We start from the raw sequence: 64,009 nt of genomic DNA, 5'->3' as shown, positions 1-64,009 counted from the left end.
TTCCGAACGAAGGGACAGTTCTTTTTTTTGTTGACTTGAGTATAAGCCGAAGTGGAGTTTTTCAGCCCAAAAAGTGGGCTGAAAAATTCGGCTTATACTCAAGTATATACGGTACTTTCTGAATTTGGGATAATTCAAAAATAACTTCAAGACAGGTCAGGGCATCATTAGGCCAATGTCTGCCCTCTGCAATTTTGCTTTGCCATTAAAATCTTCCTCTGAGTTTGGTATTAGCTGCCTACTTGCAAAATTGAAAATGTGACTGAAACCTAGTTGTTGTAAAGATTAATAACATAAGGATTGTGAAACATTCTGCGGTCTAAAAATAAATGGTGATAATGATAATTATAGCTTGAAAGCAACACAGGGATAAAATAACATACTACAACTTTTACTTAATTCTAGATATAGTGTGCATGAACAGTAGCCTTAAAAAACCTTGTTTATTTCCATGGGGAAAAAACTGTTATATGTGATTTTAAATCTCAGGTTGATGAAATGTGTTCATTCTTTACTTGTGACTTTGTTTTGTATTGACACAGAGGGAAATCTGGCTGAACTCTTCTGTGTGGTCATAGTTTAATCTGCTGCTTAAAAAGTTACCAGTCTTACATACGTGTATGTTACTTATGGATGGAATTCAACCTCCTTTTTCTCCCTCTTCATTTTCTTGTTTGTTTTAGTTTTAGCTTTTTTTCTTGTTTTGATATTATAAGCAATAAATATTTTTATAAAAAGCTGATTACTTAAATCCCAAAGGTCTAGTAAGTATAACAGAGCCATTCCCATCTTGCTGAATAGTGCCTTCTGCAAAGACACTGTCTCATTCCTCTGCCTCCTGATTGATTGCTTTGCAGGCATTTTCTGGAATCTGTCTTCAAGTGATAACCTCAAGGACCGCCTTGCCCAGGACACTTTGGGGCAGCTCACAAACCTGATCTTGATCCCTCTCTCCGGCTCAAGGAATGCTGCTGTTATCCAGCAAAATGCCTCTGAGGCAGAAATCTTCTACAATGCCACTGGTTTCCTCAGGTACTTTAACTATATGAGAATTATAGGGTCTGAAAGAAGACCTAGAGTAGGAAAATCCTGAAGGATAATAGTAGTAATTGTTGTTATAATCTTTTAGTAAGATTGGTAAAGAAAAATGCAAGCATTGTCAAATCCCATTCAGTGAAAACAGTTCATAAATAATGTAGAAATAGTGAGCATCATTACTTTCATAAATTTCTTTGGCAAATGAGTATGCTTTGTATTGCATGGATAGAAGAGAATGTTTGTCTATCTGTATGGTATGCTTCCACTAAATATATGGGAGAATTATTCATCCATAGCCTTCCTCATTTATGCTGTTTTAGCCAATGTGACCGATTTAATGCATAGCAAAGATTAGAAACAGGATGATGGCAACACAATCAGCACATTATGTTTCTGACAGGTGAGGATCAAATTGAATCAGTACTTGAAGTGGAGAGTAATCCATTTATGATAAGTATCTATATATGGCTGCTGGAACATTATGTTGGATTGCAAAGCAAGATACTATGAGAGTGCAATTTATCAAAATATCCCCCCAAAAATATAAATCAAATTTTGCTGCCACTTGACTTTGTCAAGATTGTGGCTGAGTTATATGACCTAATTTTGCTGGTTTAAATGCCAATAAATGGCCATGCTTGGTAGAGTCAATGATAATGGGAATTCTGCACCAAGTTGCTGATTCCAAGTTCAGATAATATTCTGGATCCATATTTTACTGCTTGCTGGAGGGGGACAGTATGTCTGAAAAATGTTCCCTGAGATATTCTATTTCTTTTCTAAGAATAAGAGGGCAAAGACTTGAGTTTGAAGAGGGTGCATTGAAGGAATATTCTTGTAATGATACCCCTTCATATTTCTCCTTAGGAATCTTAGCTCTGCTAGCCAGCAGACTCGGCAGAAAATGCGTGAATGCCATGGATTGATAGATTCCATAGTTAGCTACATAAATAGTTCACTGGAAGTGGGAAAATCAGAGGACAAGGTGAGATCTCTCATTTTATTCTAAATCCAGCTTGAATCAAGTGGGGAAATGCACTTTTTCCAAGACAAAGGAAAAAGCTCTGGTTAGCCAGAGCTAACCAGCTGCAACTGCAGCTACTAAGTTTACAGTTGATCTTGTTGAGTATGTTTATTTTATTTATTTATTTATTTGTTTTTATAAACCGCCCTTCTCCCGAGGGACTCGGGGCGGTGTACAGAGTAAGGTAGGCAAACATAATGAAACAGTGCTGAAAAACAATAAACAAAACAAACTGGGACCCCAATTAGAGCTATCAGGCCAGGCCGGACTGCTGGAATAGGTAAGTCTTCAAGTCGCGCCGGAAGGTGCGGAGGTCGGGGGCCATCCGGATTTCAGTTGGTAAGCAGTTCCAGAGGGCTGGCGCACCCACTGAGAATGCCCTCCCCCTGGGGGCCACCAGCCGACATTCCTTGAGCGGTGGCACCCTGAGGAGGCCCTCTCTGTGGGAGCGCACAGGGCGGTGGGGTGTTGACATTGGCATTGGCATTGTATGAATACAGCCAGTGAAATACAACTAATGGTCCATGTGCAAAGGTGGATATCAGTGTAATAATTTAAAAAATATCATCTTATGAACTGTCTAATAGACTAAAGGTCTGGTTCTTCAAATGAAGTTTAATGCTTGATTGTCACTTGGAATAGAGATGTCCAGGAACTTATTCTTCAGCTTAACAGATTCTTTGCAAAAATACTATATGGATGGCTTCTGGCACCGAAACAACCTGAATCTGTCAAAAGCTGATGAAGATTCTTGTTATAAGATGCCTCTGGCAAACTTTTGAAAGGCAAATGATGCATTGTTAAACAAATATGTATGTTTGATACATAAATATTATAAAATGCTCTCTTGTCTGGAGCTCTCTATATTATTGCCTAAGGGATCCTGTAGCAAAAATTAAATAGAAATCAGAATATATGAAATAGACTAGTAATATCTGAACATCAATTTAGCCCAATTTAGTCTATGCCAGTTACTATTAAAAATTAAGAAAATAATAGAAAAATTGCAGTAAATAATATAGTATAAAAGCCTTTTGTTTTTGTTTTTTAAAAAATGGATTCTGTCCTCACAGAGTGTTGAGAACGCAGTCTGTGTCCTACGCAACCTCTCCTACCGACTTTATGATGAAATTCCTCCTTCCTCGCTCCAGCGGCTGGAAGGACATAAGAGGAGCGATGGAGCCAACATGACAAGTGAGCTGGTCGGCTGCTTCAGCCCACAAAGCAGGAGGGCCCGAGAGGTGAGACTGCGAAGAATGGCATTATGGGAGAGAACTGAGCCTGTTCTGGGCAGCCCAATATTTCACGGGATGAAAAAAAGAAAGAAGGAAGCTTGCTTGAGAGGAGTCCATGGGTTGACTAAGTAGACTAGACTCTGAGCATATCAGCATTCAATCTCAGCCCCTATAGTCATGCACAGGCCTCAGTCCCATATCTAGAGCCTTCACTAATGTATTGCTTTGGACAGAATAAATTTTCTCTTCAGCTAAATAACAGTACTGAATCCCCAACATCGGTGGGGAGGTATTTCTAGATCAATTGGTCATATTCCATTTCACACTTAAACCCCAACAATTCTTCTGGAATAGAAATTATTACCTTTGGTAGTTGTGATATCCAGAGGGTTGTCAGTTCCTCTGAGTAATTGGGGGGAATTAATGCTGAAGTACAAGAAAGGCCTGCAGTTCTTATGGGATGAATAATACCCCCAAAGAACAGAAACTGGGTCAAATTTTGATTAGAAATAAGTTGTGGAGAATAGGCTCCTCGGGAAATGGATTAAGAAACAGTAAAGCCTTTTCGAACTGGGTAAGCTGTAAAGGAGACAACAAGATTGTAGCTAGAACAAAAGTTCATACAACCTCAAAGAACGGTCATTAAATACTCTCTCCCTCTTCTCCTTAGCTCCACATGAACTCTGATATTGTGACTTTCACAGAAGTTTCTAAGGATCCTAAAGGGTTGGAGTGGCTGTGGAACCCCCAGATTATAGGGCTGTACAACAGGCTGCTACAGCGATGTGAACTAAATAAGCATACCACAGAGGCGGCCTCAGGAGCGCTTCAGAATATCACAGCAGGAGACCGGAGGGTAAGGCTAACTCCAGAAATACCAGCCTGAATCCTCTGAAGACTTTAAAATATTAATATTTAAAGTATTAAAATATTTAAAGTATTAAGGAGAGGAGGGAGTTAAGACATGAACTTGACTTTTTGTAGGAAGCTTGAGTTAGATATGGAAGATGAACTCCCTGATGGTTCCCTTTATACATTCAAAGAACGACATGGAGTAGACCTGCTCAAACAGTGGAGCACCTCTCTTGCCAAAACTACCGACGACCATTCCCCATTGTTTCTTGTGCCCTGAAGGAAAAGGGCTCTGGGGTTTTCCCCTGCACTGGGCTTATGTTAACCCAATAATACTTATCAACACTGCCAAAGCTCTGGAGTTTTTAACGTAACGTATAGAGAAGATATCTAAGAAGAATGCATGCTCTGCCTACTTTGCATTTGCTTGAGCTTGAACAGTGATTGCATTGAAAACTTGCCCATCTTGTTATGGAGAGTGAGAAAAGGGGAGGAGCAAAGCAGATTGCAGGAAAGAAAGGAGTGACAAGGCTTCCATTGTCTGCCTAAAGCCAAACATGATTAATGCAGTTATCAATGGTCCAGAAGGCAGTGGGAGTAAAGAAATAGAAAGAATAAACTGAGTCATCTGTTGCAGCAATCAGATACTTCTTGGTATAGATATATGAAAGTTTTATAATTTTCTAGAGCACCTTACAGTAGAAGAATCAGTCAGATATTACTTCTTCACTGTGCCTAGACTGCTTACTGACTCGGCAGGTGAATCATCATTTGCTAGCTCGTTCTTCTCTTCGTCTCTTGCAGTGGGCAGGTGTCCTCAGTAGGGTGGCTTTGGAGCAAGAGAGGATCCTGAACCCAGTACTGGACAGAGTCCGCACTGCTGACCATCACCAGCTTCGCTCACTGACCGGATTGATTCGCAACCTGTCTCGGAATGCACGCAACAAGGATGAAATGTGTGAGTTATTCCTATAGGAAAACACAGCAAAAGAGGCAGTTCCTGCAATTCAAATGCTTTACTCATATCATCCATAGTGAGATTTTAGACAAAGAACATTTTTTTCTGTGTATTTGCTAACCCGTTTTGTTTCGGATTGGCAGCAACCAAAGTGGTGAGTCATTTGATTGAGAAACTTCCTGGAAACTCTGGAGACAAGTGGCCTCCAATAGAGGTAATAATCAACATCATTGCAGTGCTGAACAACTTGGTTGTGGAGAGCCCCGTTGCTGCACGTGACATTGTCTACTTTGATGGCCTACGCAAACTCTTCTACATCAAGAAGAAAAGGGACAGGTATGTGGGAATGGCCAGCAATTTCCATCCGTACTCCATACTGACTTCACTATTAGAGCAGCGTTTTACATTCTTTAACTTCTGGACTCTGCTGCAGCTTCAGAAAATTTCCTTATGGCCCTTGTTTCAGCATCACAGAATCATCTAATGTTCATCTAATCATCTAATGTTAGATTCATCTAATGTTCAGAAATAGAACCAATTTGATATAGGAGTTAAGGCATTAAGAGTTCTGGTCCTTCTTCAGGTACAATGTCAGCCTGGTGACTTTGGGCCAGTCATTCTCTCTCAGCCTTAGGAAGCAGGCAATGGGAAATCTAAAACTGCAATCTTGCAAAGAAAACTGCGGGGACTTGTCCTGGCACTCGCATGAAGGCACATACACACAATCCTCAAAAGGTCCAGTCCCTTTCAAAAGCAAATGGCAAGTTCCAGTGCATAAATCAAGGGCTGGAGGAAGGAAGAAAATGGGCAAGAAAGCAAGCCTGTCAGACGTCAAAAGATTTTCACTTCACTTTTGTTAATTAATCCATCTAACTGATTTATTTCCAACACTTGAGAGTTTTTTCCACTCTAATCTGACTTGTTAGCTCCTTTGTTTCCTGTTATGGCATCTAGACTGATCCGTACCATTTATCCCACAGACCTTACCCTAAGAGCCTGGTGGATGAAAAGTCTGATATACTCAATTTGAAAATGCCCCTTTCCAAAGAGCCCTTGTTGAATGTGTGCCAGCTGCCAAAAGAAGACCAAAGTGCCTATGTAGACTGGCTATCCTAGCAGAAGAGTCATTGGCATTTCTGAAATCTGTGAAGCTAACGCCACTCACTATTGCTTTACAGGAGCACAGAAAGGCTTGGGTGCTTCTGTCCCTCATACAGCCTAAAATCCTCTTAAACGTAGCAGCAGTTTTCCTGGCTTTGCAAAAATATAGATCTATTCCTGTAGGGATGCTGCTGAATAAATATTTGAGATCCAAAGATTAAGATCCAGGAAATGGGAGGATAAGAGACCAGCTACAGATAGATGAGTGTGAATATCTTGACTAAACATCCATTAGTAATTCATGGAGAAGGAATGAGTATGTTTGAGTCCCAATGTGCACCAGTAGCATGTTACAGATTTCTCTTCTTTCTCCAGCTCGGATAATGAGAAGGCCTCCAGAGCCGCTTCCAGCCTCTTGTCTAACATGTGGCAGTATAGCAAGCTTCATCGGGACTATAAAACGGTTTGTATTTTTTTCCTCTCTCCTCTATTCCAAAGTGAGCTCATAGCGCCTAAGTCTCTAGTATAGGACCCATAGATGATTCCATTGGTGTCTGTGGGGCTCAGATATGTTAGCATTTGCTGGATCACCACTGATCTGATGTGTGCTTGTGACAAGTCGTCTTTATGTTTTACAGAAGGGCTTTCGGAAAGAAGACTTCATTGGCCTGTAAAGAAAAGGACCTGCAGAAAATGGACTCTCCAGCCCTAATTGTTCTCCAGGCATCTTGTTAATAAAGCACCACTAAGGACTGTGACCTTACATCATGAAACCCCCTTTTGCAATCCCCTCCTTTTTAAAGAGCTGGTGTCACTTGGCTAACATGTTTTATATTTTGCATTGATTCCTTTTCTTTAAAAGTCTGTATAAAGCTCAGGTTTCTCTGTCTTGGTCATCTTACACTACAAAAGTATACCATGACTGAAGATGCAAATCAATGTCCAGGCAAACTCTGAAGCCTCCTATCAGCATTGCCAAAGCCATGTCCCGACTTCCCATAGAACTGGGATTTCTTTTTAGAGTGTATGGATGTCGATGTCACAGCAGAAATTGCAGACTGCTAAGGATAATGGAGAAGTTCTCCCAGGGGGGTCATTTTATCAAGGGTGCTTCCATTTGCTTTCATGTTTATTGCTTTCTTTTATTCCCTCCCTCCCTGGAACTCCCCTATAAAATTCCCTGGTTATTGCATATATTTTCCTACCTCTGTATATTCTGGAAATGATTTGCTTGCATTTAATTTCAAAAGGACTGGGTTATATGAGTTTGAGATATAGATTTTAATCAGATGTATAAACCTATTTGTAAGATTTTAGGAAAGTCTAATTATTGAAACTGCGGAATACATGTAGGCTTTTAAAGTTGCATTAACCAATGCACAAGAGGACAGAGTGCCTTGGAATATAAATTTAGGGTGGAGTTTGGTGATGGATTTTCTCATTTTTATTTGAAAGCTATAATGAGTCTGAAGACATAATTTTCTGGAGCTACATATAGCATAATTTACTTCATGTCTTGTGGGTTACTATAAATGGGGAAAGAAATTATGGGAAGGAAGTGCTTGCTCTAAGGAGGTACTTAAGCTGGGTATCGAGTCCCCCTGTGATTTGTACAGAATTTTACTTTTATCTCTATTCGAATAGGATTGACTTGGTGAAATTAAAGTGCCTGAGACTGTCCCGCTGAACCGTTTTAGCAGCAATAAATTCATAAACTTCAGATCAACACGTATTCGCAATGTACTTTGTTGGACCAAAGAACACTTCTGCACTACATTTATTAGCACTTATCCTGTTAAATGAGAGTTCTGTTGAATACACAGTTCTTGCCTGATGTGTGGTGACACTGATAGAAGAGTGCATCCTAGCAACTGGATAGATAGTTTCAGTAGCCTGGCAAAGGAACTTTGGTGGGCAGTCTGCCCTGGGTGCCGTCAGAGAGGAGATGCATTGTCTGGGTGACTTTAGGGATGATGAGGAACCTACATGGAGGGTTGGTGGCGGGTGTGGAGTCAGGTTACTGTTGCGGTATGCTGATTGGCTGTTTGGCGGTGAGTGGTATGTTGCAGGAAGGGGGTGTTAAAAAAAATTATCCAGATGTCAAATACCTCAGAAATGTCACTGTCTAGTTTTGTGACTTCATACAGTATTATAGTCTGGCATATGTAATGAAAGTGCTGAGCTGCTTGACCTTTTTCCTCCACAGAAGTTAACAAAAAACAAAAATGGCACAAACTACTTAGGGAAGGCAGCTCTTGTCACTCAATATGTCAGCATAGTTGAATGTACGTTTTTCCTCTTATAAAATTTAATCCAATTATTTATTTGAAGCACAAAATGTCTGGGATAATAAGGCTGACTGAAGGAGATAAGAGTCCTAGGGTAAGTATTAGAATAGGCACCTATCAGCAGGAAAGATGAAAATTAGATCTGTGCAGCAACTAGGATTCAAAGAGAAAAAGGTGGTTTGGAGCACATATGTTGCACCAGTTGGCAGTAAATCAAACATCTTTTCCTGGGGTTGCACATGAGCACCAAGAAGAAACACCGCTTTAAGGATTTCCCAAGAGAATCAGATGCCCATATGTGGTCCAAATTAAAATCCCTGCCCAGTCTTAAGGAAAACCATTAGAAACAAAATCATATTCTTATTAGCAAACATTAGATCTGTGACTGATTCATCTCCAAATATGACAAAATGCTAGCAAATATCTTTCTTATGACTGTAACAATCACAATGTTGAAGAAAGGGAAGCACACTATTAGAAGCCATGGTGGCACACTGGTTAGAATGCAGTATTGCAGGCTAACTCTGCCGACTGCCAGCAGTTTCTCACCAGCTGAAGGTTGACTCAGCCTTCCATCCTTCCGAGGTTGGTAAAATGACCCAGATTGTTGGGGTCAATATGCTGACTCTGTAAACTGCTTAGGGCAATAAAGCACTATGAAGCAGTATTTAAATCTTATTGCTAGTGTTCTTATATGCTGAGAATGCTCGACATTTCTCCATTCATACAAAATTTCATGATTCCTCATGTATCTGCTTTAGTACTTCAGCAGACTCACTTTCGGCTTCCATAATACTGGCTGATAGACAACACTGCAAAATCAATAAACAGCAAGAAGCCTCTTTCCACAGATGATGCATTCATCAAGTTGTTGTCATAATACAAATATTCAGTCAAGGCATCCTCTTCCAAGCCAGATATTAGTCTGCTGTTCTTGGGTTATTTGTTTCCATCTTTTCTGAAGCCTTTGATAAATACCTTGACCATGACCAACAACAGGCTAATCCCACAACAATTCTTGTATGCCTGATTGCCTTTCTTGAAAATTGGAAATATTGCCTGTTTCTACAAACAAAGTATGTCCTCAGACTCAAATAATTTGAAGGAATAAAGCTGACAAATTAGTGTATCATAAGCAGTGTTTATTGCTTCTGCAGTGACTTTATCTGTGTCACTAAGTTTCCCTCTTTTTAACTGATGGATGGCAGCTTCAGAGATTCTGGAGTTACATTATTCAATTGTTCCATCTGGGCTGTTGAGAGTTGGTGGCTCTACTGGAATGTCTTTCAGAACAGGGCAGTTGTAAAGGATCTAGAACAGACATGTCAAACACAAGACCTGGGGGCCGGATCCGGCCCGTGAAGTGGTTTCATGTGGCCCGCGAAGCCATCCTGGAAACAGTGAGGGAATGGCCCCCACTGCCTTGGCCCTGGCCCAGAGACCCTCCTTCTGCCAGAGACCCTCAGATCTGTCCCACTCCTGCCCAGGCCCCCATAGGCACCCTTGATGCCAACGATGTAGAGCTGGCCATGCCCACCCAGTTGGCCACATCCACCCGGCTCCCTGAGGGCAACCACAATGCTGATGCGGCCCTCAATGAAATTGAGTTTGACACCCCTGATCTAGAAGTACTATACAAATGAGTCAATCATTCAGTTCTGGAGCTCACTTACAATTGCAAGAAAAAGTATGTGAACCCTTTGGGATTATGTGGTTTTTGGCATGAATTGGCCATAAAATGCACTCTAAACGTCATGTAAGTCACAACAATAGAAAAACAGTCTGCTTAAAATAATACTACACAAACATTAGCTGTTGTCATGTTTTAATTGAAGATAAGATGGAAACATTCACAGTGCAGGGTGGAAAAAGTATGTGAACCTTTGGACTTAATAACTGGATGACCCTCCTTTGGCAGCAATAACCTCAACCAAACGTTTCCTGTAGTTGCAGATCAGACCTGCACAACGATCTAGAGTAATTTTGGGCCACTCCTCTGCACAAAACTGTTTCAGTGTAGCAATATTCTTGGGATGTCTGGTGTGAATCGCTCTCTTAAGGTCATGCCACAGTATTTCAATCGGGTTGAGGTCAGGACTCTGACTGGGCCACTCCAGAAGGCGTATTCTGTTCTGTTGAAGCCATTGTTTTGTTGAATTACTTGTATGCTTTGGGTCATTGTCCTGTTGCATCACCCATCCTCTGCGGAGCTTCAGTTGGCGGACAGATGGTTGTATGTTTTCCTGCAAAAAGTCCTGATAAACTCTGGAATTCATTTTCCCATCAATGACAACAATCTATCCAGGCCCTCAGGCAGCAAAGCAGCCCCAAACCATGATGCTTCCTCCGCAACTACAGGAAACGTTTGGTTGAGGTTATTGCTGCCAAAGGAGGGTCAACCAGTTATTAAGTCCAAAGGTTCACATACTTTTTCCACCCTGCACTGTGAATGTTTCCATCTTATCTTCAATTAAAACATGACAACAGCTAATGTTTGTATAGTATTATTTTAAGCAGACTGTGTTTTTCTATTGTTGTGACTTACATGATGTTTAGAGCGCATTTTATGGCCAGTTCATGCAAAAAAACCACATAATCCCAAAGGGTTCACAACGCTCTCTACATGGGGCTGCCCTTGAGGACCACCCGGAAGCTCCAACTGGTACAGAATGCAGCCGCGAGAGTGGTGTTGGGAGTCTCCCGATACTCCCACGTTACACCTCTGCTCCGTGAGCTGCATTGGTTGCCAGTTGTCTTCCGGGTGAGATTCAAGGTACTGGTAACGGTGTTTAAAGCCCTCCATGGCATGGGGCCGGAGTACCTTAGGGAACATCTGCTGCCGGCATCAAGCTCCCTGCGCCCTGTGCGTTCCCACAGAGAGGGCCTCCTCAGGGTGCCACCGATCAGAGAATGTCGATTGGTGGCCCCCAGGGGGAGATCCTTCTCTGTGGGCGCTCCGGAGCTGTGGAATCAGCTACCGGTAGAGCTCCGGATGGCGCCCGATCTTCGCTCCTTTCGTCGCGATCTCAAGACATTTTTGTTTGTACAAGCTGGCCTAGCCTGATGGGGATCGGTGGGGTTGTTTTATTTTTGGTCTTTTAATTTTATCTCGGGGTTTTTTAGAACTGTACTTCTATTGTTTTTAATTAGGGCAATTGTTTAATCACCTTTTAATGTTTGTATTGGCTATTTTATTCTGCCCTGTGAACCGCCCTGAGTCCTCAGGGAGAAGGGCGGTATATAAATGTTATTAAATTAAATTAAATTAAAATTTTTCTTGCAACTGTATCCACTATCTGCTTTTCTGGTATCATGTTGAAATTTACTGCTGAGGCAGCATAATAAGTGCAGAGGTTGTGATATTGTCAACAATGTAAAAGTTCTTCAAGTTCTTTTGCAGTACTATTCCAATAGACAGTCCATTTTGTTTTGAAGCAAGTGTCAACTTGCTAATTAAATGGTCAATACAGTGCCAAATCTCTTGAGTTTGCATAGTTTTCATTCATCCAAAATCTATTATTGTGTTTCGTGTCTTCCAATGGGATAGATTTTGTTGGCATGCTTGTTAATTATTTCTGACAATTGTGCCTCTTGATCATTTTCATCATCCACGTGAAAAATAGTGAGAAAAAATAGTTGGAATTCTTGTTGGTAAGTAAGGTCTTCTAACTTCACTCCTCCATAACAATTGGTGTGGCTACATTATGAGCAGTTTATATTAAAGTAATATGACTGCAGTAGAGGGGTGTAGAAACACAATGCCTCTTGTTGACTAGATGTCCACGAGTGATGTTTGAAAACAGCTGCTGATTTAGAAGTAGTTGAGTACTGGATGAAGGCCATTTTAACTGAGGTTTTAATTGGTGCTGATTGGATGTTTCCAAACATTAGCTCATTTACTTCTACAAATGATAAGAGGCACAGGCCATTGTCAATATCTCTCCAATACCAAATTTCCCCAAGACATTTTCCCAGCCTTGCTAGTTGTTACCAACATGAGCATTAAAGTCACCAATGTTCAGGATTTATTACCTCTGTGCAATGAATCCACAGTTGTTTATAACTGTACATAGAATAAATCTTTTGCCTCATTCCTCCTTCTGGGAAGCATAATTAAGCACATTTTCATGGTTCCTAAAAGTGACAGTTCTGTTAATTGACTCGAAGCTGATGAAGCTTGCAATACATTTGGATGCTATGAGAACGAAGCTAGTATGCTCTGGATGTTTCTTGCCTCCACAGTAATACAAAAGACATCACATTGTCGCTGTCTTGTATGTGGACACAGACATTTCTAGATCCAGTAAGATGCCATTGTGATAATGCCAGAATTGAAATTCCATACTGAAATAACTCATGAATGATCATTTCTCAATGTCTGACCCGGCAACCAGTTTGAACATTCTAAGTGGACAGTTTAAAATAAGGTGGGGGTTTTTTTGGCTTTCCCATTTTTGATTATGTTTGGCTACTTGTGTATTTCTCATCAGCATTCTGAATTCAGTTATGCAACCCTGCAGATCTATCAGGTAAACCTTCCAGTAAACTGTAGCATTATCCTCAATGGGACATTTCTTTTTCATTCCCATAGTTTCCAATTCCTTAGCAGGGAACCAGTTCTCCCCCTTCATCTGGTTTGGGGTCTGCCTGCACGTTGCCTGCAAGACTAGCTATGTATTCTGCACAGAGAACATTTTGTTCTCTGACTTTTTAGCTACCAAACAAGGTGGGCAAGGGTTGGACAATGTCATAGAGAAAGCAGATCTGTACACCAGGCACCATTCATCTTAAAGAAATGTGATTATTTTTGGTAACTGATCTCTTGCTCTGTTACTGTATTTGCTTCTTTAGGGTGGCATATTCACTTAACACCTAAGTTTCACCTGTGAAATGCCCAACATGCAAGAATGCCAGAAGAAACCTCCTCCCACAAAGTCAGTCTTAAGAATGAACTTCTACAAGCAGTCACACATCAAGAGAGCAGGGGAAAAAGTCTATATGAGTAAAATAATTGTGAAGTCTTTCTCCCGGCAGGCAAGTGTGCCGAACAAACAACCTTACAGGAAAATCAATGAAATTTGAATTATGTTGAGGTCAGGGGAGAGTAGAGAGTTTCCTATGTGATGCTTTAGTAATTGAATAGTAGGAGGAAGTATGAATATCACACTGGGAAAACATTTACTTCTAGCTAGGACAGAGATACTTATGGTTGTATCTTTCTGGTACCAATGTACTTAATTTCAGACAGGATGCTTGAGACCAATGTTTGGAAATTGGGCTGTTAATTTCTCTCCCACTATCTCCTTCAAGAGACAAGATGCAATAATCCAGCCTGATTATTCTAATGATTAGAGCTTAACATGTTGAGCAGCTAGATAAAACTACTGCTAATTTGCTAACCTACTTCTTCACTGAGACCGTCTGATTCTCCATCAGAGCAATGTGGGATCTGTTGTCTTGGCCATGAAATCAGTTGCTCATATTTAAACCTAGGAGAAAAGTGGACATTGTATAATCCTTAAGACATGGTTTTAACCTTTTACGTACTGGATACAGCTACATAACATGGGTCTATGACAATTCACCATGACCAACTCACCATGGCTAACTAGCCACAGCCAACTTGCTACAGCCCACTCATTGTGGGACAACTTGCCAAGCCCAACTCACCGCGAGACAATTTGCTGTGAGAGAAGACTTACACTATTATTAAAAGATGCAAAAGGAGGGACAGAATGAAATGAGAATGACAAAAATTATTCTTATTTATTTTGAATAATGAAATTGAATTGTTAAATTGTCCTGTGGCAACTTCTCCCACAGCAAGTTGGCAGTGGTGAGTTGGGCGCAGCGAGTTGTCTGCGGCAAGTTGTCCCATTCCAACATAATACATTACCTTGGCTGTGTTCATGCAACCAAATCCTAACAGCCTAATGGGATGGCCAAGTTTGCATGACATGTTATGATATAATGTGGTTTATTTGGTTTTGATTTGGTAATCTGCTTTATGGTTTAAGATAAACATGGCTAATTTGATCTGAACAAATAAGATGTCCTTGAATCAAAGTCTGTAAGCCACAAATGATAGTATCTTAATCTTTGTTGGAGGAGGGCTTTACCTCTTTCTCTGTGCTCTAGATCTAGAAAAGCCTGAACAATTGTAGGAGAAGAATATGAAAAGTTAAATCCAAGGGAATGAAAGATAATAACTTTGGGTGGGTTTCTATAGACCCTCTAGAGCAGGGGTGTCAAACTCAATTTCATTGAGGGCCGCATCGGCATTGTGGTTGCCCTCAGGGGGCCGGGTGGGTGTGGCCAGGGTGGGCGTGGCCTACTGGGTGGGCATGGCTAGAGTGCGTATGGCCTACTGGGTGGGCGTGGCCAGCTCTACATCGTTCGCATCAAGGGTGCCTATGGGGGCCTGGGCAGGAGTGGGACAGATCTGAGGGTCTCTGGCAGAAGGAGGGTCTCTGGGCCAGGGCCAAGGCAGTGGGGGCCATTCCCTCACTGTTTCCAGGATGGCTTCGTAGGCCACATAAAACCACTTCACGGGCCGGATCTGGCCCCCGGGCCTTGTGTTTGACATGTCTGCTCTAGAGCAGGGTACCCCAATCGTGGCAACTTTAAGACACATGGACTTCAATTTCCAGAATTCCCCAGGTAGCAAAGGAATTCTGGGAGTTGATGTCTATGCATCTTTAAATTGCCAAGACTGGGAAATCCTGCTCTAAAGACAAGGAGTGGATTAAGAGCTCTTGTAGCTTTAACAAAAGGATAGAGATGAACCTTTTAATTACACCTTTTTCTTCATGCCTGCAGGACAAAGTGAACCTGCTAAAATTCTGCATCCTACAGTATGCAACCACAACTGTTGCAAATAATAGGAAGTCTGCTTGCCTTCAAAAGTCTTCCCTTCCCAGAGGCCTTTGTCCTCCTGCCACCTGGGTAATTACTGCAAAGTCTGCTCCCCAGCTTGGGCATTTGCAGGCTACCCATCCCTGAGCAGACTCATTTGTTACCAAGTAACAACAACAACAAAAAAGATCTGTCACTGGTGTTACTTCTTTTTTATGTGATTGATATTATTAACTTAATAAGCTGATTGTACAATTCTCCTGTTCCACTGGTGTCTAGCAGTATTTCCAGCACTGCTACCCAGTTATCATTCCTAGAATTCTTTAAGGGAAACGTTGCTGTAATAAAACTGGTAAGCACATAATCCAGATTTGTCGACGTAGGACAGGCTAAGAAAGAAAAAAATGTCATTCTTGACAGTGTCAAGGTCTATTTTATCTCATTCAGGTTTGGATAAACTAGGAAAACGCCTTAACTTTACAGTAGAAGGGATGAGCTCATGTTTTGCCAAGATGCTTTGCAAAGCAAATGTTTTCTTAAGCATTTATCGTTTTGCATTTTTTGCCTAATAGCAACTGGTGCTACAATTCACTTCACTGTAGAATCTTGAAGCAAAGACAGACTTGAGTGTAGCCCAGGGGTAGGCAACCTTGGCTCTTTCATGACTTGTGGACATCAACTCCCATGCTGGCTCAGGAATTCTGGGAGTTGAAGTCCACGAGTCATAAAAGAGCCAAGGTTGCCTACCCCTGGTCTAGCGTGTGCAGCATTAGGTCAGCAGTGTGCTGCAGCTGCCAAAAAAGCCAACACAGTGCTAGGCTGCATTAACAGAGGGATAGAATCAAGATCACGTGAAGTATTAATACCACTTTACAATGCCTTGTTAAGGCCACACTTGGAATAATGCATCCAGTTTTGGTCATTACAATGTGAAAAAGATGTTGAGACTCTAGAAAGAGTACAGAGAAGAGCAACAAAGATGATCAGGGGGCTGGAGGCAAAAACATATAAGGAACGGTTGCTGGAATTGGCTATGTCTAATTTAATGAAGAGAAGGATGAGGGGTGACATGATATCAGTGTTCCAATATCTCAGGGGCTGCCACAAAGAAGAGGGAGTCAAGCTATTCTCCAAAGGGCCTGAAGGCAGGACAAGAAGGAACGGATGGAAACTAGTCAAGGAGAGAAGCAACCTAGAACTAAGGAGAAACTTCCTGACAGTTAGAACAATTAACCAGTGGAACAACCTGCCTCCAGAAGCGGTGAATGCTCCAACACTGGAAGTTTTTAAGAAGAGACTGGACAGCCATTTGTCTGAAATGGTATATAGGGTTTTCTGCCTGAGCAGGGAGTTGGACTAGATAACCTCAGGTCCCTTCCAAATAATAATAATAATAATAATAATAATAATAATAATAATAATAATAATAATAATAATAATAATAATAATAATAATAATAATTGTTATTATTATTATTATTATTATTATTATTATTATTATTATTATTATTATTATTATTATTATTATTGGTGGTGTTGTTGTTTGTTGTTGTTGCTGTTGTTATAGTTATTGTCATTGTCATTGTTATTATGCCTAAGATGAAACCTTGGGGTCAGCTGTTCTTGCCCTTAAAACTAGCAGCAACAATGAACTCAAAATCTAGACCTCTCTAAAACATGGGTGCAACTTGCATGCAATTGGACTGATAACAATTAAAATCTTTATAAGAATGCATGGTAATCTCCTTTGAATCAGACCAAAAATATAGTCAATTCCTGCAGCAAATTATAATTTCCTGATTTTGGGAAAATATAACAATTCCATGGAAAGTAAAAAACTTGGCTGTCTTCATAATATTTCTGAAAGGGGAAATTCTATCTAAAGTTCATAGCTAATAACTTTCTTAAAAGAGAATGGGCAATATAAAGCAAGCTAGGTTAATAGACGACCATATTTTGCTAGTTCAGTTCCTTAAGTCAGGGCTTTTCAACCTTTTTACCCATTGTACCACTTTTAGGATATGGCAACATCCAAGTACCACCAGTCGCCTAGCAAAACCTTGATGACCAAAAAAAAAAAAGAAAGGAAAAAAAGTGATGAAGTACAGGTAGTCCTCGACTTACAACAGTTCACTTAGTGACTGTTCGAAGTTACAATGGCACTGAAAAAAGTGCCCCTCAAGCCACAGCCGAGCAAGACACCTGCCTGCCTGCCTGGTGGCGCTCTTCCTCCTGTCCGAGGTTTTCATTGTTGTGAGCATTTCTGTTGATGATTGGCAGCAGGGGTGGGGTGGGATGGGAGTGTTTGGTTTTATCCCCCCCCCCATCTGCTGCATGGTTGCAGCAGGTTTTGGTCACTTCACATGACCCTGGAGATGCTGCAACATTCCAGCTGATCGGCACTTCTTCTGGGCTCAGAAGCACCAGGATCAGCGGCAAGTTCCAGCTGGAGCCCGACGGTGATCCTGGTGCTTCCACTGAGCCCTGTGCAGCTCCAGCCATCTCTCGCTCAAGCTTGTCCAGTGCTGCCAACCAGTTCAGCTCATTCCCCTCCCCCGCTACCACTTTTCTAGGATGGTTGTGTACCACCTGCCAGGTGCCAATGTACCACAGGTGGTACCCGTACCACTGGTTGAAAAGCCCTGCCTTAAATAGGCATGGTATGAATCAATCCTGAAATTACTGCCATTCAATTTCACTTGAGGTTTGGTGGCAGGAAGATTGTATCGGTTTACTTCAAACCACTTAATATTTTAAACCTTTATCTTCCTTAGTTCCTTTTTCTTATTTAATAAGCCATAATAATAATTTTTTTAAAAAAACACAAGGCAAATGGTTTAACTGCTTTGATAGTTTTAATTGTCCTTTAGCAAGACTCTTTTCCAAAAGAATAGAATAGAGCTGAAAGGGATCTTGGAGGTCTTCTATTCCGGGCCCCCATTCAAGTAGGAAAACCTACACCATTTCAGACTAGTGACTGTCTAGTCTCTTCTTAAAAACCTCCAGTGATGGAGCACCCACAATTTCTGAAAGCAAGCTGTTCCACTGGTTAATTGTCCTCACTGTTAGGAAGTTTCTCCTTAATTCCAGGTTGCTTCTCTCTTTGGTCAGTTTCCAACCATTGTTTCTTGTCCTGCCCTCTGGAGCTTTGGAGAATAGTTTGATGCCCTCTTCTTTGTGGCAGTCCCTCAAATACTGGAATACTGCTAGGTGACATACTTGCAGCCGTTCTTCATATGTTTTAGTCTCCAGGCCTTGGATCATCTTAGTTGCTCTTCTCTGAACTTTTTCCAAAGTCTCAAAATCTTTTTTTGTAGTATTGTGACCAAAATTGGTTGCAGTATTCCAGGTGTGGTCCTACTAGGGTTTTATAAAGTGGTAATATTACTTCGCGTGATCTTGAGCCTATGCCTTTGTTTATACAACCCAGGATTATATTAGCTTTTTTGGCTGCTGCTGCACACAGCTGGCTCATATTCAAGTGATCATCCACTAGGACTCCAAGGTCCCTCCTACAGTTATTGTTTTTGAGCCAGGTCTTGCCTAATCTGTACTTATACCTTTGATTTTTTTTTTCCTGCCTAAATGTAAAACTTTGGTTTTCTCAACATTACAATTCATTTTGTTGGATAGGGCCCTGCTTGTCAGACCTCTCCATCTGCATGAAATATGTTGCTCAAAGTGCAATACATTATACTAAGGCTGAAACAGAATTACTATTTTGTTGTACATCTGGCTTGGAACTATCTTTTTGAGGCTTTTTGCACAATGATTGCTTTTCAATCATCTTTTTGAGGCATTGCAATTTAACTATGCACACCTCATTCCAAATTTTTTGACCACTGTAATAGCTCTGGTCCCAATTCTATGCTGCTTCCCATAGCAGAGATGTGTCAATTTATGCCACGAATAACATGTTAAGTCTGGGGCCTTTGATGAAGACCAGTCAAAAGAATTCACCCACTTTCTTGGCAGCCTTCCTTTAGTATTCCTGTCACCCTAAGTCACGTAACAAGCCAAATGATTCTTGGTTGATATCTTGCCTCATATATTTAAATAATTCTTTTCTGGATTTTCATTTTTAAAGCAATGTATTAAAATACTTTATATTTTATTATGATTTACTAATATATTTAATAACTTGCTTTATTGTAAAATAGTACCAATTTTTTGACTGCTTTTGTTGTAACAACTAATGCTAAAAGTATATGTATCTAATTTGTTATATATTGCATGAAAGTTCTCAGAATGAAAAAATCAGTGCAGGTATTGCATGCAACCAAAAATGTTAAAGATACATTTTAACCTAATAGAATTCAGGTATGTGCTGCTTGAATAATTTTGCAGAATGCTCCTCTCTTTCAGCCAATGTTTTTTTTTAATAAATGGGACTTAGTACCATATCCTGGCTGTTTCTTGATCAACAATTTACTTGGCTTCGACATGGAGCAAAATAGGTGTTTCCAGTCCCTTCTTTTTGCATTCTGTGCTCATGTTGCATTATCTTATGTTACATTCTAATCTCTTGTATCCCTCAACTTACACCAGACATCTTCAAACTTCCCTTTGACTTCAGATTGAAGTCTAGATTGAAAGAGGAAGAACATGCCAGCAAACATTTTCTAAACTTTGATATTTCTGGAGAAAAGCAATCACAAATGGATTCAGATGGAATTTCAGCCAGTTAAAGCAAGACAGAAGTGGGCCTCAAACTTGGTCTGATTTTATAGGCCATATGAAATGGACTAACACAAAATAACATTAATATGCTTGGTAATGATGTTCTTTACAAACATTTATTGAAAATATCATTTTGATATAAAAAGAAACAGAGGCTCTCATTTGTAATCTTTTTTAACCCCTTCTCTCAAGATAGTTTTGAGGATTCCCATTAGTTATGTCCTGGAAGTCACTTCTATCCTTGCTTGAAAAAGCTGCCATTTTTTCCCCTCAGTTCAGCTTTGCTCTCTTGATATTCATGAAAAAAGATGGCTTCAGTTTTGATTCTGAGACCAAAGCCTGGTAAGCTATCAATCACATCTGCCTATATTAGAAGGAAATGGGCAGCAGCTGGTTAAAATTCCAACACTTTATTTGCATTCCAATCTTTAAAGCAGGGGTCTTCAAACTTGGCCCTTTTATGACTTGTGGACTTCAACTCCCAGAATTCCTCAGCCAGGGTGCCCTGCCTGAGGAATTCTGGGAGTTGAAGTCCACAAGTCATAAAAGGGCCAAGTTTGAAGACCCCTGCTTTAAAGTAATAATAGCTGCCTTTTGACTCAAATGTGCCCTTTTTTTCTGAAAAGGCAACTGGACAGTTTTTTGGAGGAGGAAGAGGAAGGAGAGGAAGAGGAGGGAAAGGAAGAGGAAGGAGGGAAGAGGAGGACGACGTGGTGGTGGTTTCGGTACTCATCCAAGAAGCTAAATGTTTTCTTCTTCCTCGTCAAGGAAAAATAGCCCAGTTGCCTTTTGAAAAAAAGCACCTTTGAGACCCCTATGAGCTGGATGATTGAGGAAACTCCACAGGCAGCTGCCTTTTGAATTGCATAAACCAGTACTTAAGCACAGTCTAAGATTGGCTTCTTGAAATGTTCCTGTGGTTCTTGGTCCCTTGATACAGAGAAATTTGCCTGAAGAAAATTGGTATAGAATATTGGACAATCCTTTTCCAACAAGAAAACGAGGAAGAAGAATTGTCATTACAATGATCTAAAAACAAAGAAACGCTAGATCAAGCACCATCACTGTAATATCAGTGCAAGATTAACTTTGCTGCTCTCTGAATTAACTTTCTCCCCCCCCCCAGTTTAATTTGGATGAAACTTGGGCAATTTCAATATGCCTCTCAAGATTCTATGCTTACTCAACTGCTTAGAAGAGTTAGTCCTAATTTCGGCACTTTCAAATTTGGGGAACTTGAGCAACTGTTCGTGATCCTAAGAGGAACCTATCCCAATGTGTTTGAATTCTTGATACTCCATTTGTTTTACACATTTTGACATCATATTTGCCCATCTTCTGCATTCAGATTTTTTCCTCTTTTTTTGGTCTCTCTCTCAGCCCCATTTCTGCATCCCTTCTCTGTTTCCCATGGAAGTGCCCTTTCCCCTAGCAATAGGCGTCTAAGATATTTTTCTCTTTTTTTTTCCTTTCAAGTTATTACTGGAACTAACTTGGATACATTATAGATATTTTCCCCTTGGGGAAAAAAGGAAGTCTACCAGTGCAATTGAGCAAGAGATTTCTGAATTCAGTTTCTGTACTGAAATATGTCAGGCTGTCTTAGAAAATCCCAACAAGCATAATGGTTTTTAGAAGGTACTGAAATCAATCTTACATATAATCTGCATCTTCATAACCACACTGCTATCCCCTCTCTTTCCCCTTGCGTCATCCCAATTCAGTTACTGCCTGCATCTTATGTGACCTGCAGTTTATGAAAGATTTCAGAATAGGCCTTCATACAATATATGTTCATCTGAAAAGGTGGTACCAAACACCTTCCATGTTTCGGCTATCAAAGACTAAGAATGCTTGAAAAGATCAATAAAATCAATCTAGCACCCTCTAGAGGCGTTTCAATTGCAACCTACAAAATTCCTAATCAAGAATGCCACCGCCTACTTAGATAGCATTATATAAAGAATAAAGAGCAATACTATTCCATTAGCCTAAAAAAAAATTCTGTGCAAGTCTGCATCTCTTGGTGCTAGCATATACTAAGGTGCATTTTCAAATTTACATGGAAATAAGTACAAGTGAGGGCTTTGTTATTTTCTTTCAAAGAAAATCAAAGCTCTTTTTCATTTAGAAACCTGCCATTTTTTGCAGTTTTCTAGCAAGAAGGAGTCTCAGATCTCCTTAGTGTTGATATAAATCCAATTACACTAATAATGTTTAGCTATTAGTCTTCACTTCTCACATATCAACACCTGCCTGGAGATGTTAGCAGTAACTGAAAAGCTTGCCAAGCCTGTTGCTTAGATAAGTCCCAGCATTGTAACCTGATGCAAGATAATCATCTGAAATTGTATGGCACTATTGGTGTATAAGATAACCAGATGTTCTCCAAAACTTTGCATTCTCCCAATGGTTAATGCCTATAGAATCACGTAGGAGGTTTAAAGTTCACTTTATTCAATTGCCCTATTTAATGCAGTGGCCAACAGAAGGATGCCAAGCCTCTGCTGTTTTATTCCTATCTTCTGAAGTCTATTCATATTTTTGTGTCATCTGAACATTTCTTTCACTGCTATCCTTTATCTAGGTTAGGGAAAGACATTTTGGAAAGTATTAAGACCAGGTCAGAGTTCTGTAGTACTTGTTGGACAGTTCTGGATTAGAGAGATTAATTGAGCAAATTGTCCTTGCCAAGGAATACCAGGCTTGTAAAAATTATCATTTTCACAGGAATATCTTTAGCAAGCCTTATATATCATCTTCGGTCACTAAGCAGTAAAAGTCTGTCCTTGCATCATAGTTGCGAGATCCCAGGTCAGAAATGTCTATCTCATTCTTCTGGTTTTCCTCAAGCCGTACCTCTTCCATTGCTCCGAGACATGGACCATCAGGAACAATCCTATCAAGTGGTGGTAGAGCTTGGATAATTGGTCTCCGAATTACTGTAGGGCAGAAAAGAATAATGGGATAATATTTCCAAATGTTCACACAAGACTAGTTAGTTTGAAGTAACAGAGCACATTATAATTTCTACAAAATATTCAAAGTGAAGCTACATCTAATACCGAACCCATTCAATACCATTTTAAGTAGCTTACTTTCCAACAAGTTATACATTGTTCTGGATCTAATACTTCTGCAAAATGCTATTAAGTCAGTGTAATGATTAAATTACATGAAATCCAAGAAATCTATGACTGGGGGGAAATTCTACTGGAGGAAATGAATTAAAATGATATCTGATCAATACTTCAATCAAAGCTTGGATCCTGTGAGAGAACTCCAATTACAGACCTCTACGTTTTCACATGGTTTGATCTTCAGTTGGTAGTTTTAGACTTACTCTGCATGTTTTACCTCAAAATATGCCTTCGCTTGGCATAGACAGTAGTAAACGGGCTGATTTTTCAACCAATAGGAAACTGGAGAGACGTTTAAAGCTATAATGAATTTGTTAATTAAATTTGAAAATAACAAATTGGTTCCTCTCGTCACTAATTTGTGGTTATAACTTTCAACTAACTTCCAGTTATACATTTATGGTATGTTGATGTGTTAACAATAGCAAGTGATATTGCTCTGCATGTATTATCAAGACCTGTATTATCAAGGATAGAAATGCAGTCCTTTTCAAAATTTGTCAACCCAGATTTGAGGATTTACACCAAGCTCAGGATCATGGGAGGGGAAGGAGATGGCAATGATGTTTTGTGACAACTTATATGATTAGAAGCTGATTTTCATTGTCAGCATGCAGGTGCACATCTGTTAGGTTGTGTTATAGGGAAAGAATGGGAATCCTTCTGATTACCAGTTGTCAGTGCATATTTGCCAAAAACAAAAAGAACTAATTTTATCAACTTTTCTTTTAAACTTGATAACCTGTTGAGTAAAATGTGGGAGAGTTGTAGATAAATACATCTAGATTTCAACAAAACATCCAACCAATGCCACGTAACATTCTGAGAAGCTAGTGAAGTAAAAGCTGAATGACATAAGCATAAGTGGAGGCATAGCTGTCTCAGAAAGTGCAATCCAAGACTGCTCATCAAGCTGGAGTGTCCTTAAGGATGAGAGTCCTTATAGACTGGAGCGAGGGATCAAGATGGGTACCACAAAATTCAGCCTGAGATCCTTTATAATACAATATTTCTGTTAATGACTTGGATCAAGAAGTGGCAGGAATGTTTATCCAACTTTCATGTGGGAGAAAATTGGATAAGACAGCAAGATGGCAGATATAACATTTCAAAGGAGTGGGCTGAATATAGCCAAAGGAAAGATGCACATGCAAAGTTCTTGTTTTGGAAAATAGAAATCAAGGATACAAATATGTGCTGGGATACCTAGCTTAACAAGAGTATCTTTGAAAAAGGAATTAAAATACAAAAGAATTTTAAACTGGATATGAGTCAATCACATGATATGGCTGGGAAAATAGTAAATGCAATTTTAGTTACAACAGAAGCAGAGTTTCCTAGGATCTATATAAAAATATGCTTCTAGACTCCTCTTCATTTTTATTCAAATCTGGGGAAGTAATTGTTCTATTTTATTCTGCTTTGGTCAGATCTCACCGCAAGTATGCTACTGCAGTGGACACCTTCTGGTTTTAAGAAGGGGTCAAATAAATTGGAAAGGGCATATAGAGAAGGGTAGAATGATCCAGAACACTGAACCTAAATGGAAAGAAGTCAGAGAAGAACTGCAGTGGAGAGGATATGAGAACAGCCTTCAAACACCTAAAGAATATCAAGAGAAGATAATATGTGTTGAACTGTGGGATCCTTGGTGCACTCTGAGCTTGGCTGTTTCCTTGCAGACGTTTCATCTACCAGGGAGTGGGGTTTGCTCCCATTTTATATAAAAATGGCTTGCCCTTTCACTGTTGGCAGGAGTAGCCTTGGCGGACCCTTGACTGTTGTTTATTGTTTGTTTGTCTGAGCTGCTGGTTGCTCGACTGAGGTATTTTTAACTTCTGGATTGTTGATCTAATGTTAACCTTGGTGTTAATCTCTGCTCCTCTGGGTGTTGCTTGCTGGTGAGATGTTTTGGTCTTTTTGTTCCCGCTAGTAGATGGTATTCATAGAGGCACTCTGTTGGTCTTCTGCCTGTTGGTCCTAAATGGTGGCTGTTATAGTCCTCACACTGTATGTTGAAGATGACTCCTGTTGTTTTTTTTCTTCTGGGGCTGCTGGATCTTTGGGTTTATGTAGGGTGTTTTGGATGGCTTTGGTAGGTTTGTGTGCCACGGTGATGCCATGTGGTTGTAATAGTCTGTTGGTCAATGGTGGGGTTCAAATATGTGAACAACCGGTTCTCTGTGTGGATGCCGCTTCCAGAAGTCCATTCTGGGCCTGGGCAACAAAAAATTAGCTACCGGTTCTGCTAAAGTGGTGCAAACCGGCTGAATCCCACCACTGCTGTTGGTGGTTTCTGACATGTTTTTTATACATACAGTAAAGAACGTCATGCATGAGAATATATACCGGTAAGAGTAGCTCAATGCTGGAACCAATTATCCAGAGATTCAACTTCACTGCATATGTTTGACTAAGGCTAGACAGAAATCTGTTAAGCATGCTTTAATTTGAATTCTTGCACTGAGCAGGGCTTGGGCTTGATGGTCTAAAAATATCCCCTTCCAATTCTGATTCGTGCTTCTTATTGCTTTCTTTTTCCCCCCAGTTATGATATATTGGCATATACGACACAGGAAGTCAGAATGTTACTTAATGAAAAGATTATATGCCACCCTCCCATATTGCTACATTAAAATAAATTTATCACAATAATTAAAATGCAATCTCCATCTATCTCTATACCGCTACACAATTTATGGTTACTGCAAATTGTTTTATGGAACGTCCTGCCTTGCTTGCTGATCAGTATTTAATATGAATTTATAAACACATATGGATTAATTAGCATGCAGTAAACTGTGCCCCAGTATGCTAAGGAGGTTCACTGTCTGTCATACATTGACCTTTACACAGACTGAGGCCAGGGGTGCTTGGGAAAGCAGGGCTGGCTAAACTAATGCCATTCTACATCAGCCACCATTAGGTCATTTGGAAGTCATCGAAACAGCAAACAATGGAGCTGAGAGTTGTCATCAATCAAAACATATTAAAATATTAGGCAAACATGTCCTAATGTAAATACCATGAAAGTTAAGTACTTTAATTCATGTGATTTAAACCTAACTGTGCAAACCTGGACTGGAAGAAGAGAAAATTTGAGTTAAAAATAATTGGACAGCCTTCCATTCTCAAGGGATACATACTTTTTCACTTGTCTCCACTGTAACCTCTTGCGAATGAATGGGGAAAAAATCTGTTTATTAGGAGCAAAATAATTTTTAAAAAGCACAGACAGGAGTCATGTTCAACTCTCTGCAAAAAGCCCCATTGGGTCCCTTGGACGTGCATGATCTTGGACGTGCATGGTCTCCATCAGAGCAAGAGAATTACCCCAAAATAAGTGCAGTCAAGAGCATACAGCTACTTTCTAGCAATGTGCAAAAACAGAAGGCTTGTACCAGACAAGCCAAAGCAGCTTCGTTAGCCAAGATGCTACCATCATCTAGAGAAACCAACAGATGTACCTATTCATTTGGGAGAAGAAAGCTGGCTGGCTTCACTCATTTAGTTCATACCATTTCCCTGCAAACTGCTCTCCCCAGCACATGAGTCTTCAGTTCCTAAAGCTATCTCACTCTGTCTGCCATTTCCAGGCAAGAAATTACTTCTCTGCTTCGTATAAACAGTTGACTACGTATCTATTTGAGTGAGGGTCTGTCTTTTTCATAGATGGTGTCACTTATATGGCCATCTGCTCAAAATGATGGGTTTAGCCAGACTACCGAACTCATTTAAGTCTGTGTGAAAGCCTTATGTCTTGACCCACTAATGTTTATAGTTGCCTACTATAATTGATACTTTGGCAATTCCATTTTTTCTTTCTTTCAAGCATTAGTCCCAATTGTCAAGCCTTTTCATGGAATAACTAAAGAAAGGAAAGTACGGCCCCAGCAGAATCGGTATGATTAACTATCAACTATGTCACGTTGAGATTCAAGGTACTGGTTATGACCTACAAAGCTCTACATGGCATGGGTCCGGAGTACCTTAGAGAGCACCTGCGGCCGGCATCAACTTCCCTCTGCCCAGTGCGCTCCCACAGAGAGGGCCTCCTCAGGGTGCCGCCGTTCAGAGAATGCCGTCTGGTGACCCCCAGGGGGAGGGCATTCTCTGTGGGTGTGCCTGACTTGTGGAACCGTTTACCGGTTGAGCTCCAGATGGCTCCCGACCTTCGCTCCTTCCGACGCGACCTAAAAACCTATTTGTTTGAACAAGCCGGCCTGGTCTGATGGGTTTTGTTTTAATTATTGTTTTAATGTAATTTATTTTCTGCATTTGGGCACTAGGGTTTAATTTGTTTTTAATTTCTGTATTTTGGATATTTTGGTATTTATGTCCCGGTTCACCGTCCTGAGTCCTTCGGGAGAAGGGCGGTATACAAATCAAATCAAATCAAATAAATAAATAAATAAATAAAATAAATATTTGTGCCCCAGAAAGAACTCGCTTCAGAGTCATTCCGTTAAGAAACAGGGACAGAGCTAATATGATATTGTGTTATTACCAATGTCTCCTTCAGGGTGAGAGTCCCCCTGGAATTCTGGATAGTTGCTATGGAGAATCAGCATTGGATCCTTGTCTTCCTGAAGATAGGTTTGAGGATCCCCCCTGAGGCCTTGAAAAGATACTTTCCGTGGCAAGGCGAGGCACAGTTCCTTCCAGAAATCTGATGAAATTGCCTAGAAGCAGGGGATAGGGGAAAAAAATTGTCATATGCTCACCCTCATATGTAGTCTTTTCTGTAATATATCACAATAACCTGACTTGAGAGCGTAGAAACAGTGTCTGGCTTCCAAAGGACTGAAGGAGGGAGATAAAAAGCCTGTTACTGGGAATAGTTTTCTGAGTAATATCTACATTCAGCTTCGTTTCATCTCTGAGATGAAACATCCTGCAAAACCAGAGAAGACTGGTGTTAGCTGCCAAACTTACTTTTTCTTTTTAACGTAAAATTTTTAGTGCAATTGTATATTCTGTGTGTGTGTGTGTGTGTGTGTGCGCGCTTTAAGCCATTTTTCCCCCTTCATCATTGTAAAGAAAAAACAGAAGAATATATGGATATATCAAGGGGTGTCTCAAAAACTGTATGGAGATCAAGCAGACAACAGCTTTGCAAAAATTCCTTTCCCTATCCTGCTATTTATGGACAATCTGACTTTCTTGCCATGAATGAGACGACTTACACAAATCCACCATTCAATTTTCTGCCAGCTATGTTCCTGCTAAATGATTCCAGTTCTATAGACATAACAACTTTTGATGCAACAAGTGACTTCATACAATCGTATAAGATTAAAGGTAAAGGTAAAGGTTCCCCCGCACATGCGTGCTAGTCGTTTCCGACTCTAAGGGCCAGTGCTCATCTCGGTTTCAAAGCCGAAGAGCCAGCGCTTGTCCGAGGACATCTCCGTGGTCATGACTAGACGCCAAAGGTGCATGGAACGCTGTTACCTTCCCACCGTAGTGGTCCCTATTTTTCTACTTACATTTTTTACATGCTTTCAAACTGCTAGGTTGGCAGAAGCTGGGACGAGTAACAGGTACTCACTCTGTTACACGGCACTCGGGATTCGACCCACCAAACTGCCGATCTTCTGATCGACAAGCTCAGCGTCCTAACCCACTGAGCCACCGTGTTTCTCATATAAGATTTAAAAAGTAAAGGTTCCCCCGCACATGCGTGCTAGTCGTTTCCAACTCTAGGGGCCAGTGCTCATCTCCATTTCAAAGCCAAAGAGCCAGCGCTTGTCCGAGGACATCTCCGTGGTCATGTGGCCGGCATGACTAGATGCCAAAGGCGCACGGAACGCTGTTACCTCCCCACCGTAGTGGTCCCTATTTTTCTACTTGCATTTTTACGTGCTTTCGAGCTGCTAGGTTGGCAGAAGCTGGGACGAGTAACAGGCGCTCACTCTGCTACGCGGCACTCGGGATTCAACCAGCCAAACTGCCGACCTTCTGATCGACAAGCTCAGCATCCTAACCCACTGAGCCACCGCGTCCCTATTTGGGTAACATTGATTACAATTGTGGAGGAGGAAGTGAAATTGAAACACTGTGATGTGTATAATGTAAGCACCACTTCTCAGTCAACTGCAGAACTAATAGAAGTTCTTGCCAACTTTACTATATTTTCAGACACACGGAGGCATCAGACACCTTCCTGGAGGGTCTATGACAATCTGCTGTGGCCAACTCGCCATGGCCAATTCGCTGTGGAACAACTCGCCATGGCCAACTCGCCACAGGACAACTCTTTGCTGGCCGAAAGTTACACTAATAGCAAAGAAATGGTGGAACAGAATCATTAAAGAAAAGGTGCAAAAGGAGGGACAGAATGAAGTGTAATCAACAAAAATCAAAATATTTTTTATCTTAAATAATTAAGTAGAATTGTCAAATTGTTCCGCACTGAGTTGTCCCATGGCAAGTTGGCTGTGGAGAGTTGTCCTACAGCAAGTTGGCCATGGTGAGTTGGCTGTGGCAAGTTAAGCTGTGGCAAGTTGTCCCATTCCCTCCCAGGATGTGGCCCTCCCTTTGTCTTTTTCATTATTTACTTTAGTATCACTGATCTACTGCTGCACCTTCCTTGAAAAGAAGTTGGGATGAGTTGAGACACAGAAAAAAATAGACAAGATTGTTTATAGCCGTCATCGGCTGAGGCAAAATGAAACTACATAAATAATGAACAGCCACACTGTACAAACCTATAGGACAAATGTACACATACATACAAAGGAAACATGAAAATATTGCAGCGTCTCAGGTTACGGAAAGCTTTTCCTGTATGAATACCCCATATATTTCTAGAGTTCTCATTCTAAACAAGGCAGAGGTGGTGCCAGATTCTCCTTCTCCCCTGCTCTTTCCATCTCTTGTCCCTGTGCAGGGTATTAGGTTCCATTATGTCCAGCCAGGTGCCTTCATCTCCTACTCATCAATAATGTCTGCCTCTAGGAAAGGTAAGATAATCCCAACTGTTCAAGATATTTGGGGGGAAATATCCTTCAATCAGTGCATGGTACTTTTAGGATGAAAAATCTCATTACTGATCTAGGAAATGCTCTTAGACTATCTAATGAAGGTTAAGAACACAACAGCCTTTTCTAGGCATGACAAAGGCTCCCTTTTTCCAAAAATCTGGGAATAAACAATTGCAAAATACATTTATTCACTGAATATTAGCAGCACTTCTATATCTCAAAGATGTTACTGTACTACATGATAGTTTATAGTATGGTTAGCTGCAAGGATTTCAGCTGTCTGATAACCTATGCTGAAGACATTCTTAAGGAAGAACATAAGCAATAATATTAACAGGCTGTGTAGCTTTGTGCACACACACATCCCACCAAAGCCTTGCTGTGCTGCCTCATCATGGGGAGTAGGGAATATTGTTCTTGAGAAGGATGAGTGAAAATGTTGGGAGTATATATCAAGAGTACAGTATATACTGTATTCCTAGCAGTGTCATCCAAGGCATGAAGGTCATCCCAGCTGCCCAATTAAAGCAAGCAGGAACCTATATGGGCAATATAGGAAGATGCTGGAGGCAGAAGCTCACTTTAGTGACAATGTTAAGGCATCATTTCATGCTGTACAGGACATACACGTAGTCCTCAGGTTACAAAGGCAACTGGAGTTTAAATTTCCATTGCTAAGTGATGCAATCATAAAGCATGATGCCATGTGACCACAAGGCTTAGCAATGGACACTCCTTTAATATAACAATCATCCAAATTGATGCTCCAACCACTGATACAGAAAACAAGGAGATTGATTGCATCAAGTTCAATTTAAAATTGTCAGAACATGCAAGCAAACTTGCCATTAGAGACTGGAATACCAAAGTTGGAAACATTAAAAAGAAAAAATGTAGTTGGAATGTATAGCTTAGGAAACTAAAATGAAGCAGGAGTCTGACTTATCAATGTCAGTGATGCCAAGGAATTCTTCATAGCCAACACCGCCTTCAAATAACCCAAATGATGCTTACATAAATGGACACCTCCATCAGATGTGCATAAAATCAAATTGATTAAATTATTACTGAAGTAAGATGGAAGAGCTAAATTGAACAATCTTTCAAGAAATACACTGCAGACAAGCACTTCGTAAAGTAGCCACGAAGGCCTTGGGAAAGATATTCAAATGCTGTGATGTGTCTATAACACTTAACAAAGATCAGAATTGTGCAAACTGTGGCAGGCCCTCTATGGAAACAAAAGTTGGGTTTGAAAAAGCAGGACAGGAAGAATATTGATGGTTTGAACTTTCATTGGAGAAGATACTTGAGGGTACTGTAGACAACCAATAAAACAAATACATGGATCACAGAGGAAAATCAACCCATAATTCTCATTCAAAGCACAAATGAGCAGGCTCTTTTCAAAGCACAAAAAGACCCAGCTCTTTGGAGAAGGCTTTCATGCTGGGAAAGGTGGAAGGAAAATTAAAATGAAAAGATGAAGGGACTCAGTTACAGAAATGATGTTTGCACTGTTAGAAGACCTGAAAAACCTGGTTAGGGAGAGGTCATCATGGAGAAAATCCATCTATATACTTTGCTAAGCATTGACAACATGTAATATGCATGTAATATGTCAACAAGCTGGTATAGGTAACAGAACAAGAGTATTATACTGAATTCACTGCCTTAAAAAAATGCAGACAGCTTTTTCTTGGTGATTATAATAGGAAAATAGCAATCCTATTCATTAAGGGCAAATTTGTTAAGAAGTTGGAATAAAAGGGCAGCAATGCATAATTATGACAGAAAGTAAAATATAACTAGGTATTAAACATAAGAAAATATGTTGCTCATTTACTGATATTTCTAAATTGAATAGGAACAGTGCATTAATCTTTCGTTCTGACTCTCCTTGTATGAACAAGAGAAGTAGGCTGCCACTCTGATCTTAATCAGAGTGGGGCTCCAGATTTGGCTCTTTTTCCCCCCTTATCCCGAGAGTAAAGCAATTATACTGAAAGTATGCAATTTGAGTATATCACTCTCAATAAAATTACCAAATAGTAATTGATGTTGGTATTAGAAAGGTTCCTTTAGAATGTATTTCAGCTGATTAAAATTGTCGGTCTGATTCAAAGTCCACAAAAGCTGCATCAATTTATTTATGTTAAAATACATTAAATAAGCAAGTACAAAACTGGTCTCTAATTTTGAGCCATGAGGTCATTCTCCGGCAGTTTCATCACACAATAGGACCCATTCCTCATAAGTAAGTGAGAAGTATTTCACTTATATTTTTAAAACATATCTCTTACACTCACTGGTGTATAATTTATTAATCCCCTTTTTTGAAAACTGGGATCAGTGTTCTCAGAACTTATCTTGACGCAACGCAACCCTTTATATTTATTGAATGGAATGATTTAACCATGATAGAAAACCTTCCATCAAATACACTTTAAAATCTCTTGAGATAATTTCCTCTTGCGCTTTCTCATTTTGAGAAGAGATGTTAAATGAGAGCTTTACTTTCAGTATTGGGGGGGGAACACCCAAAACAGGAGCCCCAGCTACTGACCAGGACTTAGGGGACAGTGAATGTGTCCAGATGGCCCCTCTCTCTCTGGTCACTTGCAGGCCTCTGAATGCTGGGTCATGAAAGGACAGCAAAGGAAACACTCAATGTTTTAATTCACCCGGGGACAGCTAGAGCTGTGGTGGCAAACCTATGGCACGCGTGCCAGAGGTGGCACGCACAGCCCTTTCTGTGGGCACGCGCACCGTCGCCCCAGTCCTAGGCCTTCAGCTGGGTTTTATAGAACCTTGTCGCTTTAGGCCTCCGCCGCCGTGTGCAAAAAAAAAAAGATTCAATCAATCAATCAATTTCAACTTCTCACAGGAAAAAAAAAAGATCTTGCAAAGTTGGAATTGATTAATTGAACTTTTTAGTCCCAACCAGTCTGGCATTACCACCACAGCCATGCCCACCCAATGGGCCATGCCCACCCAATGGGCCACGCCCACCCAATGGGCCACACCCACCCGGCACCCAGTGATACATAAGTGGGGTTTGGGTTGTTATTTGGACACTCGGTCTCGAAAAGGTTTGCCATCACTGAGCTAGAGTCTTGGGGAAACACCCAGAGCGAATAGATAGTGTCCTGGGGAAACACCCAAAAGGGAACATGCTAGCTACTTCTGCTTTCTAGTTTCTTATCTATAGTGTGCCAGCCTTAAGGGGCGAAGTCTTAATCTTATGTGTGTCAGCTTTGCTGGGTGAATTGCTTATATAACCAAAATAGGTGTAAAAATAAGACATCTTTGCTATTTGGTGCTTTTCATCCTTTTAGAGAAACCCGTTTCTATTCAGCTGAATAAATACGTACTTTTGAAGGCAAATTCTGGTTTCCTGTATTTTGTTATTGAGCAAAACCTCAGAACCTGCACATCACAGCCATTAAGATCAGAGTGATAGCCTGCTTCCCTTGTTCATATAAGGAGAGTCAGAATGAAAGATTAACACACTGCTCCTATGCGATTTAGAAATATCACTAAATGGGAAATTTATTCAAGTTTGTATAGCTTTCATGCACTGACTGCAAACTGCAGAGCCCTCCCATGTCAGATTTGGACGGAATTTTTCAGGTAGCAGCAGTGTTTTTGAAACAGGATTTTTTGTTGTTGGTAGTTACTATTGCAGGAGAGGCAGATAATTTCTACAGTCGTGGTTTTAATTTCCCTCATAGCTTTTATTTACTTATTTAGGATTCTTTATAATGTAAATTAAATCATGCTGGTCTTCTAATTGGTGATAATTTAGGAGCCTTTGATTTTAGTTAGTCTACAATTTATCAGGATCTGAATATGTTAAGCCTCAACAATGGCAAAAGCATTATTGCTCTCTTACATATTGAAGTTTTGTCTCCATATACTGGTGAAATGAAAGGTCCACCATTTTGTCATTAATGGAAATGTGTGTGTGTGTGTGTGTGTGTGTGTGTGTGTGTGTGAAATTTTTAAGATGAATTTAGCAGCATTTATCACAGAATATCTGTGTAAACATAGTTCAACCATCAGGAAATGATTCCTTGTCAGTGATGTTCATGGTTAATATGTGCATACTGAATAGAAGCAACAAGGATTATGTGACTGAAAATGTCATTTTCCCCAGGAACATCACTTATTTTGGTATAGATTTAAAAAGCACAATGGGCACTAACGAACAAATATAGTACAGATCACCTTTCCTGCTAGTTCATGTGACCCAAATCTAAAAACAAATTCATGTCAGAGTAAGAATTGAGATCTCACAATTGTGGAAAAATTACACAAAGATCACCTTGTGATGATTTCCAGATTCTGGCCAGTCCTACGTCCCTATGGCTGACAGGCTTCTATGTTTCAATCAGCTACCATGACAGAAAATAGAAATAATCACTCTCTATGACTGTGAAAGCATTCACACATGGAAAAAAACCCCGAAATGAAACAATGTCCTCTCCAGATTTTAAATGCACCTCTATTGTATGCATAAAAGAGAAAGCCAGTCTCTCCAGAAACTGCATACTAAGAATGAAAGAAGATCCCCTTTTCCTAGGAACGTAACATTAAATGAAAGGACAGGCAGTCTTTGACTTACAACCATTCATTTAGGGACTATTCGAACTTAACAACAGCCCCTGAAAAAAGGGGCTTATATGCGTCTTTCATGCTTACAACTATTGCAACATCCCCAGGAGCTCATGAACAAAATTTAGGATGCTTGGCAACTGGTTCATATTTATAAGGGTTGCAATGTCCGGAGAACATGTGATTGCCTTTTGCGACCTTCTGACAAGCAAACTCAAAGGGAAAGCCAGATTCACTTAACAACTGTGTTACTGGATGAAGCGGATTATCTAGACCCGTACCAATCGGGCTTCAGACCCGGGTACAGCACGGAGACGGCATTGGTCGCACTGGTGAATGATCTCTGGAGGGCTCGGGAGAGAGGATACTCCTCTGTTCTAGTCCTATTAGACCTCTCAGCGGCTTTCGATACCATCGACCATGGTATCCTGCTGCGGCGTCTCAGGGGATTGGGAGTGGGAGGCACGGTTCTTCAGTGGTTCTCCTCCTATCTCCTGGGACGCTCGCAGTTGGTGTTGGCAGGGGGGCAGAGGTCGACCGCGAGGCCTCTCGCTTGTGGAGTCCCTCAGGGGTCGGTCCTCTCGCCCCTTCTGTTCAACATCTACATGAAACCGCTGGGTGAGATCATTCATGGTTTTGGAGTTGGGTATCATCAGTATGCTGATGATACCCAACTTTTCATTTCGACCCCAAACCACCCCAGTGATGCCCTCGACGTGATGTCCCGGTGCCTGGAGGCGGTCCGGGTCTGGATGGGGAGGAACAGGCTTCGTCTCAACCCTGACAAGACGAAGTGGCTGTGCGTACCGGCATCTCGGGATATTCAGGATATCCCACCCCTCATTATGGGGGGTGAGTCATTGTCTCCTGTAGATAGGGCTCGCAACTTGGGAGTCCTCCTAGATTCACAACTCTCCTTAGAAGACCATATTGTAGCTGTGACTAGGGGGGCTTTCACCCAGGTTCGCCTGGTGCGCCAGTTGCGGCCCTATCTAGACCGGGATGCCTTGCGCACGGTCACTCATGCGCTCGTGACCTCTCGTCTTGATTACTGCAACGCTCTCTACATGGGGCCACCCTTGAAGACCACTCGGAGGCTCCAACTGGTACAGAATGCAGCCGTGAGAGTTGTATTGGGGGTCTCCCGATACTCCCATGTAACACCTTTGCTCCGCGAGCTGCATTGGTTGCCAGTTGTCTTCCGGGTGAGGTTCAAGGTGTTGGTAATGACCTACAAAGCCCTCCATGGCATGGGTCCAGAATACCTTGGGGAGCACCTGCAGCCAGCGTCAACTTCCCTCCGCCCAGTACGCTCCCACAGAGAGGGCCTCCTCAGGGTGCCGCCGGTCAAAGAATGCCGACTGGTGGCCCCCAGGGGGAGAGCGTTCTCTGTGGGTGCACCGGATTTATGAAACCATCTTCCGGTTGAGCTCCGGATGGCGCCCGATCTCCGCTCCTTCCGGCGCGACCTTAAAACCCATCTCTTTAAACAAGCGGGCCTGGCCTGATGGGATGGGGTGGGATTTTTATAAATGACTTCAATTTTAAATTTGTATTATTTATGGGCATTGTTTAATCATGTTTTAATAATTTTAATTTTTGTATCTAATTTTTATGTATTGCCCTGTTCACCGCCCTGAGTCTCTTGAGAGAAGGGCGGTATATAAATTAAATTAATAAAATAATAAATAATAATAAATAAATAATTTAACAACTGCAGCAATTCACTTGATGGCTGTGGCAAGAAATGGGGCAAAAGTCACTTAACGCTCTTGCTCAGCAACAGAATTTTTGGGCTCAATTGTGCCCATAAGTGGAGAACTACCTGTTTATAAATAAATGTTGTCAGACTTCTATCCAATCATGGAATAAAGCATTCTGTTCAACCCCTGTCCCCCCCCACACACACACTTTGTAGAGAAATCCAAATGAAAGCATTCCTGGCAGGTAGCAGTCTAGCTTTCAACACATCCACTGCAGGAGAACTAAACTTTCCATGGTTCCCCCCCCCTTTTTTTTGAGAAACTGGTCCTCTTTTTATTTCTTATATATGCTTCAAATATGTGAACAACCGGTTCTCAGTATGGATGCCTCTTCCGGAAGTCCATTCTGGGCCTAGGCAACAAAAAATTAGCTACCAAAGTGGTGCGAACCGGCTGAATCCCACTACTGCCCCCCTCCACTTATTGGAATTATTTGCATTGGATCTTTTAATGTATTCATTTTTGAATTCCTTCCTGAGCTCCTTTTCCCAATTAATTCCCATTTGGCAAGAAAATAATTTCCTGAGCCTCTCAAACAGCAGCCCAGCTCATACAATTTAGTTCTGGCACAGATCAGGAAATACTACATGGAAAATTTAAATTATGGAATAGCACCCAGATTAGCATAGATTAACTGCTAGGTGTGTAACATCAGACCAGCAATCAAGTAAGCAATACCCCAATTAAGAAACTGCCAAAGAAGCCAACAGTAAACAGCCCAACCAAAGAATTTTTTAAGACCACCCCCACCAACACTGACATGGAAAGCCACTAGAATATAAAATGATAGCAAACTGCACTCCTTACTAGCACTGATGATGTTACCTAGTTTGGGTAATGAAACGTCTGCAAGAAAACAAGGAAGCTCAGAGAGCACCAAGGACCCGGATTTCAACCTGAACTACAGATATTCTCCTGTATTAATAAGGATTGTTTCAAATACTCAAGTTGTACTAAGCTCATGTAAAATTATTTTCATATCTCAAGAAAAGTTTTCATCCCTCCTTCAATAACCCAATGAAAAAAGACCTCATGTTATTATCCATTTACCACTGATATGTAAACAGAAATAAGTCTTAATAATAATATACATTTAGTGCTTTTCTACATTCCTGCTTTGAGAATATTTGTGTTTTTTCATCTTCACTAATCCATATTTTTTTATTTGCCTTTGAGCTATCTGTGCGTTAAACATCTTGGGTGAAAAACTGTATGTATTATTAATTTTTATTTTTCCTGGTTTTGGTGCCTCACTATGGATTTTTGCCTGTTTCTTTTAAAGATGAGGCATCATAACATTTTTTTCTTATAATTTTCTGCAGCAGCACTTAAAACAAATTCTATGTATGTATGTATGTATGTAGACAGAGAGAGAGATGTGACTTAAGAAAGATGTGACTTGTCAGCCTCAACAATCTATTTTCTAGTCAACAGGCATTCAGGGTAATCACCTATTGAGCAATGATGGAGAATCTCTACAAATCAAAGTTGAAAACTACAATTCCCAGCATCCACCACTGGCTATGCTGGCAACTGAGACTATTACTTTGGGAAGTTACAGGTTCACCACTTCTGAAATAGTTCATTATGAAAAGTTACACAATTAAGAAATGTTTCTAATTTCTACTCCTACTCCTACTAATTTACTACTACATGAAGTCAAAATCTAGGCTTCAAAGAATAGTCAAAGCTTCTCAATATGCAATGCTATTAGGTAAATACTTAAAGGATTGCCTATGGTCCTTCTCAGGAGAGAAGCTACCTTACACTTAGAATAGCATCTCAAATATTATTTGCAGTCTTTTCCTCCCAGTTTACCATGGAACCAGCATGCCACATCAACAAGGTCACGTTGCTCTTGTGCTGCTTTAGCAAATTAATGGCTGGATGTGCTATGTCTTGATATTGGCTCTCAAAGACAATGAAGATTGGTTTCTGGGACAGTTCCAGCAGTCTCCAAAGACCTTCCCTAAAAAACATAGGCAATGGCTTTACAGAATTCCGAACAAAAGTTGATTTTTAAAATTATTTATAGTGCTCACTCTGTAGGAACACTTACATTTCTTTCATTCATCCAATATATACCACACCCAAGATTCATTAAGCTTAGAAATATGCCAGTTGCTTAAATATCAGAAGCTAATATGTAAAATATATATATTAGTCTCCTAGGTGTCATTTACAAAGATGTAGGAGAGATTTTAGTGGCTTCAATAAGGTGATCTAGGAACCTATCAAAAAAGGGATTGCATGCAAATATCACATTTCTGGTGTCTTCAACTATAGCTTGGAAGACTGACAATCAGCTACATGCACATAATCAGTTGAACAGGATATTTATTGTTTTAGTTTTTCAAGTCAGAGTTTACCTTAACATTCAAACAAAACAGTGAGCTGCAAGAAACTCATGAAACAGATATTGGAAACCAGAATAATAATTAGTTTGAAAACTTGGCTTGGAGGAATCATACAAGAAACAATTTATTAGTTTATGCATCACAGCAAAATGCAGTTTACAAAACAGTACAGCATTTAAAAAAAACAACCCAGACATAATGAGAGAAGGAAGTACACACACACAAATGTTAGAGAAATGATTGTCTGTTTACCTGAAATTATTACACCATTCCTGTTCTAAATATGCATAAGAAAGAACCACAATAAGGCGTCGACATCGGCTAACATTCATAATCAGATCTGCAGAAGGTTCTGGAAAAGAATATTTATTTATTTATTTATTTATCTATCCATTTATTTATTTATTTTCTGAGAAAGGCCAACCCTTTGGGGATTTTTTTGTCATCCATCTTTACCTTATGCAGGACGATAGTATCATTAGCATCCAAATCAAGTCTCATAATTTGGAACTTAACAATGTTGGGATGGAAGATCTCTATCAGATCTCCATCAGAGGAAATTTAAACTTGTTCATCCTGCTCAGTTTTTTAATAGCTCCTGATTCTTTTCACCATGGTATCCTTCAGTAGCATCTCTGTGAAATAAGGTATTCAGGGCATATTGTTAGACTGGCTCTTTTTCTACTTCAGGGCTATTCTTAAAGAGAAATAGCCCTGAGTAACTATATTTTAGTCTGACGACAATTAAGCTGTAAAGTTCCACAGGAATTTATTCTGCTCCCAGTGATATCTAACATTTAGATGAAAACACCAGCAGAGACTTCACCAGTACATTGATAACAGCAGGCTGTATTTCTCTATATTTTTTGAATCAAGAGAATTTGTACAGCTTTTAGACCAATGTCTGAAAGCAGCGTTTGTTTTTTTCAAGAACAGGCAAATAAAGTGAAGCTGAGTCCAGACAATGGTGGCGCACTGCAGAGAGGGTTTCTTGTTTTAGATGGGGGATATTACTTCTTAAGGAGATGATGAGTTTAAGTATACTCCTGGAGCCAATAGTCCAGGATCAATGGAGATGCAGTTACTCCCTTGAAGGAAAGTCTTTTTTTTCTGCTCCATGGTTATCTCTTGGAGAGGGCCAGCCTGGCCACAGCTATTAATACACTAGCAATATCCATTACACACTACCCTGCTTGTTAAAATCTGATGATGCTCTGTTGTTGTTGCTTTATTGCCAGGAGTTTGCTGTAAGGCAGCCAGTTTGGTCTAGTAGTTAACATGGAATATTCAAAGATAAAACACAAGGTCCTGAAAACAAAGACCAACATTTCACTCCAGTATGTCAGCATTCCAAAAAAGCTACTCTGTTATGAACAGGAGGACAAACAAGCAAATTAACTATACTTTTTTTTGTTCACTCAAATCATTCCACAGGACCAAAGTGAATAAACCTAGGCCTTCGTGAGGTACCTCTAAAAGCTTGCTGCTGAAATTTAACAGCAAAATGTTCAAATTGAGGCAAATTATTTAACCCATATTCCATTTGAAGGAAATATTAGAAGTGGTTTGCTTCTGGGAGTCTTCCTGTTTCTACCTTTCTATTCCAATTGATGGGGGGGGGAAACCTCAGTTAATTCCCTCTTGGTGATATCACAGTATCTTTGGATGCCCTCCTGCAATTCTCCATCAATTCAGGAAGCTAGGCTGTAGAGCCAACCTACCAAACACTGCCCTCTTCTTGTGCCTGGTTCTTACCTGAGTTGGGCAGAATGTCCTTCTCGTCTAAAAAGAGCTTGTAACCATAGCGATTCTCCAGCTGCGGCTTCACTATGAAATTCACAAATTTTCTATCATCCACTGAGTCAGCGTAAGATACATAGGCATCATAAATTTTTCCATCTGTAAAAAAAAGCATAGACAAATGCAGTATGCTATACCAACAGATTAATTATTTATTTATTTAAATAATTTTATTTAAAAAAATAAATAAATCCTCATCTAATTCCCATGGTACCTGCAAGCTTTTTGTTGTTGTTGTGGAATTTCAAAATGGGGTGGAGAGGAGGAGTTAACTTTGACCTTTGAATTTGGAATAACCTTGGAAGCAATGTCATATAAATAGATGGAATACCAGGCAAAGTTAAACTGAACAAGAGATACAGGAAATAAAATGCAATAAATTATACATAAGCCAGTTTCCCTCATCTATTGCACAGATCCCTGGATGTCAAGAGACAGCAGCCTGGCACCTGTTGTTGCCTCTGATTATTCCCACTTAAAAGAAAGATATAAAAATATAGGCTTGGTTAGAATTTTAAGATCCCATATAGTTTTCAAAAATCCTTCCTCTCTTATTTCAATGACTTCTCCAAATGTTAAATATTCTGAATCAAGAGGAAAGGGGAAAAAACATACCATTGATTTCTACTTCTCCATAATGATTCCGGTACCAGAGAAGAGCATTCAATCGGCACTTCACATACATTATAGCTACAAATAGCAGGAGTGCTGCAGCAAAAAACGTGGCCAGCACTGCGCCCAAGTGCCCAGCAGTCTCGTCTGAAAAGGCAACAAACAACATTAATTAAAATTTATGGCAAAACAAGTACACTGTAGGATAGAATTAAAAGTGAAAGCTGATTCTATTGGGGGGGAAAATGACACATTGCTGTCTAACTAAAATAACAGCAGCGCAACTACAGAGGCAAGCAGAATTTGAAAAAAGGAGAGTTAAAATTCTCTGTGGTGAGCATTCCTATTCACAAAATAATAAATTAAAAGCCTTCAGATGAAGGATGGATGTGAAGTCAATTTCTGACATTCTTCAAAGTCAAGCTTATCTCGTGAACACTTGTACACAGAAACTGGCTTTTAAGGCTCTTTTTAACACCTGGAAGTTGCAAAAGGATGCTCTAAAAAAGTCTGCAGAATGCTCCTTCAACATAACCTGGTAGAATGTTCAGAGTGACTGAGGAAGCCTCATTGCTTAGAATACCAAAATGTGTTTTGTCCTCCCCCAAACTTAAAAACATGCAGCATGGATGCTACTCAACATTTACATTTTTGTTGAGGAGAAGAAGAAAAATCTTAATTCTGGCCAGTATAAATGGATATGTTCCTTGAAGTAGCCAGGCCAAGTTGAAGCTCAGCTCCTGGAGACTTCATAGTAAAGGTAAAGGTTCCCCCGCACATGCGTGCTAGTCGTTTCCGACTCTAGGGGCCAGTGCTCATCTCCGTTTCAAAGCCAAAGAACCAGCGCTTGTCCGAGGATGTCTCCATGGTCATGTGGCCAGCATGACTAGACACCAAAGGTGCATGGAACACTGTTACCTTCCCACCGTAGTGGTCCCTATTTTTCTACATGCATTTTTACGTGCTTTCGAACTGCTAGGTTGGCAGAAGCTGGGACGAGTAACAGGCGCTCACTCTGTTACGTGGCACTCGGGATTCGACCCACCAAACTGCCGACCTTCTGACTGAGAAGCTCAGCATCCTAACCCACTGAGCCACCGTGCCCCTGGAGACTTCATAGACACACCCAAACAGGGACATTTTTAACAATATGGAAATGAAAGAGTACAGGTTTTCACAGTTGTTACTTATTGGTGCTGACTTTTTGCTAGTTGCACTATGAGCATTTTCAGGCTAATATATTCTGTGTCTCACAAGGCATTACCCTGAAATTATTTTACAGGATGGAAGTGGTTTGCCACTACATTACCTTCTTCCAGAATGTTTTTCAACTTCCCAGCCTACTCTACAACCAAGAAAATTTTGTTGTTACCTGGTGCCATCATGTGGCAATTTCTCTCCTTAGATTCACAGATGATAGCTTGGTACAATACTGCCCTTATACCATGAACTCCTAAGCTAGTGCTGCTTCTCATTCTCAAAAGCCCAAAGTTTAACCCACCCTCTTTTAATTTGAGCACAAATGTCTTTTATTTCCTCCAGGATATTGAGGCTGTATAATATTCCTTTATTCTATTTTACACTCACATGAATCACCAAATAGAAGCAAATAGAAGGCCAGCTCAAATTTTTACACCCCATGTTTTAAACTGCATTAATAATGAAAAAGACTGCATGAATGTTTATTCTATGACTGAACAGCAAATACATCAAATAAATATTTTAATTCGTTAGTTTGTCATTTGATTAACAGAATCAGGAAACTGCTCTTCAGTGGATATATATGATGATAACCTTTTGAACTCATTGCTATAAAACAGGGGTGTCAAACTCAATTTCACTGAGGGCCGCATCAGCATTGCGGTTGCCCTCAGGGGGCCGGATGGGTATGGCCAGGGTGGGCGTGGCCTACTGGGTGGGCGTGGCTAGAATGCGTATGGCCTACTGGGTGGGCATGGCCAGCTGTACATCGTTCGCATCAAGGGTGCCTATGGGGGCCTGGGCAGGAGTGGGACAGATCTGAGGGTCTCTGGCAGAAGGAGGGTCTCTGGGCCAGGGCCAAGGCAGCGGGGGCCGTTCCCTCACTGTTTCCAGGATGGCTTCGTGGGCCACATGAAACCACTTCGCGGGCCGCATCTGGCCCCCGGGCCTTGTGTTTGACATGTCTGCTATAAAACAATGCTATGTACATGTAGCTGCAGTGATAATCCATAGAATCTTTTATGACTATTTTCACAGGCACACTACCTGTTTTTTTCACTGTAAAGAGAGCGGAACTGTTTCTAATGAAACAGGCAAAAACTCCATAATTTTCATCAGAAGTCATGTTCAGTGCTAAAGAACTGGAGATAAATATTTTCGTTTCATTGTCACCGAACCTGGAAAGCAAACAAACAAAAAAGTTAGCTAGGAGCAATTACCAAAACTTAATGTGTCATGGAGCTCCCTTGCCTCTTGGCTGTTTATCTGCCTACCCTCCATCCAAAACCTTCTTCTTGTCCACAAAATCAGAGGTTCAGATGATGGAGACAGCCTAACCAGCACTACTGTGATTCTACATGATAAAAAAATAATTTCTCCAGCCTGAAGAAAAATCCCCCCTTTCCTCAGGAGCATTGATCAATGCAAGCAAACATGCTCTGAAGCTTCAGTTCATTTAAGGTCTTTTCAAAGGAGCAGATTGGGAATTGTGGAAAGAAGATTAAATTTGCCGAGTCAAACGGAAGGCTGAATAAGTTGTTTTATGGGCAATAAGCTTAGTTCTCATGAATGCAATCAAACCAGATAATTTACATTGCACATACACTAGCAGAGAGTTGGGATCTTCCAAAATTATTTTACATACAAATGAATTGTAGGTTCTACCTATGGAGCGTGTTAACGCTTCACTTAAAATGTGCTTTTGTTTTGTTTAGGGGAAAAAAAGTGTGAGCTTTTAATCTAATTCTCTTTAAATCTCCTGTGTGCTTATTTCTTTTTTCACTTTCTCTTCTTTCATTTTTAAGGAGTCATAATTATTGTATTCAAAAAAAAAATTTTAGTATTATTTTTACCTCTGGATTTACTTTCAAGTTGGATTGAAGCTGCCTGCTTTGATTGTAAAAGTCACCAAAATTAGGTCAAAACTGTAAAATAAACCTAACTGCAAAAATGTAGTAGAACAAACAACTAATGATTGACAAAGTACTAACAAGTAAAGATATTGCAGAATTAAGCCCTTATTTATGCTAAACAAATTTGCTTTGCTTAGTTCTCACTGGGCAATAGGCTGAAAGGATAGGAATCGTCAATTAATATTATACCAGAGAAGGATCGCATAACCAATATAATACTGCTTACAGAAGTGTTCAGGGGGGGGGGGAAGCAAGCCTAAATTTCTACTAGACTAGATTATACAGCTGAATAATGTCTGTTTATAGGTCAGACTATTTGTGAACAATTATTGACAATAAATAACAAAATTAATGAGCTTAATACATCTTTCCAGCTTTATGCCCAAGGGCATTATGAGAGTCATTCCCACGTCACCTAAGGCAGTGAGAGTGAGCATGAAAGAAACAAAGGAGAGAGGAAAAAAATATACAAATCTGACTCCCACAAAGGGTAAAAGACAGAGGAAAAACAACATACGGTATACTCACTGAGAATCATATGGAACTAAACAAGAAGTCTCCTTTACAAGTTAAGGTTATTTTTTCCAACCCGGCAGAGTAATTCCACAGAACAAAAGGAACCACAGAAGGTGGAATTCTGAAAGATTTACTTTAAAAGCTTCTGTGGTGAAACTATAAGCACCTTATTGTTTAACAGAGATCCTCAACTTTTGGAGAAGATGAAGTGGAGTCTTTACTTAGGGTTTCCCACCATTCGGTTCTCTCACATGCTTTGGGGGCTTACAGCAACCAACACAACAGAGGACTAAAAAAAAAGAGACAAATACAACCACTAACAGAACCAGTCTGCTGGGCCACAATCTAAGGACTGAATAAAGCTCACTTGTTCTCTAATGCTTTCCTAAAGAGTCATTTTTATGAAACGAGGCTACTCACAAACGTTGGGGTGGTAGCCCTGTCCCTACTGTATTCTCTCTTTGAGTAAGAGTATCAGAAAGAGAATAACAAGCACACCAAAAAAAAACCCCAAATACACAGACATAAAAAAAATCTAAATATTTGGACCATTTGGTCTTCTGCTGCTCAGAAAGAGGCATGTTAGCATCATGATTTTTCATATGTTCTTCTCCGAGCTGTTGCCTTGCCATCATTTTAACCTCCTCTCTCATCTTTTGTTTCCTACAGCAGTTTGAAAATGGTAATAGCAATAAGACCTATATACTGCTTCAGAGTGCTTTACATCAAGGGTCCCCAATCTGTGGGGCACGGCCCACTACTGGGCCATGGCCTGCTGGTTACCGGGCCATGGAACAGGCTGGCCAGTGCGCACACGTGCGCACACTCACCCCCCCACACTCGTGCTCGTGCTGCTGCCACTATGCAAATAGGGCACCACGTGGCAAAAATGGGGCGGTGCTAGCGAGGGTCACGTGGGTGCTAGCACCGTCCCATTTGCATTACATGTTCGTATGTGCACATAAAAAGTTTCCTCCTCCCTTTCCCTCCAGTCCACCAACAGAGAAAGGTTGGAGACCTCTGCTTTACAGCCCTCTATGCGGTTTACAGAGTCAGCATGTTGCCCCCCAAAATTTGGGTCCTCATTTTACTGACCTTGGAAGGATGGAAGGCTGAGTCAACCTCGAGCCAGTGAGAACTAAAGGGCTGAACTGCTGGCAGCCGGCAGTTAAGAAGAAGTAGCCTGCAGTTCTGCATTCTAACCACTGCGCCACCACAGCAGGTGGTGGACTCCAGATCTTAGCAGAACCGTTGGTGATAGAGCAATTTAGAGCAGGGCGCTCCAAATTTGGCAACCTTTAAGACTTGTGGACTCAAGTCCCAGAATTCCCCAGCCAGCTTCTCCCAGAGCAAGTGGAAGAGGAGCAGAGAAAGGTTCTCCTACTTAGCCAAGCAAATAATGTTCTTCAATTGCTTTCTCTATTCTGCCTCTTCTACCAGCTCTTTCCCTTGTTGCCCTTTTTAAACTTACTAGGCATTGCAAAGAAGCCTCATTGCCTCCACTCTAATGATTACTGAGTACCTGAAGAGTAGAATAATACTCTTGAATCAAGGTTCATTCTTCATGATTATAAGGACACAACCATGCAGTTTCAGTAGAGAAGCAATTTGCCCTTTCCTTCTTCTGGAATGTCAACTAATGATCAGGCTGGTGGAGTTAGAAGGATATGATCAGAGATTTGGATAATAAGATAAGATAACCTTTATTGTCTTTTTTTTTTACTGTGGGCACATGGCACACATCAAAAATGAAATTTAGTTGCCCGCTCTCAAAGTGAAACACATACATGACACACACCTAAACATACTACATACAATATAGGTATAGATCCACACCCCCACTTATATATAGCAAATAAATATTAAATACTGTCCATCTCGAATATATAATGGAAGGAGGAAGCCTGAGAGATCACAAGGTTAATGCTGTATGGAATGAAACTATGGTTGAATCTGGATGTTCTGCTACGGATACCACGAAGCCTCCTCCCAGAAGGTAGCAAGGAAAACAGGTTGTGAAGAGGATGAGTAGTGTCCCAGATAATCTTATGGACCCTGTTCAAACAACACTTCTGTGCTATGTCCTGGATGGGAGGGAGGGAACTGCCAATGATCTTTTCGGCCATCCTCACCACTCTCTGCACCACCTTCCTGTCTGAAGCAGTGATGCTTCCAAACCAGACTGTGATGCTATATGACAGGATGCTCTCACTCATCCCCCTGTAGAAAGTGGTCAGGACAGGGGAAGGAAGATGTGCTTTTATCATGCGACGCAGAAAATGCACATGCTGCTGTGTCTGCTTCACCAGTTTCTCACTGTTGAGCGACCAAGCCAGCCTACTTGCTAGCCGCACACCCAGGAATTTGATGCTGGTAACCATCTCCACAGGTGAATCATTTATGCACAGAGAAGTGTGGCTGTCCCTGCCTTTTCTGAAATCGACAATGATCTCTTTGGTTTTTCCAGTATTTAAAACTATGCTGTTTTCCTTACATCAGTTCACCAACCTCTCAACCTCCTTGAGGTAAGCTTCCACCTTGTCATCATGAATAAGGCCCACTAGTGTTGTATCATCTGCGAACTTCACAATAAGGTTGGTGGCAAACCTAGCACAATAGTCATGGGTCAACAGGGTGAATAGCAGCAGACTTAGGACGCAGCCCTGAGGAGAACCTATGCTCAAGAAAATGGTATTAGAGGTATTTGTTCCAACTCGCACATATTGGGTAAGAAAATCACGAATCCAGTTGCACAAAGGATGGTATGGATATTTGTGGTGTGATAAAGTCAAGGTTAATGTGGATTTTAAAAATCATTCTATTAGACATGCCATATGGGAATAGATAGAAATTCAGGTTGTATTTGAAAACACCTTTGTGGCTCTCAGCACAAAAAGGGTTTTATAGATGAAAACTATCAGGCAAATAAAATAGCTAACTTATCATGAGATAGCAGAATTTGTCAAGGGGAATGGGATAGCTATAGCCATGACATCTCTTGGATTTCTTCCACCCATATACTAACGCCTACCTGCTCAACCTCTGGGCCCAGATAAGTTTGGTCAGTGGCAACGGAACCCACCAGCCCAGGTTCTGTTTTTATTTCTACTCAGAAAAGTCAACAGACAAATGCAAAAGTGCTAAGGAGGAGGAGGGTGAGGGCAGAGAGTGGCTTGCAGAATCACCAAACAAGTTTTTTAGAAGTTGCATTGGGGGTGATACACATGAAACATATCAGTTTGTTATTCAGAAACATAAATGATTTTTTCAATACGAATTTGAATTGATTACAGACTTCACAAGAATCTACCGCTCAAGATTCCCTGGATGGTAGTAGGCACTATCTGATGGTAATATATAATACAGTTCATGTCATCCTCTCATATTAAATCATGAAAATTCTCTCTATATGTGTCACTCAGCAGCTCAGCATTACTACACACCATAACTCTGTGACGGAGTGTTCCTGTCTATTCTAAAGCTGAAAATCTAAGACAACTATTCATTTCTCTCTCCAATTAAGCATACAATAATTTATTTTTTAAAAACATAAACCATTTTCTTTCTGGTTCTTTACACATACGCCTTTTCTAAAATTCAATATAAGTATTCTTTCCAAGAAATACAACAAATGCACCTTCCACTCCATAACATCAGTTTCACTGCAACTTTGCTTCTCATTCCAGAAAATCAGAATAGGCAGGTATGTAGGTATGTATCTATCTATCTATTAATTCATTCCATTCCTATAGCTATCCCTCTCTGTCAATAACACTGGGTGGTTTAAAACTTTTTAAAAAATTATAATCAAAAATACTAAAAACAATCAAACAATAGAAACAATAGAAACATCTAAAAGAAATATGCATAGCAGCTAAGATCCTTGGCCAGTGAGCAATACAGCCAGGAAACAGGGCCCTTGACATATTCAGCGCCCCAGGCTCAGGACCACAGCTAGGGGTTTAGAGCCTTACGAAAGGCTAACAGGATTGGGGTCACTGTCATCTCCAAAGGGAGGATGTTCCATAGAGCAGGGGGGGGGGGGAGAAACCCAACTTCTAGTCCCTGCCAGCCAGCACTCTTTGGCTGATAGCATCTGCAGTATGCCCATTTTGCTACATATAGGTAAAGACTCTTGGAAAAAGGTGATCTCGCTGGTACCCCAGTCCCAAGACACATAGGACTTTAAAAGTAACCATTACTGCCTTAAATTGCACCCAGAAATACACTGGTAACCAATGCTGCTCACGCAGAGGTGGTATTATGTATGCCATGTATTTGGCACCATTTACTAACGCATTCTGCACCAGCTGAAGTTTCTGAATGATTTTCAGGGGTAGCCCTTGATAGAAAACTGACGATTGTCTTCAAAAGGTCTTCAGGGTTGGAGAGACTTCCCACCCTCCACACTGCCCACTGCCACCACCATACAACCAAATAAAGATAATTTTATATAAAAGTTTTCTTACCACTGAGTATAAGAAGCATGAGTTTTATTGTCTAACAACTGATTATCTTTCATCCAGCGCAGGTCAAGATCACAGTCGTTACTGAAAGGTAGCTGCACGGTGCAGTTCAGTGTTATTTGACTTTCCAAAGCTTGCTCCATAGTCACATTGCTAGAGGGATAAAGGAAGTGGGGAAGCATACTGCAAAGATCTGTCAGAAGAACAAATATATATATACATATATATATTAAAAAGGGACTGAATTTCCAATTGCATTTCACAAATCCTCTACAGATTTTTTAGAGTTGGTTAACAGGTAAAGTTAAGTATAGTTTGGTTGAGATCTGCATCCCTACCTCCCTTTGTCACACTGGTTTCCCTATATGTCAGAGTGTCCAGATTCTCAAGAAAACAAGCTAGTTCTTAAACTAAAAAAAAGGACACGGTGGAGGAGAAGGGGAGAGAAAGTGTCTACACACAGTTCTAAGAAACAATAATAATTTTAAGTCTCACATTGACTATCCACTAAATTAGCATTAGTGCCTGTTCAGAGTCCAATAAAGGTCACTCTCTAACTTGTTTATCCGTAACATATGGATGGAATTTTTGCACCTTTTTTTACTAGCTAGATAAAATCTAGCTGATCTTAGCTCATCTCGGAAAAAAGAGTTGGAGCTGGGAAATGCTTTGACGGGATGCTGTCCAGAATACCTAAGGCTGAGAAGTCTTTGCCTGTCTGTGTGTCCATCCACCCATCCATCCGAGATGGGCAAACAACTTCCGTGGTCAAGAAATCTACAGTACAAGAACCGATCCATGAAAGTCAGACAGGTGGGACTTTTTTTGTGTATGTTTCTTTGATTCAGGATTGATTCCGGTGACTGCTGGACTAGTCTAGCAGTTTGCTTGGCAAGAACTTGGAAGTGGTTGTTTTTCCTAGGACTGAGTGTGTATGACTGACTCAAGGTTACCCAGTTGGTTTTCTGCCTAAGGCAGAACTAGAATTCACACACACCCAGTTTCTAGCCTGGTGCTATAATCACTGAAGCAAACCGATTCCCAAAAAGGAATTATTTTTACATAATTTCAGAATCCTTGAGTGGGGGGAAAAATGTCTGCTAGTTAAAATTACTGAGATTCATCACCTAAAGGTATGTAAAGGGAAGCTGGGGAGGCAGGATAATGATGTAGAGCTAGTTATATTAATGACATACCAAATGTATCCTATCTTCTATTCTGTAATCCATCATTTCTTTCTTTTGTAGCCCTTCTCAAAGCTAGAAATCAAACTTCATTTATTTCTTTTCTTCTTCTTCACACAAATGAAATCATTTTGTAGAAATGGACATTTGCGTATTTGCCAAGAAATTAAGTCCATTCATGTTATTCTGTAGCTTAGACAGTACACAGGGCAAAAATCTATGAAGGTGCAGAGACTTAAATTGTGGCCTATTCTTTCAGCGATATCTACCCGTATGCAATCCTTGTTTGCCTTTTAAAGGAAATAACATACAACATTTTAATTATAGAAAAATGGTACTTTTGATGTGAGTACCCAGTTCCTAGTCAAGTCAAAGCAACTTTTGAGATTTTTGTTTGGTTATTTTATTTTTAAGAAAAGTAACGGGCTTCCCAGTGGCATTCTCACAGGTAGTTCTTCACTGACAACCAGTCTTTGAACTTAATAATGAATCCCGGAAAAGGGACTTATGACCTGGATTTCAAATTCCGAAGGCTGCCCATCCCCATGGTCACGTGACTGTATTTTGGGTGCTTGGCAACTAACCTACACTTACTGCCATTTGAAGCATTCTGTGGTCATGTGACAATTTACATTTTTTTTCTGTAAACCGAGGTTTACTTCCGAAACACACCCATAACAAACAATGGGTTTGCATTGCTAATGCAGTCACATAACATCTGTGTTTGCTTTAAGACTGCCATGTTTGCTGAATGACTATTGCAAAAAGATTGTAAAATTGTGTGCAGTTACGTGATGGCCCACTTAACAACCATCATGGATCAATTACGGACATAAGTCAAGGACTACCTGTATTCGAAAAATCATCATATAAAACAGTAAGGATAAAAAGTCCCAAAGGTGCTTTTTTTAATGGGGAAACTGAACTTTCTTGTTTTTCTTTGAAGACATTTCCCCACCATCCAGTCAGAGCTGAAGAAGCTTCTTGGATGAGAAGTGAAACATCTTCAAAGAAAAGCAAGAAAGTCCAGTAGCCTCCTGAAAAAGCAGCTTTGGGACAACCATGGCCTGGATGACTGAGAATCTCCACAGACATAAAGGATAGAAAGGAACATTTGTCTTTTCCAACTATTCTTTTAACCTACAGTAAATAAAAGACTTTTCCCACTTCACCCATCACTCTGCATCCATTTCTAATTCCATCACTCATTATTACAGTGCAATTTAAAAACTTTTTTCTCTTTTTAGCAGCACCCCCATAGCAATGGATTATTCTTCAGTCGTTTTTTAACTGCAAAATTAGTTTGCAATCTGTTTTTACAACTATTTATGTTACCCCAGGTACACTATAAAAGCAATGAAGAGCTTAAAGAAGCTCTACACACTTGTGCCATTTCACAAACAGATGTCAATTTCTGTACATTTTCTACTTCAACACATAAAACAAGCTACAAATCAATATTGTGGCCAACAGAATGCTGTTGCCAAAAGCAGGCGCGTTGCACCTTCCTTTCCTCATTGAGTAGGTCTCCCTAAGGAAACTTAAGGAATTCAGTAACATAGTGAAATTTGCTCACTGCTGCAAAAAGAGCCAAAGAAGTGGGATCAGGTAGGAAAACTCATTATACAATGATAGGATCTCAGATATTTTGCTTTACTAAATCAGTCATAGGCCAGCACAGACACATCAAAAAAGCTGAAAGTGCAATTCAGATGATAATAGTGATAGGCCCAGTGCCCTTACTCTGGAGGAGGGAGGGAGGGAGGAGAAAAGCTCGGCCAAGCCTGTTTTTGGGTAAGGTACAGATCAGCTATGAAACCTTCTAAGAGCTAAAATTAGACGGAAAACCGATCTCTTTCAAAACACCAGTAGAACTTCTTCTCCTAGGATTAGGGAACACGGCTGCCCTCAAAGCAAAATGGTCACTTGTCTCATTTCTTGTACTCACCCGCCATGGTCCAGCTGAATAATAAAGGAGATATTTCTTTGATTGTTCAAGGAGAGGATACAGGTGCAGTTGCTACATCATTTGCCCTGGGGTACTCAAAAGGTGAGGTATGACCTTTTGTATTCCGCAGTGTGCTGTGCAGGTGGCTGAAGGAGGAGGTAGCAATCTTAGCTCCACTGGACGCTGAAGTCAGAGGCAGACCGAAGCAGCTGATTAATCCAAAGGGCAGAACAAATGATTAACAGACTCTTGTTGGATCCAAATGCTCTGATCATACAAGTGATCTGGGTCCATGCAGAATAAATTGGAAGCTAATGAAACCATCCAAGAAATTACTTAGTAATAAAGCATTATTTGTTAAAGAGCAACTGCTATATTCCTATGCTGTAGAATCCAGTCATATACCTTTACAGCAAGTAAAGCACAACCAACTCCCTAAAACAGGGGTGGGCAACTATGACCCCTTTAAAACCTGTGGACCAACTCCCAGAATTCAACCCCATGCATGGCTGGCTCGGGAATTCCGGGAGCTGAAATCCACAAGTCCTACAGGGGCCATAGTTGTCCATCCCTACCGTAAATATCCCAATCATTTGCTTTTTCTAGGAGTTTCTTAGCCACAAAACTAGAACAGAAGAGTCATTGTGAGCAGAATATACACTAACTTTAATTACATATATACAGTAGATATCAAGTTGTGCCACAGTTTGTCTGTCAGTCTTTAAGTCAATATTAAGTAGCAATATTCTCTTAACACCGATGTTTCTGCACGTGAATATATGGCCAGCTCATGAAGAAGAGATTGGACAACCTTTTGTCTGGAATGGTATAAGACGTCCTGCTCAAGCAGTGGGTTGGACTACTAACTAGAAGATCTCCAAGGTCCCTTTCCAACCCTGTTATTCTATGTTCCAATTTTCAGAACATAGACTACACAAAGGCTACTTTGATTATTATTTTTTCTACTGTTCCCTTTACAACATTTCCCCAAGATACACACAGAGATTCTGAGAAAAATAAAGGAAAACAAGCATTCTCCAGAAGGAAGCAAAAATATGTTTGAAGATAGGAAATTAAAAAAACAACAATCCTGTACTGGCAGCATTCTCTGATTATTTTTAGATCTGGACTTTTCTTCTTTTCTCCTCCTCCTCCTCCTCCACCTCCCTCCCTTACTACTAAGAGCGTCAAAGGAGGAGCTCAAATTACAAATCCTTGCAAATGTAAGAGGGACCTGAGGCTACTATAAATTGTCTACTTAAAACAGGATGTTAAATTTTGCCAAACTCAGTGGGACATATGCCAAATAAAGAAACACACTTTCCACTTGTTTGCTCTCTCATAAACAGAACTAGTCTATAAAGATCATCTACCTTCGGACCTCAACTCCCAGAATTCCTGAGACAGCATGGTTAGTTCAGGAATTCTGGGAATTGAAATCTACAGGTCTTAAAGGGCCAACAGTTGGCCACCCCAATCTACAGAGTTGTCCTGCCATTTAGTTTCATGTCATGCTTTTTCTCTTCTATTCAAAATCTACAAATGAAAAAAAAAGGCAAGAATTTTATCATTCTAAGGAAGCTTATTTCATTGCAATGGCTGTGTTGAGCCCCTACTGCCATGTTAATATGCTGCATTTATATGTTGGTTAAAGTCTTCTCCCCCTGACTGGGGACAGGCTGCCTGCAGAAGTTCTGTTCTTTTAGCTTATACAAGTGAAACTTTATAGCACATTTGCGCATTCCCATAAGAAAGCTTGTAAACTCAGATTTGACATAGGGATGTTTATATTTTTGATAGAATATTTCTTGAACAGTTTAATTCTTTCCAGATCTCTTTTTCAGCACTTAACTTTACAAAGTGAATATCTACTAAGAAAATCTCATAAATGGAGATTAAGAGCTAGAATTACCTGGTTTGAAAGAAAAATCACTATTCATAGATTATATACATTTCCTTTTTTTTCACTTCTGGTTTACATATCAACTGAGAAACCTCCAAAGCATGTTTGGCTAGATCTTTAGAGTAGCTGATCTGAGATTAGCATTATAGACCTTATTTTATCAGCCCAATTATTGCTATTGACATAAACTCTTTAGCCCAGGGCCAGGCACTCTTTGGGTGATGAATTCAGTCTGGTCCTAGAAGACAATCTAGAAAAGTCCTCATGGGATACAAACCCATATGTTTGTATGAGAGTGTGAGGCTATTACTGAGAAGCTCCTATTTTTAGGATTTACTAGTGTCATTTTGATCAACGGCTAGCAGAAGAATAGAATAGAATAGAATAGAATAGAATAGAATAGAATAGAATAGAATAGAATAGAATAGAATAGAATAGAATAGAATAGAATAGAATAGAATAGAATAGAATAGAATAGAATAGAGCTAGAAGGGACTTTAGAAGTCTTCTAGTCCAGCCCCCCACTCAAGCAGGAGAACCTATAGTATAGGAGACCTGCCGACGGACGGTGGCGGCTTGGGAGAGGTGCACGCGCACTCGCCAAACCGCCGCCATCCCGTTTGCACAGCTGCCGCGTTCGTTCATGTTTAACGAACGCGGCAGGTCTCCGGACAGCGGCGGCTTGGGAGAGGTGTGCACGCACTCTCCAAACCGCCGCCATCCTGTTTGCACAGCTGCCGCGTTCGTCCATGTTTGACGAACGCGGCAGGTCTCCGAATGGGACGGCGCGCACCTCTCCAAAGGGGAGACCCATCGCCGCGCAGGTGCCTCCCATTTTGCGCATGCACAAAATGTTTTTTGCACATGCGCGTGAGTGGATGCACGCACGCGCACTTTTTGCGGCTCCCACTTTTTTGTTTGTGTGATGGAACCGGTTCTGAGTGGCTCTTTTCCTTTTTCCGGTTGCCGACCCCTGACCTATACCATCTCAGACAAGTGACTGTCTCTAGCCTCTTTTTAAAAACCTCCAGTGATGGCGTGCCCACGATTTCTGAAGGCAAACTGTTCCACTGGTTAATTGTCCTCACTGTTAAGAACTTTCTTTTTAAGTCCAGGTTGCTTCTCTCTTTGATCAGTTTCCAACCATTGTTTCTTGTCCTGCCCTCTGGTGCTTTGGAGAATAATTTTACTCCTTCTTTGTGGCAACTTCTCAAATACTGGAATACTGCTATCATGTCACCCCTGTTTTTTCTATTCTTTAGACTAACCAAACCCAAGTCCTGCAGATGTTCTTCATATGTTTTAGTCTCCAGGCCTTTGATCATCTTAGTTGCTCTTCTCTGAACTTTTTCCAAGGTCTCAACATCTTTTTTGTAGTATGGTGACCAAAACCGATTGCAGTATTCCAGGTGAGGTGTCACTAGGGTTTTATCAAGCGGTACTAATACTTCCCGTGATCTTGATTCAATGCCTCTGTTTATACAACCCAGGATTGTATTAGCTTTTTTGGCTGCTGCTGCATACTGCTGGCTCATAGTCAAGTGATTGTCCAAGGTCCCTCTCACAGTTACTGTTTTTGATGTAGGTCTCACCTAATCTGTACTTATATCTTTGATTTTTCCTGCCTAAGTGTAAAACTTTGATTTTCTCCACAATGAAACTCATTTTGTTGGATAGGGCCCATTGTTCAAGTTTGTCAAGATCTTTCTGAATCCCGAGCTTGTCTTCTGGACTACCTTTTAAGAGAGGGCCTCCACAACAAATCTTTATACCTAGCTAGATTTGTTCATATGGACACAGATAGTCCTTCAGATAACCTGGTGCTAAATACATTTTTATGGTTAGAGTTCGATTTCAAACTGGGGGCCAGAAGATGGACAGCTAATATAAAACCTCTTAAAACGTGCCCGGTCGATACTTTAGTAGTTACATTTTAAACCAGCTACCCTTTCTAAACCTTCTTTAATGAGCACTTTGCACTGTCATGCAAGTTGTGCCAATTTCTGAAACATTCCTCCAAGTAACTGAACTTAAGGTCAGAGCCCAAAGCAATTAATGACAAAGGTAGCTTAAGTAGAAAGGCGGGGGTGGAGGGGGGAGAGAGAGAGAGAAAGAGAAATGTGTAATGAGAAAGAACACTCTGTTAACCTTCAGTTCACTAGATGGCTCAAAGAATAGAGAAATGAATGGAGAACAATGTGACTACAGCCTCCACACAAAAGCAAATGAAAACAAGATTTACTTTATCTCCCAGGCCCAGCCCTACAGTTAGGTAGGGAGAACTGGCTGCCTTTAAGTGACAGAAGATGGGAGCAGAAGGTGATATCCTGTCTTGACCCTCTCAACACTTCCCCCTTTTGATTCCTTTCTATTCTTATTCGCCTAAGTTAATGTTTTTGTGTCAACAATCACAGCTTTCTTTTGTCACTTAGTATCTTTACCAATATGTCACAAGGCCCAAACATCCACCATGTAACAACATAGCTTTTTCCATCAATGAATGAGACTGCATTTGTTGGCTGTCCTGGCAAGCAGGATTCTAGCAGTTCTAAAGCACATAAAAATGCAAGTAGAAAAATAGGGACCACTACGGTGGGAAGGTAACAGCGTTCCGTGCGCCTTTGGTGTCCAGTCATGCCGGCCACATGACCACAGAGACGTCCTCGGACAAGCGCTGGCTCTTTGGCTTTGAAACGGAGATGAGCACCGGCCCCTAGAGTCGGAAACGACTAGCACGCATGTGCGGGGGAACCTTTAAATTTACCTTACAAGCAGGATTTATCTATGACTAAGAAGCCCTGCACATCAGCAAATGTACAGGTAGTCCTCTACTTGCAACAGTTCACTTAGTGACCATTCAAAAATTACACCAGCACTGGAAAAAGTGACTTATGGCTGTTTTTCACAATTACAAATATTGTAGCATCCCCATTGTGGGAAGTCAGCCCCCCAGAGAAGGAAATATTAAAAGGGCAGGAAAATATATTTCCTAAAAGGATCTTAAAGAGGTAGAAAAGCATGCCCAGTTTTTCTTAATAGCCCCAAGTCTCCCTCCCTCAAGCAGAAACCAGCTCTGCAGAAATGCAGATGTAAATCCAGGAAGGTTGGAAGCCCCCTGCTAGAAGATTAAGAAGACAAAGACACCTAAAATCTACATGTTGTTGTTGTTGTTAGTTGTGAAGTCATGTCCAACCCATCGCAACCCCATGGACAACGTTCCTCCAGGCCTTCCTGTCTTCTACCATCTTCTGGAGTCCATTTAAGCTCACGCCAAAATCTACATACCCCACCCAAACTTGAAGACAGGACATAATAGGATTAACCCACAGATGCCAAAGGGCACACCCAGACTCAGGTCAGAATACATGACACAGGAAATACAAAGCCTCAAACAGGAACAGGAAACAACTCCAAACAAAAGCTCCACTCCTTACATGTGCTCACTCTCTTTCTTTCTAGAGCCGTCTTTCTGTCTGGCTCTCCTCTTCAATAAACTAAAACCAGTCGCCATGTTGTTTATTCCTGACTTGGACTGAAGACTCTTCCTTCAACACCAAGGTCATATGATCAAAATTCAGATGCTTGGCAACTAACTCATATTTGTAGAAGGAAAAGCCTTCATCAGGGTCCAGTCCAAGCTGGGAATAAACAACATGGTGACTGCTTTAGAAAGAAGGTTGTAGTTTATTGAAGAGGAGAGCCAGACAGTAAGATGGCTCTGGAAGAAAAGGAAGACAGTAAGATGGCTCTGGAAGCACATGTAGTAGGGAGTGGGTTTTTATACCTTCTTGGACTTTTGTTTGGAGTTGTTTCTGTGTCATGAACTTTGACCTGAGTCTGAGTGTGCCTTTCTGGTATTCTGATGGTGGTGGGTTAATCCTATTATGTCCTGTCTTAGAGTTTGGGTGGGGTATGTAGATTTTAAGGGTCTTTATCTTCCTGATCTCTTCAGCTTCTAGCTGGAGGGCTCCAGCCTTCCTGAATGGATTATTACATCTGCATTTCTAAAAGCTGTTTTCTGCTGAGTTGTCTGGCTGGGGGTGTTTGGAGAAGTTTCTGCCTTTTTAATATTCCCAAAAATATTTCTTTTCTCTGGATTGTTCCTACATATTTGCAAAAGGGGGTCACATGACCCCCTTTTGCAAACTTCTGACAAACAAAGTCAATGGGGAAGCCAGATTCACTCAACCAGGTTACTAACTTAACATCTGCAGTGGTTCACTTAACAAATATGGCAAGAAAGGTCATAAAATGGGGCAAAACTCACTTAATGAATGTCTCAAATAGCAACAGGAATTTTGGGCTCAGTTGTAGTGGAAAGCCAAGGAGTTCCTGTGCTGCAAACATAAGTTTATAGATGGAATATTCTGTGAAGAGAATTTACAGCCTGCATTCTCACACCATAGAAAATAAGCCAGGAAAGGAAAATCAATTGTTTCTTTTTTTTAAAAAAAATGGTACAATAAATTTAGATGAATGACTACCGTACAAAATATCTTCTTGTCAAAAAGTAACAATGTATTTCAAGTACAGAATTCTGATTTTATGTTGATACTGAACCACAGCACAAGTGGGTCTTCCAGAATTTTCTTTTGTGATCTCACGTGTAGGCAGTGCTTTTTTTTGTAAAAGAAAAAGGTGCCGGAACTCACACATATCATACAACCCGCCTTGCCTACCCTACAAGGTTCCATCCAAAAAAGGTGCCGGAACTCCGTTCTGAGCGTTCAATGAGAAAAAAAGCCCTGCGTGTAGGGATGATTCACACAAATTGACACTTCATGGTTCAGCACTGCAAGACTAAGTGCAGCTAGCTGCCTTGTGCAGGTCAATTCCATTCCACATTTCTCTGTTTAAGGCAAGCCAGAATTTATCCCTTCCTTAATAGTCACATCTATTCACTGTATATCAGAATTGGGGCACAATTTAATCTCATAATAATACTGGTTCACATCAATGTGCAAGCTATGTGTGTGTGTGTTTTTTTTTCAAGGAGGAAAAATGAGAGAATTTCTCTGCATCATCCTTCCTCAGTGTAGGCATTTTCTAGATAAACAGACTTCCAAAGTCTATAGTCAACATGTCTGAAAGACACCTAAATTGAGAACGGTTGCTCTGAAAATGGAGACTAGAAAACAATTGCTGATGAACGTATTAGAAGCAGCTTCCTGAGTCAGTATTTTTATATTAAATATAATTCATGTGTACTGCATAATCTAGCAATTCTGTGATGCATTATGCAAGTTTGCTTGATAAGCAGGGTTTTTTTTAGATGACTGCCCAATAAAATAATTCATTGTAAAAAGTACTTGATTCTAATAATGCAGTAAGGTGTTAGACCTTGTATGTGTATATGTATATGTATATATATATATATATATATATATATATATATATATATATATATATATATATATTTTGACCTTATTGACAGTCATCTACGTTATTTTCATTTTGCAAAGTGCATAAATACCTTTTTCCTTAAGAATAAGCAAAAATGATTTTTTTTCTTATAAAATAATAACATTTTAAATACATCTATTTTGGCCTCTGTCTAGCTAGGTTAGTGAAGATGCTGATGCTAGGAATCTTGCTTCTAGTATCATCATAATCAGTTTTCAGGTCCTTAATTATTTCACAAATAACTCAAGATAGTGAAGATATCCAAATGTCATTGTTCCAGTAGATGAGACCAATTAGAAAAACTTCAAGGCAAGGAAATCTTCCTCAAAGAACATTTTTATTTGACTACAAAATAACAGCACATATGAAGGTGAACCCAAGACTAAATTCCCCTCCCCTGGTTACAAAGTTGCAAGTTGCAATTCCCACTCCAATTAGATGTCATAAATCGCATTCACCAATTGTTTCTCCAGCGCCAGAATGTTATCAGTAATGACCTTGGTTCCCATACATGAGAATTGTTATGGCTAACTTAAAACTACACTTCCCCCCTCCTTCCTTTCTAAATATGTGGCAACTGAAAACAAAGTGAAAATGGCTTCAGTTCAGTTCGTTGCAGTGTTGACACCAACATACTTTCCTCTTTTCCCCACAACCACAACCGAGGTTGTGAATTGGGCTGAGAGTGTGTGACTGGTCCAAAGTCACTCAGACAGCTTTCTTGGCTAAGGTGGGACTTGAACTCGTGGTGTCTTTGCTTTCTAGCCTGGTGCCTAGACCAAACTGGCTCTTTTAGTGGCAGACTAGATTTTAGTCCCAACACGGCCAATTTATATATTTTCAAATCCACTTGTTAAAAAATATTAATGATTAAGTGAAATTGTGCAAAGCCTGCTTTACGATGTGTCTGGATTAAAGATATAAAACTCTAAGTCATATTACAGCAGGGTCAAATGTATATAGCTGCCCACCTCAACAACACTGCATTGATACCTCCTCCTGAACTCATGGCAAAAGTACCTGAAATCTGGCACGTGAATGTGATCAAGACATATACAATACTCTATACTACAGTGGAACTACCACTAAAGTCATATGGCCACCTCTGATTAATTGTAAATATACGTACAGGTAGTCCTCGACTTACGATCACAATTGGGCCCAACATTTCTGTTACTAAGCGAGATAACTGAGTTTTGCCTTATTTTACAACCTTTCTTGCCACAATTGTTAAGTGAATCACTGCAGGTGTTAAGTTAGTAACACAGTTGTTAAATGAATCGGGCTTCCCCATTAACTTTGTTCATCATAAAATCGCAAAAGGGGATCACATGAACCTGAGACACTGCAACCATCATAAAGATGAGTCAGTTGCCAAGTGTCTGAATTCTGATTACGTGACCATGGGGATGTTAGAGTGGTCATGTGAAAAACAGTCATAAGTCACTTTTTTCATTGCCGCGGTAACTTAGACTGGACACTAAACAAACCGTTGCAAGTCATACACTACCTGCATTCTTCCCTTTCCAAACTTATAACAATCTTTCTAGAAAGCTAGCTAGCAGCAATACATGAAACAGAAAACAAAAAAATAAGCTAATTGCATAACCAATAAAATCATGGTGTGTTAGGAAACAAACGCTGGATCTATTCAGTCAGTCAGCTATGTCTGTAATGAGCACTGTACTAAGAGGAAAACACACTCTCCTGCCTACCCTGAGCAGATAGCTTCTAGGCATTCTCCACAAAGGCCTTCTTCACACTGTGCTTGACTACAGTAATTGGCTTGTGGAAGTCAAATAGGGTTTGGCTTTCTGAAGCTCTCTGCACCCAACAAAAGAAACTTCAAGCCAAAGTAGAGAGAAGTCAGCCACAGTTATCTGACAGTGGAGAGAATTTCAGAACACACACGCACACACACACACGCAAATGAATAACAATGTTCTTTATAAATTACCGTAGGCAGCTCATAATAAAAAAAATCACTTTGACGAAACCTTCTCGTAGGAAAGGAACAGTACCAGGAAAAAAGTCCCCTATTAGGAAGCCATGACACTAATATTCCAAGCTGTGGGAAGCAATGATTGAAATCAGTCTGTCAAAACAAAGTTCAAAATAGGGCCTTAAGCATACTAACAATATTTTTTACATGCAGAGCATAAGTTCCAAAAAGAGATATCTACCCTGCCTTCATAAAGGAGAGAGAGCTGGGTCAAATAATAAGAACTGCAAGGAAAGGTATCTTGTCTAGAGCAAATAACAAGGAAGGGGATGGAAATTAGCCTAATGGCATGTCTTCATCTTTAAAATTCAAATATAAGGATTCCCCACTCACCCCTCCACTACCACTAATAGCACCAGCAGCTGCAACAGCTTCCTTATCTTATGAAATTACTGTTCTTTCCTATCTGCCCCCTCTAGCAAGACAGAAAGTCAAGAGGACAAATGTAACAGACCAAACAGAGAAATTTCACAATCATTTTAACTTGTTCATGAAAAACACCTTGCAAATTGGAGAAGAGGGTGAGAAGCGTTACCTTTCTAGGGCTTCCCCTCCACTTCTAGAGGCAGATAGATATCTTCAAAAGACTGAATTCTTGTGTGCCCTTGCTGTACACTCCTTTATTGCCACAATTTTAATCATATGACTGTCCAACAGACCTGCTTTGCCAGTTAAGTCTTCTCCCCTTTTTAATGACCTCATGCCCTTCTATAATGACTTGTTCTTTTTCTCTGTCCCCAATCAAAATCCTCCTAGCCTGCACTTCAGAGTCAGGACCTCCTCCTTGTTATCACTGCTCCTCCCATTTTTCCACCTGCATAGATCGGAAAATGGAACTTAAATATTTCAAAAAACAATAAAAGCTACTCAACCTGTTGGTAGCAATCAAGCATTCAAGTGGTAGAAGCTTACTCAATAGCTATGAAACAAGTTTTTCAGTAGTTCTGCAGCTGTGAAGAGTGCAGCTTTATAACACTGGGTCAGCCAATTTTCCTGAAACTTGGCAAGGGTTATTCTGAAGCAGTTAACATAAAAAAAAGACCAAAAGAAAGAAAATATCCCAAGGAATAACACAGAAAACCTCAATTAACAAACAAAAACACCGAGATATGCTTCTATGTAAAAGAGAACTTTACAAAATAAGCAACATAACATGACATAACAATTACTAAATAATATTGTGTCCAACAGTGGTAATACAGCTGAATTATTTATATCCAAATTTCTCCCCTCTATTTTGCATGCACCATAATAAACACATGTGTAAGTTCAGCGCCCTGAGAAAGTGCTCTATGAGCAACAGCTTAATTTTAGAAGAAACCCACTAAGAAAGTGAAATTCTCTCTTACAGCAGGTTTTGTATTTCAAATATAATTTTGGAAAAACTGACAGACCCCACTGTCTTGTATTCAGATTGTTACCTGATTAAAATTGCCACCGTATCTAAGCTTACACAAAAGATAGCTATCATTCCTTAGTCACTAAATGTAAATAGCAAGAAACTGTTTACTCTGTTAACGGATACCTTATCTATGCTAAATGTTTCCAACTGAAAATCCCAAAATAATCCAATGCTGTACGTGAAAGTGTGTCCATCTGTTCAAAAAAAAAAGCAAATGTGAACAGAGTGTATCTTGAAAAAGGGGAAAGCAGAGGAAGCATTTTGATAAAACTTGTCTTGTAATAAACTGCATTCTCATGGGAGCCATTTTGAAACAGGACACGTTTTCCCAATAGCCATATTTCTGTTAGAGTATCTATAATATGCTGTCAAAATTACAGCTATGCAAAACCAGTCCTAAAAGGTCAAAGGTAGATCTTGTAATTTTCAGTTGTATCAAAATTATGTTTCAACAAATCCATTTGATAACAGGGCTGTAGTCTTTTATGTTGCTAATCAATAATTGGCAAAAAAAAACCTACAATAATTTTTGGAACACTTTGTACTCTAATTTTGAATAGCAGTTAAAAAAGTGTTCATTGTTCTTTCTTCATGTAAAATGCCAGGTATCCAGTATGATCACTGAGCAATTCTTTTTTTCCTTTAGAAAGCTTTAGAAATCAGGTGCCACAATGTACATTTAATATTGTTTGGTTGTATAATCCTAAAATAAATCCCCAGAGTCACTGTTACAAGATAGGCAGCCATATAAATTGATTAAATAATTT

General features: G+C 40.3%; 2 protein-coding genes across 5 annotated transcripts in view; one reads left to right on the top strand and one right to left on the bottom strand.

Moving 5' to 3' along the window:
* PKP3 (plakophilin 3) overlaps positions 1–6,981 on the top strand; it is a 52,776-nt gene extending 45,795 nt beyond the window's left edge. Inside the window, exons 6-13 of the mRNA XM_083348972.1 lie at positions 858–1,032; positions 1,906–2,023; positions 3,136–3,303; positions 3,968–4,153; positions 4,954–5,107; positions 5,251–5,443; positions 6,584–6,671; positions 6,847–6,981. Of these exons, the coding sequence (XP_083205098.1) occupies positions 858–1,032; positions 1,906–2,023; positions 3,136–3,303; positions 3,968–4,153; positions 4,954–5,107; positions 5,251–5,443; positions 6,584–6,671; positions 6,847–6,882 (1,118 nt within the window). The 3' untranslated portion in view covers positions 6,883–6,981. The remainder of the gene's footprint in view (positions 1–857; positions 1,033–1,905; positions 2,024–3,135; positions 3,304–3,967; positions 4,154–4,953; positions 5,108–5,250; positions 5,444–6,583; positions 6,672–6,846) is intronic.
* Positions 6,982–20,606: 13,625 nt separating this feature from the next.
* On the bottom strand, positions 20,607–62,495 carry SIGIRR (single Ig and TIR domain containing). 4 transcript variants are annotated; one of them, XM_083348998.1, is made up of 11 exons: positions 62,376–62,495; positions 52,533–52,741; positions 49,404–49,593; positions 43,553–43,683; positions 41,309–41,452; positions 40,649–40,792; positions 39,146–39,245; positions 38,355–38,505; positions 27,678–27,852; positions 22,890–22,972; positions 20,607–21,059 (listed from the first exon to the last, which is right to left on the bottom strand). In XM_083348998.1, exons 2-11 carry the CDS (start codon positions 52,537–52,539, stop codon positions 20,772–20,774), a joined length of 1,413 nt encoding a protein of 470 aa, XP_083205124.1. In that variant the 5' UTR covers positions 52,540–52,741; positions 62,376–62,495; the 3' UTR covers positions 20,607–20,771. The 4 variants fall into 4 exon arrangements, with proteins under 4 accessions (XP_083205124.1, XP_083205126.1, XP_083205125.1 ...); XM_083349000.1 differs by having other exon boundaries at positions 49,404–49,553; XM_083348999.1 differs by having other exon boundaries at positions 52,533–52,843; positions 62,376–62,455.
* Between the last annotated feature and the right edge of the window lie 1,514 nt (positions 62,496–64,009).

The sequence above is a fragment of the Vipera ursinii genome, assembly GCF_947247035.1.
Source record: "Vipera ursinii genome assembly, chromosome: 1".
Taxonomy (NCBI): domain Eukaryota; kingdom Metazoa; phylum Chordata; class Lepidosauria; order Squamata; family Viperidae; genus Vipera; species Vipera ursinii.
This window is presented reverse-complemented; position numbering and strand designations above follow the sequence as displayed.

Bases quoted from the DNA above. Each gene is read 5' to 3' on its own strand.
- SIGIRR (XM_083348998.1), bottom strand. The intron at 41,453-43,552 runs GTAGTGTGCCTG...TTGCCTTTTCAG, and splicing joins CTTTACAGTGAAAAAAACAG to ACGAGACTGCTGGGCACTTG. The intron at 40,793-41,308 runs GTATGTTTTTTC...TTTTTTTTACAG, and splicing joins TGGAGAAGTAGAAATCAATG to ATGGAAAAATTTATGATGCC.